Source organism: Cardiocondyla obscurior, linkage group LG27, assembly GCF_019399895.1.
Source record: "Cardiocondyla obscurior isolate alpha-2009 linkage group LG27, Cobs3.1, whole genome shotgun sequence".
Taxonomy (NCBI): domain Eukaryota; kingdom Metazoa; phylum Arthropoda; class Insecta; order Hymenoptera; family Formicidae; genus Cardiocondyla; species Cardiocondyla obscurior.
This window is the reverse complement of record NC_091890.1, coordinates 142,193-214,281: the sequence shown is the minus strand read 5'-3', so window position 1 is coordinate 214,281 and position 72,089 is coordinate 142,193. Positions and strand designations below refer to the sequence as shown.

Sequence of the window (72,089 nt, the reverse complement as noted above, 5' to 3'; positions counted from 1 at the left end):
CAATACAGAGCAATTAGAACCGCGCTAGGTTTCAGGAAGTCTACTCCGATAAACGTTACTCTGGATATAGCTAAGGAAACTCCCTTGTTTTCTAGATTCAAATATCTTACCTCTAAATATTTATATAAACTATTTTCGTTCAAATACAGTATTACTCTTAACAGCTTATATGGCTCTAAGCACAATCTTTATTCCGTGGGTAAAAGGACCAGAGCTCGTAACAAAATACCGATTTTTGATTTATTTTGCAAATTGGAATTTCAGAGAAATAATGTGTTTAAGTCTGTCTTTCCTCCTTCATTCAATTATGAATATTCTGCCTTTAGTTGTTGTATTTCTTATTCTGCCTTGAAGATTAATTCACTTCCAAGTGATATCTCTATTAATAAAATTTTTAATTTTGCCATCTCTCATCTTACAGATAATGCCGTTTTTTTTTACACGGATGTCTCTAGGGATCCTTCTATTCCTGCTGTTGGCTCGGGTATATATTCTCCAGATCTCAATTTCAAAATCCTTCACAGACTCCCCTCAGATACCTCTGTGTTTTCCGCCGAAGCATGGGCTATCTATCAGGCCCTTCTATTTATTATTCAGTTAAAAATTGCTAAAACTGTAATATTTACGAACTCCAAGAGCTGTCTCGACGCACTATCCTCTCATCATATCATCATATCAGGACAATTATTTAATTACTCTAATTAAGTCTAAATTTGTACAAGCTAGGGATCTTTCTTACTCCGTTTCTTTCTTTTAGATTCCATCTCATGCAGGTATTGCAGGAAATGAAATTGCAGACTCCATTGCAAAATCTGCTTTACAATGCCATTTGCTTTCATATTATAAAATTCCATATTCTGATTTACATGCAGTATCTAAATCTATTTTAAAATTTATTTTGAAAATTTTGTGATTGAATCATCTCTGTCTAAGGGCATTCAATATTTTAATCTTTACCATAATAATTCTGTTAAACCCTGATATTATAATGCAGCATATACCCGCCCTATGATGATTGATTAACAGACTTGGTAGTGGCCACTATAATTTAAATTTAAGCTTGTACAAGAAATCTCTCCACTATACAGATCTCTGCTCCTGTGGTTTCGCCTTTCAAAGTATTGATCACGTTATTTTCAATTGTGATCTTTATGAATCTAATGCCCATTACTTGCGTTTATACATAGCCAAATCATTTCCTGACGACTTCATCCAAAAAACCATAATTAATATTATTGCTAATCCTACAGTCAAGTTTTGTCGCCTCCTGGTTTCATTCATCAAGTCTGCAAACCTTTCAATTTAATATTTCCTCTGGTCCACTTGTCCAACATCATCATTGTAACTGGTCGTAATATCCCGTGGAAGGGATAGGAGCCATTAATTGTAGAAGAAGAAGAAGAAGAAGCTCATGGTGACGTTGATCGAGTTGCACGTTTGCTCAACAAAAACGTTAAACCGTTGCCTGACAAAGTACGTCTTTCTGACTGAAATTCTTACGTAGTCATCACACACACACAAAACAGCTAGGGTAATTCGTTAAATTTTTTACCACTTTATATAATTTATTTAAAGCAGACATATAAATAAATAATTTTGTTAGCTTATATATTGTAATATATTCTGCAATCTTTTATTATTAATGAGTTTTATGCCAATAATTTTTTTATTTTCTAAATTACATAAATAATACAAAAATATTTTAAATAATTTATTACGTCTGAAGCCGTTTCCTCGAGCAGTTGCTTCCTCAATAAACGCTACTTTAATAAAACTTTGACCAAAACTAAGGTCCACGGACACAGAGATAATACACTATAGCAAACGGAGGCGTCATCAATCAAAATTATTAAAATGAAATCTAGGGGGAAGAAATTTTTCTTATAATCGATGAGGTAACCCGTCCAGTAACCGGAAGTAGACAACTCATTTCGACTAATAATTCGGTCGTAAAACTTCAATTGGTCTTAGTGTATTTATCGCCTTGAGCAGTATGCTTTTGGCTAATCAGTGAAAAGTCGTAAAACAAAACAAAGGCTCTCGCAACTGCTGACACTTAGAAAAGCTCTCCTGCATAGCGAGAGTACGGTCACTGTGACTCCCCCCCCTTCAATTTTATTATTCTGGATAAAGAATACAGAGAACTTGTTTCTGCCATAAAAAATATTAAGAGAATAAAATCAGATAAAGACATACGATGGATCTGTCTAAAACTAAAACATAAAGAGATGCCGAAACAAACCGACGTTGCGCAACGATCACCAGGAGATATAATATATATTGTCACGTTATCTTTTCTCTTCCACGAGGGAGAGAGTCGCGAGCAAAAAGAGACGGCCGTGCACGGACGAAAAATCCGTGTACCGTCGTGACACGAGGGAAAGGGAGGGAGGACGGGTCGTGGTTCCTCAGCTGTATCCCGGCGCGGGACGAACTAGTTTTGGGCGCCAGGCACGGGCCCAGCCGTGCCGATTCGATTCACAGAGGCTATCTCCTTTTAATGATCTCCGATAAATTCCAACAGCCGTCGCGCGCGGGGGCTAGCTCATCCGAACGGAGAGGGGCGAGGTATCACAGACGGAAGTTCTCGGACCGGCGGAAACAACAGCACAAAATGATAAGTACGCGAACAGGGCGAGTACAATTTTCAGTCCGTTTATTAATACGCAACGGAACGAGACAATTACGACGAGTAACAAGAAAATAACAAAATTATCGTAATCGTGAGCGGGCTCGATCTTCGCGCAATCCCCTAGATCGTGGCTTGAGTTTTGAACCGCTATTAGGTCGCCACGAGTATCTCCCGTAGCTCTCACGCCGGCCCTGACTGTTTTGATGCCGGCCACGCGCCTCCCGTACACGCGGCGTGTTTTCGCGGGACGCAACGACACACAAGAATTCACGCGTAAGATCGCCCGTCGTAAACAAGATCGCGTGATTTCTTTTCCGACCTCCGCCGCTGCCGAGGGCTCTCCGTGCGGACGCGACGTACGACAGCATCACAAATAATCGAATTAACCAACGCAAACAAACCGTCCCGGTATGTCTCGCGGGGCCCAACCACCGGCCTTTAGACGCCCGTCGGCTGCCACTCGCTAACGTTACGTCCTTGCCTCGCGACAAGGGTCCACCAAAATAATCTAACGGGCCCGCGTGCCCGTTTTATGTGGCCGGGTATCGTCCAAATCCGCGTCGGCCTTCCCGGGAGGCGAAGGGCTGTACAATACAATAATTCCGCAATGTGAGTGGAAAATCTCACCGAATAAGCACGCCTTGACCTCTTGAGACGTCCTCGCTCTCCCTCGCACTCTCTCTCTCTCCCTCGCTCTCGCTCGCCCCGGTCGTCTTCGCTCACTCTCGCTATTGCTCGCTAATTCTCGCCGATCGCCCGTCTATTACGCCGGTCTACACGGAAGAGAGCGAGGACCGCGCGAATTTTTGGCACGAGGCCCGGCGTATCCCCCACTCTCGCGCCTCGCGGATTTTTCCGCGCTGCGTTGCCGATTTCCCGCGGAAGCCGCTGCCCTCACAGAGCCCTATCGGTACTAGCCGGGTGGCGCGGGTTTCGGATAGTCCGTTGTCGCAACAATTCTCCCGCAGGTGGTTTTCGGTGTTGAAACGTGTAGGCGACAAGCCTCCTCCACGGTTCTCGGGATGGGCGGCCTCCCATCTCGGGCCCGCATCCGGTCACCCCTTTTTCTGGAAGTTTGCGCCTCCGCCTATGGTCCGCTCCTCTCGCTCCTCCCGCGGCAAGGACAGTCGGCATTCTCGGCAACATACGGTAGCAACAAAATCCACCAACGCGATCGTTAATTACCGCCTCGAAAAAATAACGCTACATCCTCCGGAGATTTCCGCGACCCCTTTTTGCTCTCCTCGCTATCGCGATTCGTCCAGCGCCGCTGCGCCTTTGTGACGGCCGCGGGGAGTTGCGACGAAGCAGCGAAAGCCGCCACGTCACAATATATATAAAAATAATACCCAGCAACAGCTAAGAAACGTCAAGGCGACTGGTGTCGTAAAAATTCCAAACAATAAATCAGAATTAGAGCAGAATGCGGAAATCAGAAGATGAGACAATACTCCCTCCCTTTGATTTTTTCGGCTATATAAGCCTCGCGCTTTTAGGGCGAAAGCACTACCAAATTTAGAAGCAGAGTATTAACATCGTGACTCTGCCCGATTTCTTCGCGAAAGAACAAGTAAAAAAAAGAAATCTCATAGAAGAACTCCATGCAACATCTGTGGGTCAGAGACTCAATGCCTTCACCAACTTACTTAAACAGAAAATACGAAACTGTTAAAAGATTTGAATATGTTAATTAGTATTGTCACCGCCGCGGGGTCAGCACCTCGTGGCCGATCACCGGCGACAGATCGATATCAATCTGTCGTTCGATATTTTGCCTCCGATTCTCGAAGGCGTTGCCGGCTCGAGTATCTCAATGTTCACTCAGCTGTGCCTAGCATCGTCTTGTGGGCAACAAAGTTCTCGAAACTCTAGAAGATTACTCATAGATCGACTCATCTGGAAGACTCAAGCTATTGTCTAAAGTGCAACTCAGCCAGTGCATCTTCGCCGTGTGCAGATTCGGCGAATTGACTGGCAGACATCATTTTGCAGCACGAGGCGTGTTTAATCTCGTGCTCAGTTACTCAAAAGACTTAGCAGCGTCTCAGCGTTAGAATTATTATAATTTTGATTGCAGTTACCACTCAGTGCAAACTCTTACTAACTCTTGACTCAATAGTAAACTCAGTGAAACTCATATTAGCATCAGTGCGGATCTCAACGGGCAAACACGTGCCCATCGCGTGCCGCCGCGTGGCTCTAAATCGAAGGACTTCCATCCGCCTTTTCGTACGATCTCAAACCGGCCACGATCACGTAACATCCCCGCGGCGTTCGTATAAATTCATTTAAAATTTGTAAAGCCTCATTTTTATACAGAAACCATCATTCAGCCTACCTCGCTCACCCCTGAGGAAGCAGCAACAAAGACCGCCAGACTCTAAGCCGCAACCACTAGAAGTGAGTTAATACATAAATCTTAAAAGAAAGAGAAGACATCACAACATTTAATAAAACCTCCCTGAAAATTATAGTGTCATATTCCATGAATTTAACGCGTCAACAACCTACCGAGAATTTGCGACCTGTTCCATCTGGACCATCAACACATCTCAATTTAACTAATTCGACCCCTTCGCGCTTATTAACGAATACAATTACTTACACTACACCGGATATCACTCAAACGGCGCCGTGCTGTAATAAATTCATTCCTACAGTTTCTCAATCTAATAACAGAGGTTTAATCTATCCCCCATTCGAAATTGATTCGCATCTATTCCCTTCTAATTCTCAACCTTCTTCAAAATCTAAAAATTATTATCCGTTTATAGTTTTAGATTTTCTTACCTCGATATTCCGTCAACCTACCGTTATTTCTCACCCCAAAAAAAACTCCTCTACCTACGTTCCCGATAACAATCCACCAAGTTCCCGTTTTTATGAAACCAAAAATTATCAATATCCTCCTAACCGAAAACCTCCAGGGTGTTGCAATTGTGAATCTCAATTACCACACTGTGCCTTTCATATGTGTGGTTATCAAAGCGGAAGGAATACCGAATTTCGTACACCGCTTCCTTGCTCGTCATGCTCATTTTCAATCGAACAGCTTGAAAGAAATTGTATTTGGACAGGCTTTCATTATATTCATTATAACAACAGAGCAGAGATAAGCAAATGTCCTTTCAGGTCAACCCATTCTCCATCCTTGATTCCTAGAACCTCTCATTTTTCCCAATTATTCCCGTCCTGTCGACACTCTCATGCACACTGCCATTCACACATTCATCAAGAAAACCATATGTAAAGTCACTCATACCGAAAAATTGTACACCCGCGAACATACACAAACATCTACAATAATATTTTTATTTAAAGCAAAAGTCGAATATAATTGTAAATTACATTCATCTATTTAAGCAATAGTCTACCGTCAAAGTGTAAAACCTTTTCAATTTAAATAAAATCAATTACCATTCACTTACAAACTGGTTCTGGTTTTTTTTTGCTTAAAGCTTGCGCGGCTCTATCCTAATAAATAAGATTAAATTCTTTTATTAAAAAAGGGCCATAGGCCGCACGCGTTTCGGAAATGGCGTCAAAGCGTCTATTAAGGCGTTGACCCAAGGTTCAAAACCTTGGCACGTGCGCCTCTGCCGCAACGATACGGTCCCTTCCTTTGTATCAGCGGCAATAAAAGTTTTTGCTCTGTTGCATCGGTAACCTTCCGATTTTCCTGAATCTCTCTTGACTTCAGGCTTCGAACGTAACATAATTAATTACTTCACAAAAGAATAAAGTTGAAAAAATTGGATAAATTGATTAACATCGTCCAAAAACTTCAAGCCTATCGTAAAGCGTTAAATTGAATTCCGCTTTTAATTGCTCGCGATGCTGACTGGAAAGCTTTATTAACGGCTTTGAGAGCATCTGACAGCAATATATTAATTTCATCTATTAATTACTTACTTCACTATTGTATGCGGTATGATCCTTATAAAGCGTGGCACGTGTCGCTTAAATTGAATATGTATAGTATATAAATAAGTTCTCATAAAATACATTTATTTAAATCACACATATACATATTGGAAAAAATAATGAATTATGAGGAAAAACTTAGTATATTCTTTATTTTAAATGTATTTTATTCTAAAAAATCTTAATTTATAATTAAGTTATAAAACTGGTTTATTGTAAATCAAGAGACCATATAATAAGAGGTCAAGGATAAAAAAACTAATCTTTTATTTTTATTAATACAATATTTGAAACTTGCGGTATGAACTTGGGGTAATGTATTTTTAGTTTTTACTTAAGACTTAATTTGTGATAAAAGATTTAAGTGTGAGAAAAACCTTTATGCGACATTAATTTGTACTGAAGAGATTAAATATAGTTAATAAAGAAATTTTATCAGACATTAACAGAAGAGATTTTCAAGTATTTTTGGTGCGCGGCTCTTAATTAGTAAGTTTTATCGGGTACGGTTGCGCGAAGAAATTCAGAATTTTTGTCGTGTTTCAGAATAGCCGGGGGCCCTTATTGCTCGCCGCAGCAGGTGGTCATGTGGAAGTGTGTGAGATCCTGTTGCTGCAGGACGTCGACGTTAGCAGCGTTGATGATGTGAGTAGTGTTGCATAAATTCTGTTTTATTAAATACTTTACATAGTCTAGAATATCAAAAATGTTTTTTTTTCCCCGTTAATTCTAAAAGCGTTTATTAGATTACATAGATTTAGTTAAACTTTCAAACGTAACATTTTTGGAAAACTTCAATTTTTTTTTTAAACGTTACCAACAATAAACGAAAGATTTTTATGATAGTATTACCGATATACTTTCACACATTGCATTGTAGTATTCGTCTTTGCATAGTTGTTTATACCTTTCCAAAAAAAGAATAAAAAAAAAGATTATACCACCGTGACAGAATTCGAGCCTGCAATCTTCGGATCCGAAGTGGGACGCCTTATTCGTTAGGTCACACAATCTGTAAGGAGTAGTTCCCCTATACATGAAAATCTGTGATCAACTTTTATGAAAATCAATATCTTTGACATAATTATTTAATTTTTATATTTACATTCTTATTTGTGCTTTGTTTTAAAAAGAAAAATAATTTGTTATTCAATGATTAAAATTTCGATAAAAAAAACATGTGTGTGAAGTTGGCATCTCAACTGTTGTAACACGGTAATTTCGGGTCCGGAAAGCTCGTCGGAAGCCAGAGTGCGAGTGTAAAGAACCGAGACTTGGTTAATCGTAAAATAAAGGATTTATTAATAAGAAATAATGTAGAGTCAAAATAATACACTTAATCTAATAATTGAAACAAAGGAATAAACAAAGTAATAAACTAAAGATGAATTGAACAAAACGGCCACCCGCCGTGAGCTGGATTCCAGGGGAACGCTAGTGCGGGTCGCTTTGGGACGTATTCTAGGTAACAGGCCGTATCGGGCATACAGGCTTCCGCGGTTGCGAGTAAGCGACGCGGGTTACAGGACGGGCCGCTCGGGCCGTATCGATCGTACAGGCTTCGCGTTCGCGAGTCGGCGGCGCGGATCACAAGCCAGGCCGCTCGGGCCGTATCGGTCGTACAGGCTTCGCGTTCGCGAGTCGGTGGCGCGGATTACAAGCCAGGTCGTTCGGGTCGCATCGGTCGTACCGGTCTCGCGTTCGTGACTCGGCGGCGCGGAGTACAAGCCAGGCCGTTCGGCCGTATCGGGCGTACAGGCTTCGCGGTCGCGAGTCGGCGGTGCGGTTTACATGCCAGGCCGTCTGGGCCGTGTCGGTCGTACAGGCTTCGCGTTCGCGAGTCGGCGGCGCCGCGACTTAATTTGCCTACGAGACGGAACGCGTGAGAGAGAGAGAGAGAGAGAGCCGGGAGCGCCCGGTCGAAGGAATGCTCGGGAGCGCCCGAGTCTCGGAGATGTCGGTATCGAGGACGGCCGGGAGCGCCCGGTCGAAGGAAGGCTCGGGAGCGCCCGAGTCTCAGAGATGTCGGTGTCGAGGACGGCCGGGAGTGCCCGGTCGAAGGAAGGCTCGGGAGCGCCCGAGTTGTGTAGAGCGAAGTCGGTTTCGGAGGCCGGGTGAGCCCGGTCGAGGAAGACTTGGGAGCGCCCAAGTCCTGGAGGATCGGATGCTGGGGTGCTCCCCAGCGCGGAAAAGGTGCCTTGTTTGCGCTCGAGGCAGCTTATATACCCGTGGGCCCGGGAGTGGGGGACACTCCACTCTCGAGCGGTCTGTGGCGGCGCGCGGTGTGGGCGGTTGGGCGGCCCGTGTTACCCGCTACGGTAATCCGCGCTACGCGCTGCGGGCGGCTGGTCGGCCCGCGCGTAAATTAAATTTTGGCCGGGGCCGCGCGAAGTCTTTGGCGAACGGTGATGGTCGCGGCGCGGGGTCTGGAAAGTGCAGTTTTCGTGGCTTAGTGCCACACTGTTAGTATCTCATAAATAAACTTTATATTTTCTTGCATCCAGCATAGTTCTACAGTTCTTGATAAGTTTTAACAATGGTTCCGCAGAAAAAAAAAATTAAAATCGATTATTTATAAATAAGATGCTAACTTCCGATTACATCTTGTAGCATCTCATCGTATTTCAATTCATTGATCACGAACAAAGAATAAGAAGTAAAGTTCCACTACTTAGAAACGTTTTGCCAATAGTTCTGACGATTCCGCGGAGTTTTAACATCCATTATCGTCGTACACATAAGTGTGAGATACTGTGTATTTCTCGAAAGTTTTGATAATTCTATTACAATTGTAATGTAAATTTGCATCTCTACTTTAACTTTTCAAAGAGTTCTAACGTGTAAAATTATTATAAAATTTTATAGACAAACTTTATTATTTTACACTATCATCTTCAAATATATGTTTGAGATGTTATGTAATTTTCGAGAGTTTTGCTTAATGTAAACTAGTTTTTATATAGTTCTGTGCTAATTGCTTTTCTAAAGAGTTCTGATGATAACGGCAATTAAAAAATTTTTTTAACATTTATTTTGTTACAAAATCTCATATTATTACGTGTAAGGATAAGATGCTGGTCGTAAAACGACAATTTTGGCGACATAAAATAATAATTCTTCTAAAATTGTCATATTCTAACATAGTTCTGGATACTATTATTAATATATTTTTTAAACAATTTAGAACTATTTTATTTGGCAGATTAATTTTTCTTACTCTTTGCATTACCCGGAACCAACGACTGGGACGTGGTAAAATTTGGCTCCATTTTTTTCGTTTTTTTGGGGGTTTTTTGTTATTTTTTGTTTTTTTTGTATTATATTATATTTTTATTTTATTTTATTTTATTTTTTAATTTTTTGTATTTTATTTTATTTTTTGTTGTTTAATATTTTGTAATTTTTAATATATTTTTTGTTATTTTTGTTAATAATGTTAACTTATACCTAAATATTTTATAATTTTAAGTGTTTTTTTTATAAACCTCGGTGGGGGAGATATCACAATTACTTATCGTCTGAAAGTACATAAAACATTAAATGTGGTTGAATTTTTTTGCTCAAATTAACGCTCTCACAAATTGGACCAAGATCATCATATTCGTGCCAATGTAGACCACATTTTGCGTAACCGATATAGTGACCTGGCTTCCAACCTACAACCCCGGCTAATGTATATGTTCAGCTGTTAACAATGATTGTTTGCGCTATTGATCTGTTACATTAAGAAAATGATTATTTAATTAATTAGATGTTCGGAAAAAATCCTCAGGAAAGATATTCGTGGGTAAGGTAGGAAGTTGACGTATCACCGAGTTTTGCGTGGGATTCGAGATCCGAAACCACGCAATTTACGCGCAAATATATTAGTCAAGTATTTCAAATTAAGATTGAGCGCGTAGTTGGTTCTTTTTTAGAGAAAGGAAGTAAATCCTTATTCTCTGGAATAGAACCGGCAGTAGTCTTTCGCAAGTAAAAGATCATTAGGTTATTTCAAAATAACTAGTTCAGGAATTTCAAATATAAAAATTAACAAATTTAATATTAATCAAATACATCTAAAATATAAAAACAAATTTAAAGAATTAACGGAAAAAATAATAAAATACGAGAAAGGAATGAGTCTTAGCAGCAGATATAATTTAAACATATTAAAAACTGTGTGTATTTACAATATGAATGTGTGTGTAATTTTGAATGTGACGCAGAATTATTCTAGTGTGATCTTCTCGATCTCGCACACCCTCACTGTTGACCGAGGAAAAACGAGATCAATCAGTCGTATCGGGGCCAGGAAAGAAATTTCCACCCCCGGATAATAGATGAAAAAGTGAGAGTCAGGAGGAGAGCGACTCGCCTGCCTCCTGATCTCTTCTAGCTCAATGGGGTCAGGGCCGATGGAGAAGGCCCTTTCCGGAACAGGATCTGTCCACGGAATATAAGCCTTACAAAGGAGCTCCAGGAGAGGGTCTATAACCTCCCTTGGTTCTGGATGCTTCTCGAGAACCTCAATACTCGGAATGGGAGATTGTGGTTGATCGTGAGAGTCTTTCTTTTGGGAGAGAGATAGAATTATCCTCGCCCAGAGAGTCGACTTCCTCGGGAACGAAAGGAAAAGGAGGCGGGATGAGAGGAAAGGAGCAGGCGCGAAATTCATCTCCAGAACACTTTGAATCAAAGATGAGAGATGAATCTGGGGAGTAAGACGAAGTCGTGAGGCGGAATTGCTCCGATCCCGGCTCCGTGGACTAATTTGATAAGTCTAGGTTGTTGTCGCAGGTTTCGTCGGGCGGGAAATAACCAAAGAGTGGCTCCGAGTCTCCATGGATGGATGATGGTGGTGGAGCGCCCGGTCGTGGGAACCACGGTCTCTCCTCGTGACGCGAAGGAGTCATGAATATCTCTTTGTTTGGCGCCGCCGCGACCTAGTATTGTAGGAAAAACCGACGGACCAATTCTCTCAGATTTTTTATTTGCTTGTTCCGCCGCGCCCGGCTCTTTTTCAACGTTTTCTTATTTGACGATTTCATTAAAAATTTACAGTTTGGTTTTAATTTTTATAAGAAAAGATTTAACGAATTTAACAAAAAAAGCGTCGAAGGAGACTCGTCACCGACGATTTCCAGAGCTTTCGGCTCGCCCATTAATGAATCTCCGCGGTTCATCTTAAGCAAAGCTCGTTTCCCGTTTTCTTGAAGCCGTGGATAGCCGCCAAACTTCCAGCAACATTTCGCGGCGTGAACCACAGTAAGTCGCTAGTTATTTGACGGCATATCACAGCCGATATTCAGGAGCAAATCTCTTCGCAAATTTGAATCGTCATGAAGTCTAAAGAACATAATCAAATCTCCGAAACTCTGACTCAGACAATCCCTTCCCTCTTTTCTTGAATTTAATGAAAGGAACACTTTGAATTAATAAACATTTAATGGAATTAATTTTAGTTCGCGGGATAACGTAATTGTTTGTTGAGACTTACTTTTTGGAGATTTTCTGGAGTCTTCTTCTCAGATTTTTTAGCAGTCTTGCACAAACAGGCACTCACAATTTGCTTAATTAAACTTGTGCGCTGGATATCTGGTGAGTAAGAGAGCGTGCTCCGCCAGAACACAAGATTTTATAAGCTCGGAAAAGGGGAGAACTATTGCCGAATTTTCACTTTTCCGAAACTCAAAACTTTCATTTGCTGAGCTTGTTCCTCCACTTTTCCTATTTTACAATTATTGAGCACTCACGCCCTATCCATTCTCTGTTTCTTAAACTTCTAAATTTTTCGCCCTTAGTTTCTAGATTTTGGTGAGGAGTTCCCGAGATCCATTGGTTTTTGAATATAAAATGTTTATAAGAGACTCCGCCTCAGCGAATCATCCCTTCCGAACCTTCCAGAATGTTACTAACATTTTTAGAGAAATGGTGGGAAAACTTTTACTATCGATATGACTTATTGTGTTGCTTGAATTTTATTGCTTTTGTTCGTACAACATACTCCGGTAATTGCGGGCCTCTTGCGCCCTTGGTTTTTCTAAGGCTCAGGATCCACGGTGCAATTACATTTTAAAAAAAGTTTTTTTTTTTTCTTACGATGGACTTTCTAATCAGAGTTTGAAATATTTATGAGCCTTTAGGTTTGATTTTTTTTTGTCATATCCAGACAAATTCCTTTTGTCTGGATCTCGTTGGCGTCCGTTTACAATTTGTTGCATGTTTTTTATGTTTTCACGCAATAACCAGTACCGGAATATGTTAGTTTTAAGAATTGTCTTTCTGGAAGGTTGTGGCCTGAGGCCACGTACTTCAGACCCCGCGCCGCGACCACCACCGTTCGCCCGAAATAATCGCGCGGTCCCGACCACGTTTAAATTACGCGCGGGCCGACCAGCCGCCCGCGGCGAGTAGCGCGGACCTACGCAACGAGCAACACGGGCCGCCCAACCGCCCACACCGCGCACCGCCACCCGACAGCTCGGAGTGGGGCCCCCACTCCCGGGCCCACGGGTATATAAGCTGCCTCGAGCACAGACGAGGCACCTTGTTCCGCGCTGGGGAGCACCCCAGCATCCGATCCTCCAGGTCTTGGGCGCTCCCAAGACTTCCTCAACCGGGCTCACCCGGCCTCCGAAACCGACTTCGCTCTACACGACTCGGGCGCTCCCGAGCCTTCCCTCGACCGGGCGCTCCCGGCCATCCTCGACACCGACATCTCCGAGACTCGGGCGCTCCCGAGCCTTCCTTCGACCGGGCGCTCCCGGCCGTCCTCGTCACCGACATCTCCGAGACTCGGGCGCTCCCGAGCCTTCCTTCGACCGGGCGCTCCCGGCCGTCCTCGTCATCTACATCTCCGAGGCTCGGGCGCTCCCGAGCCTTCCTTCGACCGGGCGCTCCCGGTCGTCCTCGACACCGACATTTCCGAGACTCGGGCGCTCCCGAGCCTTCCTTCGACCGGGCGCTCCCGGCCGTCCTCGATACCGACATCTCCGAGACTCGGGCGCTCGCGACTCTCTCTCTCTCGCCCCTTCGCGCCAGCACGGATCTAGCGTTCCGTCGCATAGTCGAATTAAGTCGCGGCACCGCCGACTCGCGAACGCGAAGCCTGTGCGTCCGATACGGCCCTCACGGCCTGGTTTGTAATCCGCGCCGCCGACTCGCGAACGCGAAGCCTGTGCGTCCGATACGGCCCTCACGGCCTGGTTTGTAATCCGCGCCGCCGACCCGCGAACGCGAAGCCTGTGCGTCCGTTACGGCTCGCACGGCCTGATTTGTAATCCGCGCCGCCGACTCGCAAACGCGAAACCTGTGCCGCCGATACGGCCCTAGCGACCCGTCCTGTAACCCGCGGAGGCCTGTATAACCGACACGGCCTGTTACCTAGGATAAGTCCCGAAGCGACCCGCACTAGCGTTCCCTTGGAATCCAGCTCACGGCAGATGGCCGTTTTCCGTTGCAATTTATTCTTTAGTTGATTACTTTGTATATTCCTTTTGTTAGACTAAGTGTAATCTTTTGACTCTATATTCTTTCTCCCTTTTATTAATAAATCTTTTATTTTACGATTTAACCAAGTCTCGGTTTTCTTTACACTCGCACTCTGGCTTCCGACGAGCTCTCCGGACCGGAAATTACCATGTTACATAGCGCCCGAACAGGGACCTGACCAGACCGAGACTTGAGTTAACGCGAATGAAGAGCTGGATTTACAAACTGTCCAAAAACGATTTAGCCGAAGAATTAGCGCGAATTCACATTGACAATAGCGGTCCTTGTAGTCAATTACGACACCGACTTCGAAGGTTTGTGGAGGCCAACCCCGACTATAAGCCCCCGATGGCCCTTAACAGAACCGATCCATTGAAACCACCGTGCAAATCACAGACAGCCATCATCATGGAAGTACCAGACGACGAACTGCACGCCTCAAAACACCTAGATGCGTTCGCGGCTGGCACACCGCAGCACCAACCGCTCCCAGCATTCAGCCACGTGGAGGAACTCTTACCATTCCACGCCCCGGCACCGGAGGCTCGGATGGAGGGTGCCGCCATCAGTCGGGCCGAAACGAGTTCCCCTCGTGAGGACGAATCTGTCAGCCTAACCGATCACGCGAAAGTTATTAATCAAATTCGAAAGTGGGGCGTCCACTTCGATGGAAGAGACCCGTTCGCATTTCTCGAGCGTATCCAAGAACTACAGCGAGCATACGGCTACCCGGGGGACCTCTTGCTACTAGGGCTACCCGAAATGTTAAAAGGAGATGCTTTGCTCTGGTTCCAAATTAACCAGGACCAGTGGAAACGTTGGGCCGATTTTCAGGACAGCTTCCGGAACTATTACCTGCCCCACCGATACCGAGCCCAGCTCACGCGAGAAATACACGGCCGAGTACAACGAGCGGGAGAACCGTTCAAGCAATACGCCACCGCATTGCTAACCATGGCCCGTCGAGCTGGGAACCTTTCCACCGACGAAGTCCTGGATTGAGTCTACGAGAATATGAGGCCCGAATACAAATTATACATCCGAATTCGAGACGTGAACAACTTGGAGGACCTCACTAACCGAGCAGCCGAATTTGAAGATATCAAACGCCAGGAGAGGGAACATACCGAGAAACAGCACGCCAGTCGGCCACCGGCAGTGGCCGCCGCCGTCGCCTATAGCCGAGAAGAGTGCTGTTGGCGCTGCAAGCAACGAGGTCACACTCGAACCAAATGCCGACGCCCCGCCGTTAAGTTTTGCTCCCGTTGTGGCAAGGACGGCGTCCTAACGAGGGATTGCCACCCGTTGGCGGGAAACGCACAACGGGCCGGAGGCGTCGACCACGCCGACCGGCCCAGCACCAGCCAGAGTTAAGGTTTCGGCCCCGGCCGCACCTGCCGATCATGCTCGGAAACAACGAGATTGAGGCATTACTCGACTCGGGATCCGAGCTGTCATGCGTCAATGCCGACGTAGCAAGGTTGGCCGAAGACCTGGGCCATCATCGCCAGACGAATCGACAGCAGGTCAGACTGGCGGACGGGGAAACCACGGAGACCGCCGGTAGCCTGCAACTTCCGGTCCGGTACGAAGGGAAGACGTACCAGCACGAGTTTACGATCATGCCGCACGCCCGCACGCCCATGATCATAGGGATAGATCTCTGGGAACGGATCGGTTTAACTCTGCGGATCCCACCCGGCAGTACACGACTGAAACAAGCATGCGGTTTGGATGAGGCCGGTTTAGCTACACAAACACCAGAAGAGGAGAATCGCCTCAAGCATTTTCTCGAGGTAGAACTTGGCAAGTTCCGAGACGTGCACGGGCCTACCGATAAAATTACTCACCGGTTACGCCTGAAAACCGATCAACCAATTAAACAGAGATACCGCCCACGCAACCCAGCCATGCAGGAGGTCATAAATCAGGAAGTCAACCGAATGGAGCAAGGCGGAATTATCGAGCCCTCCCGTGGAGCGTGGAGTTCGCCAATTGTACTCGTCAAAAAGAAAGACGGCCGGTATCGTTTCTGCATCGACTATCGGAAAGTCAACGAGGTCACCGAGAAGGACGCATACCCGCTGCCACAGGTTAACGCCACGCTCGACAAATTGCGAGGAGCACGATACCTAACTACGCTGGATCTCAAGGACGGCTATTGGCAGGTGCCGCTGGAACCGGAAAGCCGACCGGTCACTGCATTCACGGTCCCCGGCCGAGGCCTGATGCAGTTCAAAGTCATGCCGTTCGGACTGCACTCAGCGCCGGCCACGTTCCAGCGGCTCCTGGACGCAGTGATCGGTCCCGAGCTCGAACCGTGGGCATTGGTTTACCTCGACGACATTATCATCCTCAGTCGTACGTTCGATGAACATCTAGACCACTTAAGAACGGTTTTCGAGCGCCTGCGTGATGCGAAGCTGCGCCTAAATCCAGGGAAATGTTATTTCTGCCGACCACAGTTAAGATACCTGGGACACATAATTGACCGCAGGGGTATACGCACCGACCCGGAGAAAACGTCAGCCGTAACCAACTGGCCACCACCAACAACCCTCCGCCAAGTACGACAGTTCCTGGGCATGGCTTCGTGGTATCGCCGATTCATCGAGAATTTCTCCAGCATCGCGGCACCGCTGTCACGACTTACCAGGAAACACGCACGGTGGAGTTGAGGGCCCGACGAGGAAGAGGCATTCACCGGCCTGAAAACCGCACTAACAACCGCGCCAGTACTGGCCTGCCCGGATTTCACCCGCCGCTTTGTGCTCCAAACGGACGCCAGCACCAACGGCCTCGGAGCAGTATTGACGCAACACTTGACGGAAGGAGAACGGGTGGTTGCGTATGCCAGCCGCACACTCAACAAGGCGGAGAAAAATTACAGCGCCACGGAACTTGAGTGTTTAGCGGTTATCTGGGGTATACGGAAAATGAGAGGATACCTCGAGGGTTATTCGTTCACGGTAGTCACTGACCACCAGGCATTGAAATGGCTGCAGCGCCTGGAGGAGCCCTCTGGACGGCTGGGGCGATGGCTGTTCGAGCTGCAACAATTTGATTTCGACGTGCGTTACCGACGAGGGGCGGCAAATCAAGTGGCCGACGCACTCTCCCGACAGCCGATCGTGGCCAGCACCGAAGCATTATCCTCCGATAACTGGTACCGACGCATCCTCAACGGAGTACGGGAAAACCCAGCGAACTTTCCCGATTACAGAGAACAAAAAGGACGCCTGTTCCGTCACATCCTACACGAATTAGATTTTAAGGAGGTCGACCCAGCGACGCAGTGGAAACAGTGCGTGCCCAAACCAGAGCGACCACAGACGATAGCTCGGCATCATGAGGGCGTTAACGCCGGACACTTCGGCACCGCCAAAACCATTGCCCGCATGGCCAGGCTGTTCTACTGGCCGGGCATGTTTCGCGATATCACCCGCTTCGTAAGACAATGTAAGAATTGCCTCGCCTATAAAGTATCACCCACGAAGCCAGCCAAAAAACTACACACGGCACCAGTATCAGCACCATGGCAACAAGTCACCATGGATCTGATCGGACCCTTGCCCCGCTCTCGGAAGGGCCACACGTGGCTATTGGTCATGCAGGACCGATTTTCAAAATGGGTGGATCTCCAGTCGTTACGTAAAGCGACCGCAGGGGCAGTGGTCACCGCAATAGCAGAAAAAATCTTGTACCGGCATGGGTGCCCTGACCAAGTTATTTCAGATAACGGTACACAGTTCAAGTCTCACTTACTAAAACGGCTGCTGGCGTCCTGGCACATCCAGCATCGCACGACGCCTATCTACACCCCTCAATGCAATCCGGTCGAGCGAACTAATCGCACCATCAAGACGATGATCGCGCAATACACGCAACGACATCACCGGCGCTGGGACGAACAATTGGGGCCCATACAATTCGCGTTTAACACTGCTCAGCACGATGCAACCGGATATACGCCCGCCTTTCTGAACCATGGACGCGAATTAGCGTTTATGCATCCCGACGACCGCCGGCACGCCACGCCAACGACACCGCACCGAACTGAGCGCGCGCTGCACGAGGCTTTTCAAGTAGTCCGGATTAATCTAGCTCGAGCATTTCAGCGCCAAGAAACCACCTACAATCTACGACGACGAGATTGGCGGCCCCAAATCAACGACGCCGTGTGGAAAAAAGAGCACCCACTGTCGCGGAAAACCGACGGTTTTAATGCGAAACTGGCGCCAAAATATTCAGGCCCGTTTACAGTGGCCAAATTTCATTCGCCAGTGATAGTGGATCTCCGCGACGCCCGAGGGCGTTGGCAGCGGCGCATCCACATTCAGGACCTCAAGCCGGACTCCCCACCATCAGTAACCGACCAATCCGCGACTAAGACGGCCCCGCAGTTAGGATATATAAAGCGCTCACGACCACGGCCATCATCAGTCGACCGAAAGCAGCTATGGCAAAACAAGAGAAAATACACGAGCTCTTCGGAAGCCTCAGTGAGGAAAGTGAGTCGCCACCAGCCAGCCCACCGCCAGGGGCCTGGCCCCCGCCGGTCGACCCGAGCCGCCGATATCCGGTGCCGCGCGTTGGGACAAGCGTCCAGCAAGGAGACGGCAGCCAGCGGAGTCACACCCGTTGGCTAGAAGAGCTACCACCCGCTCTTCCTAAAGCGCCCCGAAAAGGCCAGGGGCGCCCTCGGGCTCTGCCGGATCCAACAGCCGGTGCGACCGAGACCACCACCGCTCGGTCAGGAAAAGGGCCAGGGCAAGCAACCACGACAGGCCCGCAAGGATCAACCAAAAAGTTGCAGCCCACCAAAGCAAGCTTCACGTCCAGCTCGGACAGCCGCAGGACCGACGGCGGCTCCGCCAAAACAACGGCGTCCAAAGTCCATCGAGGCGAGGCAGAAGACCCGGGCACAAGTCGACCGCCAAGACCGACAGAACCGGCCAAGACACCGACGATGCGTCGTCAAAACTCGCCGCCACGCCGAGGGCCAACAATTCGGGCCATGGAAGTTCTCCAACCAGCCCGGCGCGAGCCGAAAAACATTGCTGGGATCGAGATTAGCATGCCCGACAAAAATCAGACGGGGCTGACGGCCACACCAGGGGGACCGCCGGCTCACGGCAGGGCAGCCAGGCTGAAAGCACCGCGCATTCGGCCAGCCACCGCAGCCACAACGGCCAAACCAGCAACAGCCAGGACACGAGGAAGAACCATAAGCTCCTTGACGGCGGCCAGGTTTCCAACCACAGCCAACACGCCCGCGGTCCTGCCACTACCGCCATTCGCGCTAGAGCTCAGGCGGGCCACGGCACCGCCGGTGGCTCCACCACCGATGCCACCAGTGGTCCCACCGACGACAACGTCCGCGGCTCCACCACCGACATCGCCAGCATCTCCACCACCGCCATCGCTGGCAGCTCCATCGCCGACGTTAGTGGCAGTCACATCACCGACGCCACCCGCCTACATCCGCGAGAAAGGATGGACATCGAGGCCAGGCATCCCACTCGCCGTGCCAGTCCAGCTCCCGAACGGCGAAATCACCTCAGTACCGATGTCCGCCATCCGCCACAATCGGAAGTGGCGGGCCCGGACCGCAACCGGAAAATGGTTGCTGCGCTTCGCCCCCGACGGCAGACTCACCATGTGCCGGAAGATCCAGGGGGAGGCCTTCGATTAAAAAGAGGGGGTGATGTGGCCTGAGGCCACGTACTTCAGACCCCGCGCCGCGACCACCACCGTTCGCCCGAAATAATCGCGCGGTCCCGACCACGTTTAAATTACGCGCGGGCCGACCAGCCGCCCGCGGCGAGTAGCGCGGACCTACGCAACGAGCAACACGGGCCGCCCAACCGCCCACACCGCGCACCGCCACCCGACAGCTCGGGAGTGGGGGCCCCTACTCCCGGGCCCACGGGTATATAAGCTGCCTCGAGCACAGACGAGGCACCTTGTTCCGCGCTGGGGAGCACCCCGGCATCCGATCCTCCAGGTCTTGGGCGCTCCCAAGTCTTCCTCGACCGGGCTCACCCGGCCTCCGAAACCGACTTCGCTCTACACAACTCGGGCGCTCCCGAGCCTTCCTTCGACCGGGCACTCCCGGCCGTCCTCGACACCGACATCTCTGAGACTCGGGCGCTCCCGAGCCTTCCTTCGACCGGGCGCTCCCGGCCGTCCTCGACACCGACATCTCCGAGACTCGGGCGCTCCCGAGCATTCCTTCGACCGGACGCTCCCGGCTCTCTCTCTCTCTCTCTCTCACGCGTTCCGTCTCGTAGGCAAATTAAGTCGCGGCGCCGCCGACTCGCGAACGCGAAGCCTGTACGACCGACACGGCCCAGACGGCCTGGCATGTAAACCGCACCGCCGACACGCGACCGCGAAGCCTGTGCGTCCGTTACGGCTCGCACGGCCTGATTTGTAATTCGCGCCGCCGACTCGCCAACGCGAAACCTGTGCCGCCGATACGGCCCTAGCGACCCGTCCTGTAACCCGCGGAGGCCTGTATAACCGACACGGCTTGTTACCTAGGATAAGTCCCGAAGCGACCCGCACTAGCGTTCCCTTGGAATCCAGCTCACGGCAGATGGCCGTTTTCCGTTGCAATTTATTCTTTAGTTGATTACTTTGTATATTCCTTTTGTTAGACTAAGTGTAATCTTTTGACTCTATATTCTTTCTCCCTTTTATTAATAAATCTTTTATTTTACGATTTAACCAAGTCTCGGTTTTCTTTACACTCGCACTCTGGCTTCCGACGAGCTCTCCGGACCGGAAATTACCATGTTACAAGGTTCTAAAGTTTTTTCCTTTGTGTTACAATGGAGTACGGTATACGTTTCCCTTAATTAAATTTTCTAATACGTGTGGAAAAAAAGAGACGCGGAGTCGGAGACGTAACAGATCCAAGTGTAGGATTAAGAATTTTATTTGGAATCTCGTATCTATTATCTGTTAAGACTGTTGTGTTGATAATCATATGCGGTCCATATTTGTTTCTGTCTTCAATTAGTAAAGAACATTTTTGACATGTTCGTTTAGTTTTGTGTCCATTGTCTATTGCCTCTTGCATTTTATCGAAGCCTTGAGATAGTATAATGTCTACGTTGATACCGAGAATAACGTTTTGCCCCTCGAAGTTATAGCCGCACTGACAGAAAACTTTTACATTGTAACTGGGTAAATCACTAAAAACGTATTATGCTAAGTGAGCTACATTACACTCGGTATCCAATCGTTTTATTGTTCTGGTGAATAATTCTATTTTAAATAATCCTAAGTGAGACAATATCTCCGCTCTCTCTCTCTCTCTCTATAATCATTCGCCATTATTTTTTGTTTGTTAGTATTTTTACTACCAATCGTATAGTTTTGTTATCAGATTTATTATTATTTATTAAAACTATTATATTATATTTGCTTGTCTAATACATGCGATACATCATACTAAAAGATTTTATAAAAATCAAATTTTTTCTTTTACATCATAATTTTACATTTAGATATTTAAATAATTTATATATAAAATAATTTATTAATTATTTTTAAATTTTGTATATAAAAATCAAAATAATATATGTTAACTTTAAAAACTGTCTTGTTTTTAAAAATTGCGTGTCGTACGATATGCACGGCACCAGTATATTTGTGGATGAAAACAAGTTTCAAAAGATTAGCGGTGGGAATGTAACTGAGTGGAACGGTCGCCGCAGCGTTTACGAAATGATTAAACGGTTTCAGCAAGTACTTGATATGCATAATGGTTGGCGAATTCATTCTGCAGGCGGTAAACAGATTAGCCTGGATGAACATACTAAAAGTCCACAAAATCAAAGGATATATTCGCAGGGTAATAACATTTTTTGAATAACAAAATACGGTAGGATTAAAATTACAAACCCATGTGAAACCGTAAAACGTAGACCTAGGTTCGCCCCGATGATAAAACGTAATTAACATTATAAACCCATGTGGAACCGTAAAAACGTAGATCTAGGTTCGCCTCGATATGATATAACATGGTAATGTAAAGAAAGAAAATTATATTTAAGCAAAATCAAGACTCCCCCAAAAAAAGACTTTCATCAATCAATATCAAATATTCTTTATAAAAATAATGAGATCAAATAATAGCGCCAAGAACCTGAAGGAGCTAGAAAATTTTAGAAATAACAAACCCATGTGAAACCGTAAAACGTAGACCTAGGTTCGCCCCGATGATAAAACGTAATTAACATTATAAACCCATGTGGAACCGTAAAACGTAAACCTAGGTTCGCCCCGATATGATATAACATGGTAAAATGTAAAGAAAAAAAACTTGGCGCTGCGAAACCAAATCTTTAAAATCGAAAAAACATTCTTTAAAATTTCAAATTATAATTTTTGCTTTTACGATGTGCTATGCATCAGATTTTTGTAACCACACCGGATGTATATTAAGATTTATAATACATCCGACAGTCCGCAGTCTGTAAAAGTGGGACGGCAAAAAATTTGCTGCATTGCGCATTTTCAATATATTTTTATTTTATATTAAACATATTTTTATGTCATCACCCTTCTTGTTTTTTCTCCCTCATCCTCTTTCCATCTTTTTTAAGGAGGTAAAAATTTGTTGCATTGCTGAATTTTAATATTTTTTATTAAAATTCTTTACTTTTATTATTTTTTTTTTACATTTTCTATTCAATATTTTTTTTTTTTTTTTTAAAGATTTGGTTTCATAGAGCCAAATTTTTTTTTTTGTTTTTTTCGATTTTAAAGATTTGGTTTCGCAGCGCCAAGTTTTTTTTTCTTTACATTTTACCATGTTATATCATATCGGGGCGAACCTAGGTTTACGTTTTACGGTTCCACATGGGTTTATAATGTTAATTACGTTTTATCATCGGGGCGAACCTAGGTCTACGTTTTACGGTTTCACATGGGTTTGTTATTTCTAAAATTTTCTAGCTCCTTCAGGTTCTTGGCGCTATTATTTGATCTCATTATTTTTATAAAGAATATTTGATATTGATTGATGAAAGTCTTTTTTTGGGGGAGTCTTGATTTTGCTTAAATATAATTTTCTTTCTTTACATTACCATGTTATATCATATCGAGGCGAACCTAGATCTACGTTTTTACGGTTCCACATGGGTTTATAATGTTAATTACGTTTTATCATCGGGGCGAACCTAGGTCTACGTTTTACGGTTTCACATGGGTTTGTAATTTCTAAAATTTTCTAGCTCCTTCAGGTTCTTGGCGCTATTATTTGATCTCATTATTTTTATAAAGAATATTTGATATTGATTGATGAAAGTCTTTTTTGGGGGAGTCTTGATTTTGCTTAAATATAATTTTCTAGTTTCTTTAGGTTCTTGGCGCAATTATTTGATCTCATTATTTTTATAGAGAGTATTTGATATTAATGTACACATTTTATGTTCTATTTTGAGGAGTCTTTTTTGTAGTCTTTTGTAGGAGTTTTTTGAGAATTATTTTTTGGAGAAGTCTTTTTTGAGAGGAGTTTTGGTTTTCGGAGTTTTTTTAGGGGGGTTCTTTTGGGAAATCTTTGTTTGAGGGAATCTTGATTTTGGAGAAGTCTTTTTGGAAGAGTCTTGATTTTACTTAAAAGTTTGTCGAGAATGCTTTTCGCGCGCTTATACTTGGCGCTTTTTTATACCTTTTTTAAAAAAGGTAATTTTGGGAGATTTCATTCATTTTGTAGTTTATAATCAACAATATTAATGTACACATTTTACGTTCTATTTTGTTAAAATTTTTTTAGTCATTTTGTAGTTTTTTTGTGGATTTTTTGGGGGAAAATTTTTTTGGAGAAATTATTTTTGGGAGTATTATTTTTGGTTAAAATACACATTCTGTTTTATTTTGGGAAGAGTAATGTTGAGGGGTTATATCAATAGAGACACGTTAGTATTTTGCGTTTTACATATAACATGCAGCAAAACTAACCATGTTATTACACTACATGTCATTTATTCTTAGCTATCTTGAGATTTTCGGATTTTAACAACAATCCAACCAATCGCTTTCTAAATAGGTTCCGTTTAAAGCTTGTATATTATTGATTGATTTTTTTCCAGAAAATTTTTGACATATATAATAGAATGGGCCCCATCCAACGCCCATTCTCGTGAGACGCACCAAATTAATACTTTTCGTCTCTCCGTTGCAATGTTACATTTAACACCTCTAACGTTTTTATAAAATTATTGGTCTCAGGCGCACAGCAGCCTTTTGTCGGCGCACAGCAGCCTTCTGTCTGCGCACAGCAACCAATATTTAAAACCAACGCCCATTTTTGTGAGACGCACTAAATTAATACTTTTCGTCTCTCCGTTGCAATGTTACATTTGAGACCTGTAACGTTTTCATAAAAATAATGGTCTCAGGCGCTCAGCAACCTTTTGTCGGCGCACAGCAGCCTTCTATCTGCGTACAGTAACCAATATTTTAATTATTTCGCAAAATTTCCTATTCAAAGATATTAATATTTTCTCATTCCATCATTGTTATTAATCATTACGCAAGGTTTCTTATTCAGAGCTATTGAGATTCTTTTTTTTAGCAAAATTTTCATAAATGTCTAAACTAACTATCAATCAGATTTTATTTTATTTTTTTTTAATTTAATAACTTATTGGTCCATGCTTGCAATTTGTTAAATAAATTTATTTTTTATCAATCTTTTGTAAAAAAAGTATATAAAGATCTTTAGCACCTCTGGGCCATTGTCTTTTTTTAATTCGCTCATTATCTATTTCAATCCAACTATTAGATTGTCTACAAATACTTCTATAATTTCCTTCTTCAATACTTGAACCAAAATGAAATATAGCATTCATAACTTTATATGATTTTTCAGCTATTAATACTGTAGCCGTTGGAATCTGAGATATATTACATCTACGTTTTGCTTTTACGATTTTTTCGTTTTTTAACGAAAATATTGCAAAATGAATAATAATTATATCTTTTGTCAACGTTAATTCTTTTTTAAACAATACACTATTTCCTGTACAATTATCACAAAATCCGTTATCAGTTTGATACCAATGAGAGTATGTAACATTAAATAAATCTTGTAGATTATAGCTCTGTTTGTTAAAATTAATAATAGGTATCGAAATAAATAAATTATTAGAACTAATTGTTTTTGTATATTGACACGTAACACATCGAATAGTAGAAGTTATTTCATGCTCTACTGACTCTCTTATACACTCGTACCTTGTACACAAAGTTGTTAAAAACTTGATTCCATCTAGTTTTATATTCATCGAAAACGATTCTCCTAAATCTTGTCGAACATCATATGTATTTAAATTACTCATTCCATATTCATACCTATGCATTAACATACGTAGAATATTTGATTTATCACAATTAAGCAGTTGCTTTCTAATAGGACTTAAATGAAATAGACATTGTATAACCGTATTAGCGTAACATACAACATTTTCTGTATTTTCAAAACCACGTAAAACCCAAGTGGTATTTATTTGTAATATTTGATTTTGCTGACCATTCTCTTGAACGGCTTCGACTAGTTTAGATTGTATCCATAGAATATCTTTCACTTTGATACGACGTTCCTTTTGCATAGTAATTATTTCTGCCTCTGGTTTGTACTTATATTTTAGTCGATTGTACTCGTCAATAGCTTTTTCGTCAGCTGTCACTTTGGAAGGATCAAAGTTAATCAAATGCAATCCTTCCACAGTTGTTACTCGAGACAATGCAACGTAAGATTGACCACAATTAAATATAGAATTGCCTATATCAATAACAGCAGTCTGTAAACTCAATCCTTGACTTTTATGAATAGTTATTCCATAACTCAGACACAGTGGAAATTGTTTTCTTACAACAAATGCTTTATCCACCACTTCAAATTTAACGTTTACTCTTTCTATCAAATATTCTAATCCTGAAGGTAAAAGCAATTTAATTTTTTCCACACAATCAGTAGATATATCTCGTACAACTGAAACTACTGTAGCTATTGTACCGTTCACCAGACCCAATGTAGCATCGATATTACGCCTTATCATAACTTTTGCTCCAATTTTAATTACAATTTCTTTTGAAAGTCCAGCAGTTTTAGAATTATCATCGTCATTATTCGATAATACTTTTAATACTTTTTTTTTTAAATATGAAGTACAGTCAATTGTATCTTCAGCAATTAGTAATATCTCTTTTGAATCAATGCGACTTAACATAGCTGTATTGAGAGCGTCACACATATGACGTGCAGGTAGTAGACAAACAGCGTCCGATGAACACTTATTAATAAAATCGCATAATTCCTTTAATCTGGATTCCAAAGAATCACCTTTAAAAATTATTTTTCTATTTTCAAGTACGACACGATCAGTCGTTGTCAATGTACCAATACGAATTCTTGACAACAATTGCCTATATGTATCGTCTTCTCGCTGACGCATATTAATCGTCAATTCATCGTAATGAAATAACGTAGACCACAAATTAATAGCAGTTATAGAACCAATGCATTTGTTAATTTTATCATTTGATAATTGCGCAAAAATACAATCTTCACGTACAGGAGGCAATTGAAGTAAATCGCCAAATAAAAGAATGTGTTTTTTACCGAACCAACCATCTTCAACGTCATTTGTATCAAATATTTCTGTCAATCGAAAATGTATATACATTAAAACCAAATTTGATATCATTGACACTTCATCAATTACAAAGAGAACAACTTCTTTAAGTTCACTTCGTAAAACTTTTAATACATGATTAGACAATGGTTTATACTTTGAAGTCTGACCATGTTCAACAGGTAATTGAAGTAATCTGTGAACAGTCAAACCATCAATGTTAAACGCTGCTATACCAGTAGGTGCTGCTAAAGCGGTATCTTTGTTGAGATTATGTTTAATCCAACATTTAATCGTTTTAATTAAGAAACTTTTTCCAGTTCCACCTTCTCCACTAACATATAAACGTAATATCGAATCTTTCGACCTTACCGTATCAATGACTCTATCAAATACTCTTAGTTGATCCGCATTTAATTTTGCTATCATTTCTGAAACATCGATATTATCTATTTTCTCACCAAGATCTCTAAAATCTTGCATCGCTTCACCAGCTTCTATATTTTGAATACCAATCGGATTATCAGGATCATCCTGAGACACATTCTTTTGTTGTAATTCTTCATCAACTTGCTGAACCAACTGTTTTGCATTTTCAAATGCTTTTTGCAATTCTTGTACTTTTTCATGATATTGCAATGCCCCTGTAAGATGTAATTTTGCTTTTTCAAATGCTTCTGCATAAGTGTCACAATTATCTTTAAGATCGTTTAAATTTCGCCATGGTTTAAACATAAGCAGTAAAGAAAAGAAGTAATCTTCGGGCTGTGTTTCAACATTGTATTTATAGTGATTAATAAGACATGCACATCGTCGTCGTTTAAGAAAATGTTTATTATCTATTTTATAATATTCAATTAATTTATTCTTTGGCTCCGTTGTCGTGACATCATACCACTTTGCAAACTCGTAAAGAGACACTGATTCCAATTTTTCCACTCTATTTGGATAATAATCATCTACTAAAGCCGGACAAAATAAATCTGTGGATTCTTCATCTAGAGCTTCAATCTCTTTACGACTTTTTAATTTTTTCTGTCGTATACGATTAACGTTCAACCATTTAATAGTAGTATTACGATCAGTTCCATATAAAGGAATACTCATTAATGTATCTGCAGCTTCAAGAGCTCCACATTCCCTATTAGTTATAGATCGTAAACCATAATTCCACAGAACACTGGCCAATGATTTATTTTTATTATTTTTAAAACTCTCAAGATCGAAGTTAGATAACTCACTTTTACCCGCTTTATTTACATACTTAGTAACATACCATGTAAGCAAGGTCGACTTTTCACCAATAAATTGTATATCCATATTTCCTTCCCATGCAGTAAGAAGCACGGGATTATAATCATTAATATCAACTTCATCTTCTGTTCTAGGAAGATCATACAATCTACTTTTATGTTTCAATTGCTTTCTACCTGCTATTGCAGTTGCTACATCTCTCATATACAATGTTTCAGTAACAGGTCGTGGAAATCCAAAACGACACCTACGAATAACTTTTCGTCCTACTTTTTTCGATCGTAAACAATAATCATTATGTCTGTGTCGTTGATGTTTATCAACACGACCGTACAATAATGGTGCAATATTTTTATCTGGCTTTTTGCAGCTAATGTATTGCGAAATAAATTTTAAAACTTCTTCTACAGAAGATTCTCCAAAAATTGGTGGATTTTTTATCCAAATTAATAAATGAAAATGTTGTATGCCTCTACTTTGATATTCTCGTCGCCAAAAATAGTGCGTTACTTCTCCGATCGGAAAATCTTTCGAACAAATAAAATCTATCATCGCTCGAAATTTATTATCAAGAAATCTCGACGTTGATACAGGATCTTTAGCAACAAGTACACTAGTACTCAACGAAGAATCTTGCCATCCATTAACTTCACGAATATATTCACCTAAATCGTCCCATAACCATTCACTAGGACTTAACGTTAAGAACCATGTTGCAGGTCCGTAGTGTCGAGCCATACAATCTAAATCGCTTCTTGGTCGACGCCAATATTGCTCTGTATTTCGAAGTACGGAAAATATAGTATTTAAATTGGACTCCAACAGTTCTTTCGACATAGCTTCTAAATATTCCGCAGCCGTATAACGGCTTCGTGGATCAATTATATTCATTTTATGATAAATTCCACGACTTAACTGACGAATATTTGCTCTATTTAACAAATAAAATAAGTATTGTTGATTCAGTCTAAATTGTGGATGCTTAGACATCAAACGACATTTAATAAATTCATGTTCTTCAAGTTTGTTTGGTCTTTTTTCATCATATTGTCCATTTTTACCGAATGGATATAAATCTGGAAAACACATCAAATCCAAATTCTTTTCACGATTATCCAAAGGTACATCTTGAATTTTTAACATTTGATACAAAGCAGTTGCAGTTTTATTTTTTTTTTTTCATATAATGGATATATAGTATATTGCTCGTAGTAACTCTCATTGTCATCTTTTTGAGTCAACATAGCCTTGCGCTGATGTAATTGAACTTCATCATCTGTCATCTTTTGCGTTTGCAAATTGGAATTATTTAAAACATTTTCTTCATTAAATGGAGCTTCTGCATCATTTTTTGTTTCTTGTGCCTGAAATTCTACGTTATTAAGACTTCCTAAATTTAATTGAACATGTGTTATGGGCAGTACAATGCCAGAATATAAAAAGTTATGAACTTTCAACCATTTTAAAGCTTGATATATTTTTTTTAAATCCACTAAATCTTCCCAAATAATTTTTGATTTAGTTGGAATATTTCTAACTAAGATACATAATTCGTGATTTAAATTTATTGGATCAATTTTTGAACATAATTTATTAAAAGTTTCTTCTAAAGGAATTGGTAAGTGAAAAGTTGAACCTTTAACTTTTTGTATTTTTTGTCTTTCTGGAATTACCTTATGAAAAACTGTTCCCATTTTAACTACAGTCTGAAAAGCTTTAGCTCTCTGTATAAGTATTTTCTCAAATTCATTAAGAGAAGATATACACTCCGGTACATCATTTGCGAATAAATTATTTAGAATACAATAAGCAGGTAACAGTCCGCTACGAAATTTCTTATCACAATAATGACATATGTATTCAGGATTAATTTTTTGTTGATTTACATATGCCATTAAATCGTTCCAAATTGGATTACTTCTACGTGTTTGAACTTTATTATTATTAACTTTTGAAATATTTTTCTTGTAACAAAGTCTTTCACACGATATACAAATATATCGTGGTGTATCAAAAGAACGTTTCTTCAAAGCTTTAAACGCATTTTGATATTTTGAAATAACATCATCATCACTCATAATTGTATCACTTTGCTGATGCTTGTATATATCCGCTAATTCTTGTGCTGAACGTATAATTTCCTGTAGTTTATCAACTTCACCACAAGTTAATGCTTCGTCCAACTGTAACATTTTTTGATAAGAGCTATATAGTTGGTAAAGCATACGTCTAATATATCTCACTTTTGGGAAATGCGGTGATAATAATTGAACTGGAATAAACATAGCTTTACAAAGATTTAAATTAATGTAACAGCTATGTGCGTGACCCTTTTTAGCATTTTCTAAATTTTTGTAAAAAATTGTTACAGTGCAATCGTAAATTCTTTGCATTAGTTCCGGAATTTTCCTCAAAGTACATTCATTTATAGCTTCTAACAATTTTTGATATCGTTCGATTAGAAGCGGATCATTAACTTTACATAAAGTACCGCATAACCACGATTTTTTTGCTCGAGCTTCTACCAAAGGTAACGTATTAACGATTTGTCCTCTCGTGTTTAACATTAAAGGTTCCGTTACATTAACTTTGGATGAATTAATATCACAATACGTCGAATCAACGAAATAATTTTCAGACGAAGCTGTATGTCTAGATATACCACAAAATGCACTTATTTTGTCATCAACTGTAATACATTCTGCAGCAACAGACAAACAAGTTTCAGATCTATTTTTGAGTTTAGCTAATATTTTATACATATCACGAACAAAAGTATCTCTAATATTGAAACACCACCGAACAATTTGTTCTGCTTTCAATCTTTTTTCAATATAAGATTTATTACTATTAGTAATACCTTGTTTGTATAAAATATGTATCACATATGTCTCAAAAGAATTATGAGTTCTTAAATAATTTGTGGATCTAAATTTTGCATATTTTTTTAAAATATTTTTGACAGGATTACACTTTTCCACTGCAACTGTGTACTCTAATATTTTTTTCTGGTAGTATTGCTTATTATAAAGCCACTTACGCTCTGAGTGCAACCTGTAGAACGCTTTTTGTTTTTTTTGCACATGCTCTGAATTGAAAAAATAAAATATTCGTTTTCGTAAATGTTCTTTTTCTTTATTTTTTATGTATAGACATTGTTTTTTTAAGCGATAAATTTCTTTTTTTCGTGCATAATTTTCTCTCCGTTTAGCAAGCTTATATTCGTTACTATTTTCACAGTCTTCTTTCTGTTTAGCTCGTTTATTTTTTCTCTTATGTTCACATGGTTTTCTCTGTTTAACAATATTATTAACCGAATCTTCTTCATATTTACGCCGCTTTTCAGCACCTTTATTTTTTTTATCTTCATAATTTTGACAGCGTTTTTTAGCACATTTCTTTAAATTTTTTGCATAATTCACTTGGTCATTATCATGTACATTGTTTTCTTGCTGACATTGTTTATTTTTATTAATATTATTTAATTTTTGTAATTGCTTCTTATCATATTGTCGTTTTATACGTTTCTTTGTTGCGTCTAACTCTTTTGCTCTTACTACAGCTAATGGTAACACTTTCTGTGTTACGCCACATTGCAAATCTTGTGGAAAATGCTCTATCATATTAGTTTCAAAAATTTTTAATAAATGCGAACGCATTTTACTCCAATCATACTTTACTTTCTCGGGTTTTATATTGAATAATAACGACACGGCGAAAGCTATGGCAAAAACACCGCAATCGTCACTATTTGGTTGTTTCTGAACAGAAGGAAATATAATTGAATTCTTTTTTTGAAAATCATATGTTGGAAACAACCTTGATAACATTATTAAATGATCTTCATGTACATTGTTTGAATTTAATGAATCATAAATAAATATACGTTTTGTATTGTAATAACTACATACCCAATGTTGTTGACTATATAATATTTGTATATGTTTTTTGTTCGGAGAGACAGGATTTATTGTTTGTGGTAATTGTATCCGCCACGTTGAAACAGGTTTATAATCTGAATGGTTTTCCAACAGATTGTTAAAATGATCCATATGGACATCACTTAACCAATCTCCCCGAGTAATTTCATCTTTTTCTTTAAGTTGTAAAATGACTTTTTTTTGTTTTGAAAACATGTTTATATTACAAATTTGTATTTATAAACAACAAAGCAATCGTTTTGTGCAGGCACACAACGGTCTGTGTTTTTTGGCACAAAAGCAGACTATGATCTTTGGTGCAGATACAACGTATAATCTTTAGTACGGAAATACCCTATGTTTTGGCACAGAAGTAGCCTATATTCTTTGGCGCAAATAAAGTATATATTCTTGGATACAAATGCAGCCTATATTCTTTGGCGCAAATGCAGCCTATATTCTTAGGCGCAACTGCAGCCTATATTCTTTAGCGCAAATGTGGCCTACACTCTTTGACGCAAATGCAGTCTATATTTTTTGGCGCACAGCAGCCTACGTATGTAAGCGCACAGCAGCCTACGTATGTAAGCGCACAGCAGCCTACGTATGTAAGCGCACAGCAGCCTACGTATGTAAGCGCACAGCAGCCTACGTATGTAAGCGCACAGCAGCCTACGTATGTAAGCGCACAGCAGCCTACGTATGTAAGCGCACAGCAGCCTACGTATGTAAGCGCACAGCAGCCTACGTATGTAAGCGCACAGCAGCCTACGTATGTAAGCGCACAGCAGCCTACGATTATAAGCGCACAACCGCTTTTATTTAAAAAAATCCTCCAAATCGACCTGACCTTCAAATAGACCTGAAAAAAAGAAAAGGAAATTACATTCTAACGTAAAAAACGTGACGTGTGGAGAGAACGGAACGTATGGAAAGAATAAATAAAGAGGAAAGATCGAAACATGTGAAAAGAACAGAGCGTACAAAGAGAACGAAGGGTACGGACAAAAAGAAAAGCGCAGAAAAAAGAGAACAGATAGCGCGAAAAAAACAGAGCGTACGGATCATTAATTGCGTAAATTTACAACCAAAATGCTACAACCGCGTTTTTTGATTAATTCAACCAATCAAAAGCGATTCAGCCAATCAGAAGCGCAAAGTACAAAAAAGCGATAGAGAATAGATAACAGTCAACAAGAAACGAAAGAAAATACATAACAATCATTAATTGCGTAAATTTACAACCGAAATGCTACAAGCGCGTTTTTTAGTTAATTCAGCCAATCAGAAACAATTCAGCCAATTAGAAGCGCGAAAAGTACAAGAAAGCGATAGAGAATAGATAACAGTCAACAAGAAACGAAAGAAAATACATAACAATCATTAATTGCGTAAATTTACAACCAAAATGCTACAACCGCGATTTCTGATTAATTCAGTCAATCAGAAACGCAAAAAATACAAGAAAATGATAGAAAATAGATAATAGTCATTAATCAGCCAATCAGGAGCGCGAAAAATACAAGAAAGTGATAAAGAATAGATAATAGTCATTAATTTACAACCAAAATGCTACAAGCGCGTTTTTTAGTTAATTCAGCCAAACAGAAGCGATTCAGCCAATCAGAAGCGCGAAAATTGCGTAAATTTACAACCAAAATGCTACAACCGCGTTTTCTGATTAATTCAGTCAATCAGAAACGCAAAAAATACAAGAAAGTGATAGAAAATAGATAATAGTCATTAATCAGCCAATCAGGAGCGCGAAAAATACAAGAAAGTGATAAAGAATAGATAATAGTCATTAATTTACAACCAAAATGCTACAAGCGCGTTTTTTAGTTAATTCAGCCAAACAGAAGCGATTCAGCCAATCAGAAGCGCGAAAAATACAAGAAATGATAAAAAATAGATAATAGTAATTAATTACAACCGAAATGCTACAAGCGCATTTTTTAGTTAAATCAGCCAATCAGAAACGATTCAGCCAATTAGAAGCGCGAAAAGTACAAGAAAGCGATAGAGAATAGATAACAGTCAACAAGAAACGAAAGAAAATACATAACAATCATTAATTGCGTAAATTTACAACCAAAATGCTACAACCGCGTTTTCTGATTAATTCAGTCAATCAGAAACGCAAAAAATACAAGAAAGTGATAGAAAATAGATAATAGTCATTAATCAGCCAATCAGGAGCGCGAAAAATACAAGAAAGTGATAAAGAATAGATAATAGTCATTAATTTACAACCAAAATGCTACAAGCGCGTTTTTTAGTTAATTCAGCCAAACAGAAGCGATTCAGCCAATCAGAAGCGCGAAAAATACAAGAAATGATAAAAAATAGATAATAGTAATTAATTACAACCGAAATGCTACAAGCGCGTTTCTTAGTTAATTAATTCAGCCAATCAGAAGCTATTCAGCCAATCAGAAGCGCGAAAAATACAAGAAACTGATAAAGAATAGATAATAATCATTAATTGCGTAAATTTACAACCGAAATGCTACAACCGCGTTTTTTGATTAATTCAGCCAATCAGAAACGATTCAGCCAATCAGAAGCGCAAAAAGTACAAGAAAGCAATAGAGAATAGATAACAGTCGACAAGAAACGAAAGAAAATACATAACAATCATTAATTGCGTAAATTTACAACCGAAATGCTACAAGCACGTTTTTTGGTTAATTCAGCCAATTAGAAGCGATTCAGCCAATCAAAAACGCGAAAAATACAAGAAAGTGATAGAAAATAGATAATAGTCATTAATTGCAATGCTACAAGCGCATTTTTTAGTTAATTCAGCCAATCAAAAGCGATTCAACCAATCAGAAGCGCGAAAAGTACAAGAAAGCGATAGAAAATAATTAACAAGATAGAGAATAGATAAATCAACAACAAAAAACGAATCTTTAATTGCGTAAATTTAAAATCGACATGCTACAATCGCGTTTTTTTGCTGATTCAACCAAGCAGAACCGAGAAAAGTACAAGAAAGCAACCGAGAAGAGATAACAGTCATAGCGAAAAAATAAGCGAAGATTGCAGGAAAAAGCGAAAACGTATCTTACCCTGGTTATCACTATATGCACGACGAACAGTCCTTGCACGACGAACAATCCTTGCACGACGAACAATCCTTGCACGACGAACAATCTTAAACCCAAATCTATCTCACAACTCACAAAAAACACGAACAATACTTCACTCTCATTGTAGTGACAGCCGTCACAAACTATGTAAATATACGTTACGAAACTCACCGTAATTACTAAACTACAAACGCATTTTAACGCAATTATTGAAAACTCGTACTAAAATCGCGATCGGCTTTTATCCTTCCCTCCAAATCCACATAACGCAATATGGCGCTCATAAGTAACATGGACATGAACGACGACATATTCGACAAGTAAGTAAATTACAACTTAATAATTAATACACATACATACACACATACACACACACACACACACATATATATATATATTTTTTAATTTTTCAGTATGATGGAAATCGAAAATGAGCGTCAGCCGTCTCCTTGCGACAAGGAGACGGCTGCCCAACAGCAGCCCTCTTCTCGTCCCAAGAAGACGGCTGCACAACAGCCAAAATTAATTGTCGTAAGGCGTGACGAAACCGGACATCACGCGGTGCTCGAAGAGCCCGCACCGGCCGAGCCAACGAAAGAAGATTTATTAAAAAGAATAAAAGAACTAGAAGAGATGGTGAAAAAACGTAAGTAACAACAAAAATTAACATCATATTAATAATTAATATTTTATTTTATTTTTTAATAATATTTTAATATTTTATTTTATTTCATTTTTATTTACAGCACCACGTTGGCATAAAGGAGGAAGAAATAGGGGCCGGGGCCGTGGTCGCGGTCGCGGACGTGGTCGTGGGCGTGGCCACGGCGCCGGCGCCACGGTCCATAACCAAAACTTATATTTTTACTAAAATCATAAATGTAAATTATCACTGTATATCGACTGAATAAAAATATATTCTCCCAAAAGTTCTTCGATTCCATCATCTTTATCAGAACTATCTTGTCGCTGAACTTTCATTTTATAGCCTAATGCTTCTAAAAGATTTATATTAAAATAATAAGTTAAATTAATTCCCGGTACTAAGCGTTTCAACTCTTCAATTGTTGCACAAGCTTTTTCAGTATCGCCTATATTGGCGTAATGTTGTGTGATCGTCGCGAATAGATCGCCACGACGTACCGATTGTTCTAAATTGGAGCCTTGAGAATCGAGTAAATGACGAACTTGTTGCATTGCAGTCTCCGTTTCATTTCTATCGAACAATCTGTTGAAAGAAAAAAATACTTGAGATGCATAGATTATATATAATTAAAATACAATTAATGTAAAAACAAAATTTATATAAACTGTTAAATAAAAATTAATATAATACGAAGGATACGCTAAAGATACAAGACATTCATAATTAAATTAACTGTTTCACTTTTTACTTTGTTTAAAATTTATAAATATCGACTGAATAAAAATATATTCTATTTAAATATTTTATTTAATTCTTCGCAAACACTTTCACATTGCCATTGTTATTATCCCAAATTTAATACTAATTTTTAAAATTTACCTTTTAATATCTAAATAGCGTTTGATTGCTGACATTCTATTGTTCACTAACTCCACTGCCCGACTGTGAATATCTGGATCTCGCGGTGTCATTACTTTAGACAAACATCTGCTCGCTTGATTCAGAGCGTCTAATGCTTTTTCGTAATTCTGAAACTCGTCGATTTCCACTTGCGCGCATGCCACATAAAAATTTGCCAACAGATCCATAGCTTTACCCTTGGAGTAGAAATTAATTATGTTCTGTAAAATTTCTGGTTGGTTTTGCCAATCCAAAGATTGTAAGTAATTGCCTGCCATAATGTAAATTTCGCGATTTCTTGAGACCTGCGCGAAGAAACAGATCTTTTCGGTGTCTCCAGACTTAAGCAACGCTTTCATAGCACGTAGTTTGTTACCGGCCTGCGTAAATTTCTTAGTCGCAAGATGATAGTTCCCCTGATCAAAGGCGATCTCCGCGATTTTTTCAAGTGTAGAAATTCTCATACGCTCGCGATCCGTGTTATCGTTGCTCACTTTTTCAATCGTCAGTTTGTCCGCGAGTTCTTCATTCAACACAACGTTATGTTGCTGGATTAGATTTAAGGCCGCCATATAATCTCTGCCAGTTGCAAGTAAATCCACTGCTTTGTCGATCTGGTCATTTTGCATAAAATAATCGGCACACTTACGAATCAGTGCCGGATCAGAATCTGCATTTACATCTGTAATAATCAATTGCAACGCACTGTATTGCTGTGTTCTGAATGCGACGTCCAAGGCTTTGTGTAAGAGACCGGCTTTATGATACAGCAGTACTGCGCGATCCGGTTGATTATTGTCTTCGTAAAATTTAGCAACGTCTATCTGTGAGTGCCGTGACGCCAGTATAGCTAATGGCCACAATTCTTCCCGCATAAAATGTTCCTGCGAATAACAAATATCGTAAAAACTCTTGTCAAGTAAATCGAAATGGGATAATTAAACAAGATATAAAGAATCAGTTTTTTAAAAAAATTAAACGTCTTACCTTACATAGACGTATCGCATTGGTATAAGCTTTGGCGACCGTATAAAAATGAATTGCTTGCATCACGTTATTTTTCGATTCGTAATGTGCAGCTAGATGATATGCTGCTGCGGCGTGATTTGTTCTAGTTACTAATTCACATACTTCATCGTCTCTTCCGAAGTAGCAGAGCAGTCTCGTCATTGACAGAGTATCCTTCGCTTGCTCGTAAAGATGTAGAGCAGTCTCCATATCACCGGTTGACTCAGTATATTGAGCGTGCCAATTTTTAATTTCCCTATGACAACATCAATCGTATTATATAAAATATTTTACAGTAAAAGAAACACTTTGTATTATAACGATTTTTTGATCGACATATTTGATTAGTATTATTAAATGATGTAACTTACGATTCTTCTGAACTGTTCAGATATGTGAGTAACTCTCGAGGTCTCATTAAAAGCATTCTGGGAACTTCAAACCGGTGGCAATCGGCTTTCGTATACATATCAATAGCCTCCGCTACTTTACCTTGCTGCTCCAATGCACGAGCGTAATTGTAATAGCTTGTTTTTTCACGGATTTTGTTTTCATTATTACCTAATTGAATCGCCTCCTTAAATTTATTTCGCGCCTCGTACAGCCGTCCAAGTAAATCGAGACGTTTTGCTTCCCGGAATAGACGTTCAGCATCGGTCTGCAATTTAATAAAAAACGTTATACGGTCTTAATCTTTCCTCTAATTTTAATATCAAGTATCGTGAATAATCTCCGATTGTTTTCGTGACTACACATTAAATAAACACTTACATGTAAACCAAGTTCGACGGCTAAAATTCCTACTTGTGCTTCCAAATTTAATGTATCATCTTGCATTGCTTCACGTAAAGCACGTGCGGCATTAGCCTGTTTCATATGACCGAGGCAAAGAAGAGCCATGTTCAACTGCTTCGTTTTCACACACATTTTAGCCAAACTTTTCCAGACAGCCTCATTCTTTATAGATTTAATAGCTTTAAAAGCTTCTTCCATATTCGCCACGCTAATATGAAAACTAAAGTCCATTACTGCTTTTCTGGTAACAGAGTCACATTCACCGAGTTCTTCGAAGTCTCTCATTAATAACTGCACTATCTTGCTACTTTTATCCACGCTTTTTTCCGAATTTAAAATAACAATATGTGGTGAATGTACACCTAGCAATCGGCAATTTTCGTCAGCGATTGGTTTCACGTCCTGTATGACAATGCCATGATCTGATGTCACGAATAATGATACTAATACTACAGAAGCTTGTGCAATCTGCAAAAAAAAAAATTATTTATTAAATGTAGTCACTATAGAATATATGTACAGATAAATTCAAAATGTAACTATAAACAAATTAGTAGATATTACCTGATCATTTTCTTTAATAAAGCTTTTAGAATCATGACTTTCTAATCGTTGAGCTCGACATACTAATAATCTGGGTTCTTCCACATCCCAGCAATGCGCCGTAATTAATCTTCCTTTGCACTGTGCAGCTCTGAAAATGCCAAAGTATTATTATCTTTGCGTATTAATATACGTTAACGTTACATTACTGAAAATCATAAATTACATTCGATATGCAATCGATACTTTGTTTGGGGCTGGTATTACTCGTTTTCGATGATGTGTTTAAAGTATCTCCATCGTATTGATTATTATAAGACTTTTTTCCTTAGCCAGGAACATAAGTTTCATTACCAGTCGCTTCAAAATCTTCTCTATCAGCAGGATGCCTCAAGGAAGTTTCAAAAACTAATTGACCTTTCAATTTTCAATCGGAATTAATATTGGTGGATGTCCTAGTGGTTGTAATCGAAGTTGTTGATACCGATCCTGCACTGGTAACGCTATCAAGATCTTGTCATTTCTTGATCACTTGGAAATTGCGTTACGTGATTTACCATCCATCCATTTCAATACCTTAATATGACCTTTTCGAAACGCAGCCATCAGACAAGAAACCTAATCATAAAATATATTTTGTTACAGATTTGACAAACAAATTTTTGATAATTACCTCGCTATTTAACCATTAATTTTTACCTTCTTTAAGAATTTGAGCCATCTCTGAAATATAAGATTATTAATAATAACATTTAAATTATATTTGATATAATATAATATATATACTATAAATAACATTTAAATAATATTAGTCACACTTACCTTAATTAACGGATCACTGCGGATCACTAACCTCACACGTCAATCAACAAAGTCGATAATATTATCAAACTGTCGATAAATTAATCCGCACCATCTAGCGACGCGAAAACGAAAGGGACATTTTTTGAGACGTAAAAATGACGACGGAGAATCTTAATAATTTTACTCTTGTAACCAAAATTATAATCGCGATATCTTTATTTATAGACCACGCAGCGAAATAATAAAAAGACTTTTATTATATAAGTCGACCATAATCAATGCAATATGCCTATTAAGAAAGCGATTGGTTAAGCCGTTATTGAGATCCGGTAATCTACGGATTTCTCAAAACGTCGTCTCGCGTAATAGAGGCACGATAGTGCCTCGCTGCGCCTATACTTGGCGCGAGGCACTACCGTGCCTCTTGATAAAATGAGATCGTAGAAATTAATGTAGTTTAGTACAATTGCGAGAAAAAAAAATTGCCCACTTTAATTGGATTAAAATATTGACTATTGTAAAATGTCAACTTTACATATATTGATTCGAATAATCTATCCTAATCGATATTATCAGATAATAAAATGTCGCAGATAACGAAAGCAAGAGCAGCAAAAGAGAAGACGACGTCGAACAATCGAAAACAAACAAAGAGATGAATGATAGAAAAGTTATCTCCAAAGATGTACCTTATGACAGTATTGCGAGAATGCCGTACAGATAACGCAATCCTGTGTACAATCCAACATTACCTCTGCACGATACACATAATGATTCTGGATACAGCACCCACATGTATGGCTTTAGCAAAGGTGCATCACCCTCTTTGTCGGGTAAGCTGGCGAAGATAACTGACTGAGTCAACACTTTTTAAATATATATTTATTAAAATTATATATTGTTGTAACCCGCTACGCCACGCAGGTCATTGACCACCGCGTGCGCTAAATTTTTACGAAAAACTCAGCAAATTGCCAAATCGTTAGAATCTGCTGAGCCTACGATGCAGTCTTGTCAGTCTTTTCGACATCACGCACTATCAACAAAAGGCAGTAGGGCATTCGGCCATTTTCTTCTGCAACTTCGTTGACAAGACTAAAGTAAATAATATAAAATGCACGTGCAAGTCATTAAGTTACGAGCTAGCAACCCGTAACTCGACCGCCGACAAATATAATTAAACACCGCACGAAGAAAAGAATAAAGATTGTTATATTTGTAATATTTGAGGGAATAATAATTATCAAAAAATGTTCGTACTGCAGGGTTTCTCGCACAGAGCAGGAGAGACGCATCTTTTCCAGACTCTATCTTCTGGACTGACGAGTCGACGTTTACGCCAAACGGCGTAATTAATTTAAGGAACCGCCTTTACTGGTCGGATGAAAATCCTCATGTTATTAGACAGGGAGCTTTTCAATATCGATGGTCCATAAATGTATGGGCGGGACTCATCGATAATCATGTGGCAAGTACAAACGTAAAAAAACAATTATTTTATTAAATACTCTGTAACAAAAATTTTTTTTTATTTGTATTAGATTGGTCCATATTTTCTTCCGCCACGTTTAACCGGCGAATTTTATGAATATTTTTTGGACACCGAGCTCCCTGGTCTTCTTGAAAATATTCCGCTAACAACAAGGAGAAACATGATTTACCAGCACGACGGGGCACCGGCTCATTGGAGTCGAAGAGTACGCCGACTTTTAGACGCACGCTTTTGCGACAAGTGGATCGGTCGTGGTGGTCCAATTATTTGACCACCACGATCGCCAGATTTGACTCCGCTGGACTATTTTTTATGAGAACACATAAAAAACTTAGTCGAGCCTCAGCGAAACGGCACTGTAAACGAGGTATGCGAGGCCATCGCTGCGGCCTTCGCTACCATTACGCCGCATATGGCCCATCAAGCGACGCAAGACGTTGTTCGAAGGGCCCGACTCTGCGTGCAACAAAGAGGAGGGCACTTTGAACAATTTTTAAATTAAACAATGACAGTGGATTAGGCCTACCGGGGATACCACGATAAAAAAACGCACTATGCTATCTACCGCTAAGTAGTGAGGAAATGATAGCACATCTTAATATTAATAATTTCCTAATATTAAAAGTACGTTTTATTTGATGTCCGAAATCCTAAAGACAGCATAATATGTTAATGTTAATATCGTGCTTTCGGAAGCGCGGAAACATTTAATTGTTTGTCGGCACGGTATCATATGATCGCGAGCGCATTCGTTTCATCTTTGCCGCAAAGACTTCAATACGTGATTGTTTCTTTCTAAGTTGACTCAGATTATATCTTTAAAAACACCGTCGCCGCCGCGGCCGCGGCCGGCTCCTAAGTTACTTAGAGCTCATTCGCCGAACCCGCTCGCCAATCAGTATTATTCGACTCGGCTACTTTCTGCAGAAAACGAAACAATGCCATCGCCGCGCCCAGCTCTTAGATTTCTTAGCGTTCATTCGCCGAGACATAATAATTTTTATAAAATCAACGGTTACGAATTTTGCATAATTGTATAAAACTTTTCGTCTCAAAATATTCTTGTCTACCCCAAAATTTCGGGAGTGACAAAACGAACCGGACACCTTGTATATATATACAGGGTGTTTGAAATAAGGTTTCCTTCCCGGTAACTGAAGATAGATATCGGGAATACAAATCGAAAAGTCAGATATCATTTAGTAAAATTCGTAACCGTTACCGAGTAAGAAATTACTGAATTTTGACGAATTAGCGCGGAGCACATAATAAGTCGGGCGCGGCAGATGAGAGCGAGTGGGCTTTAGGGAGAGAACGGGGGTGAAACGCCGCGCGACAATTATCTATCACACCACGCGTTGACTCCTCCCACCCCCACCCCACAATTGTCGCGCGGCGTTTCACCCCCGTTCTCTTCCTAAGGCCCACCCGCTCTCACCTGCCGCGCCCGACTTATTATGTGCTTCGCGCTAATTCGTCAAAATTCAGTAATTTCTTACTTGGTAACGGTTACGAGTTTTACTAAATGATATATGATTTTTTGATTTGTATTCCCGATATCTATCTACAGTTACCGGGAAGGAAACCTTATTTCAAACACCCTGTATATATATTTATACAGGGTGTTCCGTAAGTCAAGGTCAATCGCTCGGAAGATGAAAGAGAAACCAAAAACAAGAAAAAAAGTTAATATAAACATAAGTACAAAAATGCCTCGTTTCCAAGTTATCGCCAGCTTTAAGTCGGTCGCGCGCGCGCGCGTGTATGAATCTAAAAATTATACAAGATGTTTGAAATATACAATATAACAGCAACACCCACACAATAATCAACCACAACTCATTTACCTTATGCACAGACAATAAACCGTGGAATTCAAGGTCGCCGAGGAATAATATAACCAACAGTGGTTGCACAAATGAAGCTTGCGGCACGCGCAAGAAATCATAATAAATCTTGTACAATACCTCGTGAACTCGAACAAGCGCTTAGATATTGATTGTTCGACTAGGAACGTGAGCACATTGTATTTATCAGCCACAACAAAAGAAATTTGAGTAAAGTTCTATCGCTTCACAATAAGAATTTGTTCACGGAGAAAGAAAGTTTGATAAAATTAAAATTTAATTATCTGTAATGGATTGTTCAACCGTTACCGAATTAGTTGACATGCATTTAATGTATGGTCTTGCTCAAGGTAATGCTACAAAAGCAAGAAGGTTGAATATTGAAAAATTTCCTCGGCGATGCGCACCGAACCGACGATCTTTTCAAAATATTGATAGAACGTTGCGAGAAACTGGGCCGTTAACACAGCGTCGAAAAGAAGGTAGGCCTCGAATCAACGCTAACACAGAAGAAAAAATTTTGAACGCATTCCGGGTTGACCCTTCTACTAGTATCAAAAGCATCTCAGGAGTATTAGGTCTGCCAACAACTACAATATAGAAATCTTTTAATAGAAATTCCTTGTATCCCTATCATGTACAACGTGTTCAAGGAATTACTGAAAACGATTATGGTCCACGTATCATTTTCTCTCAATAGTTCGTGAATAAATGAAAACAAATGCCTAATTTCAGTGAAATAATTCTTTTTACAGATGAAGCAGCATTCGATAGAAACGGTATTACAAATTTTCATAATACACATAAATGGATGAAAGCAAATCCCCAAACAATTAAAAAAAAAACATCAACGACAGTTCAGTTGTTTGGTTTGGGGAGAAATAATTAACAATTCACTTTGTTACGTCAGAAAGGTTAATTTTGTTTAATTAATTAATTGGAAGGAATTCCTCGGGATGGACTTTGCCGGTAAGGTAGGAAGGTGACGTACCACCGAATTTATGTGTAATTCGAAATTCGAATCTACACGATTTTACGCGCAGATTATTATTCGGATTTCAATTGAGCGCGTAAGTGGTTCTTTTTTAAAGAAAGGAAATGAATCCTTATTCTTTGGGATAGAACCGGGCGTGATTGATCGCTTAGACAGGATAGTTTAGGGCAATGATAAAATAATTAAGTCACGATTTTAATAACACTAAATTAACAATTTAATAAAAAAAACAAATGACTCTAATTACAAAATCAAAAGTAATCCATACATGACAAATAAACAATTTAGAAAATTCATACAGCTCGTTTAAAATATAAGAATAAAGTGAAAGTTTTTACTGAACAAATCAAATAATAAGAAAACGGTAGTAGGCGAATGAACAGATATAATTTTAACATGGCGGAGTTGAGTATTTACAGTATTTACATGAGTGTAAGCGTGTGCGTGTGTACAATTATTAGTCTAGAGTGACCTCCTCGATTTCCACCACCCTCGCCGTGGATCTCGGGAAAACCAGGTCTATTAATCGCATCGGAGCCAGGAAAGGAAATTCCACCCCGGGATAGTAAATGAAAAAATGAGAATCAGGATCAGACCGAGCTGCCTGAATCCTGATCTCCTCTGGCTCGAAGTGGTCAGGGCCGATGGAGAAGGCCCTTTCCGGGACAGGATCTGTCCACGGAGTACAGGCCCTGCGGAGGAGCTCCAGGAGGGGATCTATAACCTCTCTCGGCTCTGGCAGCTCCTCGAGGATCTCTATACTCGGGACTGGAGATGGGGTTGATCGGGAAGTCTACTCCTGGGAGAGAGATAGAGTCATCTTCACCCAGAGAGTCGGCTTCCTCAGGTTCGAAGGGAAAAGGAGGTGGTGAAAGAGGAGAGGAGCAGGCTCTTGGCTCATCTCCGGGAAACCGTGGCTCGGAGACGAGGGAAGAATTCGGGGTATAAGAAGGAGTCGTGGGGCGGAATAGTTCCGATCCCGGCTCTGTGGACTGAGATGAAAGATTGCGCTCGTCGGAAGGATTCGTAATAGAGTTGTCTCGGCACTCCTCTTCTTCCGGGAAATAGCCGAATAACGGTTCCGGATCGCCGTGGATAGGAGATGGTGGCGGAGGGCCCGGACGAGGAGACCAAGGTCTTTCCTCGTGGCGCGCGGGAGACACGAAAACCTTCTCACTTGGTGCCGCCGCGAGAAGATATTGTATGAAGAAGCGGCGGACTAGCTCCCTCAAATTTTTGATCTGCTTATTCCGCCGCGCCCGACTCTTCTTCAACGTTTTCTTATTGTGAGATTCCACTAAAAATATTAATTGATTTTAATTAAATCTGAATTGAATTTTTGGAAAGTTTTTAATAACAATGGAGTGAAGGAGATTCGTCACCGACGAATTCCGAAGGTCTCGATCCGCCCATGAGAGTTTCCGCATAATCTATCTTTGGCGAGAGTCGCTTGCCGATTCTTTAGCCGAGAACAGTCGCCAAAGTTCCAGCAATATTTCGCGGCGTTAACCACAGAAAATCGCTAGGTATTCGACAGCATGTCTCAACCGATGTTCGGGAGCAAATATTCTCACACATTTAACAGATCACAGGAACAATCAGAACAAAATCAAAACCGCGGAGCCTCGACTCGGACATTTCTTTCTCTCAGACAACACTTGAAAACAATTAATTAAGATAAATATATTTAGTGGAATCGTGTTTTTCGCCCAGATACATATTAAATCGTTGGAACTTACTTTGTTGGAGATCTTCAAACTGCTTCTTTGATAGATTCGGATTGGCTTGCACACTCAAGGCACTCACGTAAGGTTTTAAGTAAACTAATGCGGTTGTAGCTGAGATGCAAGAGAGCGTGCTCAGCCTGAGCACAAGATTTTATAAGCTCGGAAAAGGGGAGGACTCTTCCCGAATTTTCATTTTTCTGAGATTCTAATCTCTCATTTGCAGAGCTTATTCCTCCACTTTTCCTATCTCAAAATTATTGGGCATTCGCACTTCATCCCTTCTCTATTTTAAGTTTTCGCCCTTAGTTTCTAGATTTTGGTGAGGAGTTCCCGAAATCCATTGGTTTTAAGGAAGTAATATGCCTACGAAGCACCCCCGCTTCAATGAGTTACCCCTTCCGAGCCTTCCAGAATTTTTCTATCATTTCCATCGAGAGATGGTAAGGTAACTCTTACTTTCCATATGACATATGGTTACCTGGGTTTATTGCCTTTGCCTGCGTCACATACTCCGGTAATTTCGGGTCTCTCGCGCCCTTGGTTTTTTTAAAGCTCGGGATCGGTACGCAATTACAATTTTAAGAAAAAGTTATTTTTCTTTTCCTATGACAGACAGGTTATCAAAGTTGAAATATTTATGAGATCCTAAATTTTGATTTTTTTGTGTTATGTCTAGACAAATTCTTTGTCTGACATCCGTTGGCGCCCGTTTGCAATTTGTTGCATGTTTTTTATGCTTTCACGCAACAAATTGTCCCGGAATATGTGGACGTCTGTGGAATTATTTTCTGAAAGGCTCTGAAGTTCCTTTTTTTATTACAATGGACTACGGTCTACCTTCCCTTAACTAAAATTTTAATATACGTCGAAAAAAGAGACGCGGAGTCGGAGACGTAACAACTTGTTGGACCACATTTTTGAAAACAGATTAAAGAAAACGTCGTCGTCTTTTTGAACATACGACATAATATGTGGTTTATGTACACGGGCCACCAGAGATAGCGTTCGGCGGTACACTAGTCTCTCCGGTCTGCGCCGACGGCGGCGTGCGCGCACGTGTGCCGCGAAGCCGCGAAGCGCCGATATAACAAATTTTTAGAATCTTATTCCTGAAAAGAAATATGTTTTATTAATAAAATTAATATTTTTAATTCAATCTTGTCTTGAAAAAGACAATTTATAATTTCGGTTGCTGTCTTGAAAAAGACAAGTAATACTTTTAATGTTGTCTTAAAAAAGACAGTTTGAATTTTTTATGTCTTGAGAAAGACAATTTGATATCCCCTAAGTAGGCCGATCAATCGTAAATATTTGTCGGCCCTGAAAAGGGCCGTTTGTGGGCGAAGCTGCGGAGGAAGACCTCAATAATCTGTCCAGTATCCGGACCGGTCGATTACTTGATTGAGACGATTAGGAATCGAATCAATCAAGTTTGCGAGAAAGTCTGGTTGGAACCGAAGTCCTTCCCAAACTTCCTTCGCATGGTCGACCAATGCTGCTATCGTCCTATCCCTTCGTGGTTCCCATGGGCGCTGAACCATTTGCGCCCAAACGTTCTCTATTAAATTCAAATCGGGCGAACGAGCTGGCCAGTATCGATCAAAAGAATCTCGGGATGGTCCCGGAACCACGCTTGTGTTTCACGTGACGTATGGACAGCGGAATTATTCTGCACTAATCGGATAATTGGCATATCCTCTTCAGAGTATATTGCGCGTACTGAAGGAAGAAGAACTTCTTCCAGTATGCGAATATACACTGTCGAGTTCATTCTCTCAGGAATGTGTACCAATTCTCCGATTGCAGTACCGGATACCCATCCCCACATCGCACACGATTTCCTTCCACTTCTGTAGAGAGGCACAACGTGATTCAGGTTCAACCGTTGCTCTTTTGGACGCCATACGTGTGGCCTGTGGTCATCACACGATACGAAGACCTTTTCATCGGTCCATATTATGGATTCCCACTCCGCACGGCTCGTCGCTAAATTCTCTAACGCGAACGCGATCTGTTGCTCCTGATGACCAGGAGTCAACGGAATTTTGTGGGCGGGACGATAGCAGTATAGCCCGGCTTCGTTTAAACGTCGCCGGGCGGTACTCGCGGACACTGGAACTTCCGCTGCGTTGATCGCCTCTTGGACGGTGCCAAAAGGACGATCCACAACGCGAGCGACGATGGTCTCGTCCTCTTCTGCTGTAGTAATCCGAGGACGACGATTTTTTTTACGATGATCATGCAAAGCATGATCCCCGTCTTCAGTAAATCGTCGTATCCATCGTCGTACAGTAGGTTCAGAGCAAGGAATATCAGCAGCAATTTCTGCTACCGATCTTCCCGCCTGCTACTGTCCGACAATTCGCCCTCGAATTTCTGAGCACAAGATTGGAGCCATTTCGTTACTACTATAATTCACTGTTACAATAATCACTTCGCATCCGCTTCGCTTCGCAAAACCACGAAAAGTGACAAACAATCGTAGCATGTTTAACAATTGAAAATCGCGAAGCAGCACACACACAAATTCAAGAAACAGTTGAGCGAATTTGTGTAAGTACTGCTTTTTAGTTTTTCTCAAGACAGTACCGTCAGTATTATTACATGGCCATTTTAATATATAAATTATTAATTTTACTTTAAATTGATGATAAATCATCTTAAATCTTAATACATTAAATACAAAAATAAAATGTAACAAAATTAATTTTATGTTAAACATTTTAAAATTATTTTAATTTTAATTTTAGTTTAAGTAAATAAAAAACATATTTTCTTTCAAAATATGTCATTACTAAATGACTCTTACTTCATTACATTTAAACGCTATGTCGGTGCGCGGTGCACGTGAATATATTATTGTTCGCGGTGTATACGGAAAGAACAGACAGCACGTGGTGTATGCGGAAAGAACAGACGAAACGCTAGCGTTCGAGCAGCATATATGTTTGTCCTTAACGCTCGCATCTAAACAAACGCGTGCGAGCGAGAGCGATATTGTATACCGCTTTATCCCGTGCATAACCTATAGCGTTCTCTCTCCATCACGCGGTTCTCTAAAGGATGGAGCATCAAATCGCGCCCCACTACATTTTCCCCCGTCCTCTCAATCTCCTCGGCGCTCCGCGGCACACGTGCATGCTTCATTGTGTGAAGCGTGACGCGCTAACGCACTTATACCGCCGTCGCCTCAGATCGGAGAGACTAGCGTACCGCCGAACGCTATCTCTGGTGGTCCGTGTACGATGGTGCACCTGCATATTTCAGTTTGATTGCTAGACAAGAATTGGAACGCAAATTCGGTCGACGATGGATAAAGCATGGAGGACCTGTACGATGGTCTCCTAGGTCAACCGATCTCAACCCGTATGATTTCTATCTTTGGGGTTATCTGAAATCTTTTGTTTATAAACGACCAGTTAATAACGTCCATGAACTTAAACAAAGAATAACTAATGGATTTAGAAACATTAGAAAAAGTCCCGAAGTGCTACAAAGAATTCGGGACTCCTTAGAAAGAAGACTTAAAGCATGCATTAATGTAGAAAGAGGTCAATTCGAACACCTTATATAATTTTAAGATCCATACACACGCGCGCGCGCGCACGATTTAAAACTAGCGATAACTTAAAAACAACGCCTTTTTGTACCTGCGTTTATATTAACTTTTTTTCTTGTTTTTGGTTTCTCTTTCATCTCCCGAGCGATTAACCTCGACTTACGGAACACCCTGTATATACAGGGTGTCCTGTTTTAACTGTTCACCCCAAATATTTCCCTTATTTTTGGTTTTAGGGAAAAATGTTTTAGACAAAAGTTAATTGGTTTAAAAAGGAACAACCGATGGTAATCTCGTTTTTGACTTTGAGGTCGAATTTGTAGGTCATTTAAAAGTGAACTTTAAATTCTTAAATGGAAACCCCAACTTGTTATTGCAGATTCTTATTTTTCATCGAAAAATATGTAACTTCTGTCTGAAACATTTTTCCGAAAAATGTCATGTTATTTCCTCAAAATAATTTTTTAGTTAGGTATGCTGCAATCCAAACTGTAACTATCTCTGTAACAAACTGGATCAATCTCGGAGTGTAACTTGTCTTGTAAACGTTTATTGATTGTTAGTGTCAATTTTTAGCATAGATTAATGTTAGGCGTACGAGCAAATGACCAAATCTTCCAACACTTGTCAGTCATTGCAGGTGTTACGTCCTGTAAACTCCACATCTCCTTTTTCCGACACATGGTTAATAAAGTAGATAAAGAGAAGTATACCGAATGTATTAGTATCAAAGGAGGGGGTTCTAAGCGTCCAGAAAAATAATTTCTACTGACAGAATATCTTGAATCGCCAGATGTATAAATAAAAAAAAGGAACTTGTAACAATTGTGCAACAGATGTCGATAAAAAATTGAAACACTGGGACTTGTCAAAATATATAAAAAAACATTAATAGCTTAGAAGGACTTGGAATGTCTTAAATTAACAACAAATGTCTGGCGGTAGACAAAGGAAATTCTGGAAGAAAAATAATTTTTTAAAGTTTTAAGTTACTCTCGAAATTTTTACGAATAGTGTTTTTGTGATTAACTTGTGTGGGCGAAATAAAAGGAACCTCTCAAGGAATCATCCGAGGGAACTTGAAGCCATCAAGTAGTAAGTGTCATCATTTATTTTATCCTTATCTTTCCGTTAATATTGAAACGGTTCCACTAAAATAGTTTTTTTTAATTATTTTATTTATATATAAATATATATATATATAAAATGAAAATTGAGGGAATGGTCAGGGTGCCGTTCATATCTTATAATTTCGCTATCTCTCTTAAATCCTCCCAGTTCTCCAGTAACTCGACCCCCCTAGTGAGCTTCCTTTTGTCGGGGGTTGCGATATGCTGCCAATAAATGGTGACTATCAAAACCTTGACTTGAGTAAGACTCCATCTGGTTAGAGGAACTCTGAGAATCTTTAAAGTGACAACGGAAAGATTCGAAAGAAGCTATGAGACGTAATGCTCTGGCATTTTTTCTCTCAATAATTTATTTATTAATTTAATTCATTAAAATGATTTCTTTTTAGTGGAGTCATCGAATATTAGAACTATTAAGAAAAGTCGGGCTCGCTGTAATCGGCAATTACGGAATCTGAGGAGTCTAGTCCAAAGTTTTTTCATCCAGTACTTGTTCGCGGCGGCGCCAGGGGAGATAAAAACCGACCCTCCCCGTAGAAGAGGAAAGCGGTCATGGTCTCCTCAACCACCCGCTCCCCCGAATTCACCGACTCCGGAAGAAGTTTCCCAAGACAGAAACAATACCGCGGAACTGGCCCATCTTCCGAGTCCGACACCTGTAAATGCCTCTTCGAGCGAATCTGAGCCTGAGTCGGAGCAGTTCCGTCCTACTTCTCCCTCCTTTTCTCCCGATTTTTCCGTGAATTCTACCGATCACTCTCCTGGAGCTGCTCCTAGAGCATGCTCCTCTCCCATCCCGTCTCCGATACTACATCCTGGGGAACCCGAGGAGGTCGGCTCCTTCACTGAGGACGATACCGTCTTTTGGCAAGGGCCGGACGGCCCGGAACATTCTCCTTCCCCCGCCCCAAGTGTGGAGTTCCTCGGAGGGCAAGAGGAACCGAGAGTGATCGTTGATCCTCTCCTTGAGCTCCTCCGGAGGACTTGCACTTCGTGGACGGATCCTGTCCCGGAAAGGGTCTTCACCATAGGCCCTGACTATTTCGATCCTGAGGAGATCAGGAGAGAGGCCAGCATGGCATCTCCTGATCAGAATATCCTCGTTTTTTATCCCGGGGTGGAACACCCTTTTCTTGCTCCGATCAGGTTAATTGATCGGGTCTTTCCGAGGACGACGGCCAAGATCTCCGAGATCATTGAGATCGAGTTAGATTAAAATACTAACTCTCTTCGTTCCCTTTGTATATATTTTGTTTACCGTATATGCATATATTTTTATTCTTACATTTATGGTTGACTGTTGTTTGTTATTTCATATTCGCGCTTTGTAATGTTATTCACATAAATTGATAAAATTATCTATTTCATTTAAAAATTAAAAATAATTAATATTTTTTCTAATTTCCTATTCTCTTTGTTTTCATTTTTTGTATTAGTTCGTTATAATAAATGTTTAATTTAAAAGTTGCAAACCCAAATTTCTGCATTTCTTAAATAAACCTTTGAAATCCATTTGTTGCGAAACCACCTCCGGTTCTTACCCTAGGGAACAAGAAGTAAAATTCTTTCCCTCAAAAGAACAAGAATCGCGCTAATTCAAACCTTCTGTCGTTTAAATCTATTCCTAGCGCTTTATACGCGTAGCGCTGAACCACACGCGTCACGCAAGGATCGGTAGTTGCGTCCATCTCTCTTTCTTCTAACTCTTTACCTGCTCTCAAACTATTTCCTTAACCACCGAGAAGCGGTAATTCTCCTTTAAAGAATATTTCTATTTCTGACGTAACAGCAGGCATACCTAACCGATTAGTACAAACGGCAGACGGATATTGCATCCATTGACTTTTTCTTGGTAAAACAAGAACTTTCAATATTTTGTCAAGTCTTTTTTATTTTTAAAATATGGCTGGTTATCTACCAAATAAAATTGTGAATATAATCCGCATTTTGGGTGAGGCCAGAAATAATTACTCAGCAGCAGAATGGCTTTATGCTGACAGATTTCCAGACCGACGCCATCCTGACAGGAGAGTAATAAAAAAACTTAGCGATAAAGCTGAGCAGGGTTTTCTTAGAAGAAACCGGCGAAAATCGAGTCCTAATGAAATAATATCGTTGACTGTTATAGGTGCCGCGGGTTTCAATTCTAAATGGCGTTTTATATGCAAATGTTAATTACATAACTACTCCGAGAACTTTCAAATGACCTGTTATGTTTGTAAATTTTAATAGTCTCTACAATTGTGTGATAAATGTACTGTAACGGAAGTGACAGCGACTAAAGTATAAAAAATTTAAATAAATTGCAATATTAATGAAAAATATAACGCGTGGAAATACGTGTTATGTAACACTGAAACAATAAATTAGAGAATCAGGTAGATTTGATGTAGTTACACTCTAACTTTAATCTTAACCATTATATTATCACAATTGTGACTGTTAGTGATTTTCTTTCTATTTATTATTGGTACATATATATGTATATAAATGTATTATATATATATATATATATATATATATATATATATATATATTATATATAATTTTAAATTGTTTTTTCTTTTATCTAAAATTGTAACGTATGACTTTGTAAAATAATTAACATTTTGCTATAGAGTATATTTCCTTCAAAAATAAAATTAAAATACTATGAATCGACCGACACCGGAATGCAGCATCGATGCAGAAGAAGAAATCGTTATTTCTGGTATTGCGGGTCGATTTCCTGAAAGTGTTAATATACAAAAATTTAAAGAGAATCTTATGAACAAAGTGGATCTTGGTTCGAGCAATCATGGACGTTGGAATCATAGTAAGAAAATTGGCTTTTTATGTTAGGATATATTTGATCTAAGTATTAAAAATGAATTAAAATTGAATTTGAATTGAGAAAATTATATACAACTGGATTATTGTAGTATAATAATTGTGTGAACTTTGTATACTTCTTTCCAAATTGATAAAATATATATTTATTGAATATTTAATAAAAGAGATAACGATAAATATAAATCTAATTAATCAAAAACTTTTTATTAGTTATTTGTTAATAAATTTATTTTTTATTCAGCGCTCAATATGCCTGGTCGAATTGGTAAAATTAATAACGTAGAAAAATTTGATTCACAATTTTTTGATATTTCTACTACTGAAGCTCATATAATGGATCCTGCGGCTAGAATGTTGTTCGAGCATACTTATGAAGCACTTATCGATGCAGGGATAAACCCAAAAGAATTATGGAATACAAGAACAAGCGTTATTACAGCAATTTTTATATCTGAAACTCGAGGACATATGCTTTTTGATGCTCAGGTAATACATTTAAATGACATATTATATAAATAAAAAATAAGAATTTTTATTGTAAAAAGTAAGACAATTTCATGCAAAACAGATGTTTTAAATATAAAAAAATATAAAATTAAATATAAATATATAATTAAATATAAAAAGTCTGTACATCTTTGTTGTATATGTTATGTATGTTGAGAGACAAAGAATAAAGAATTAGGTGACAGAAGAATAAAGGATATATATTTCAAAACGTACTGCATGACGGTCGGAGAAGATCTAACTCTCCGAAAGAATGACAATCATGACTTAGGGTACATTTAATTCGCATTGAATGATCGCATTACATTTTGCTCAGAACGCCATGCGCGGATAGATAAGTGTTCTCGGAATTTTACATTGCAAATATATTACAGTATAAATTATTAAAAATAAAATATTAAATATATTTATTTATTTACTTCAATACTTACAATATATTTAAAAACATATTATTGTTATTAGCTTTCTCAATTACCTATGATTAAAAATCATATGCCAGTAGCAAATGTAATTTCTCATTGGCTCGGCGTTACCGGACCATCACATAATATTGATACTGCGTGTAGTTCAAGTAATTATGCCATAGTAAAAGCTTATGAATTGATTCGAGCTGGAGATTGCGACACAGCTATTGTAGCTTCCTGCAATCTGTGCTTTCATCCTAGAATACAATATCAATTTTATCAACTAGGTATATATTTATTATATTTTAATACATTTCTATTTATAATTTTATTTTATGATGAGACAGGTAACGTTTTTATTAACTTCTTTTAGGAGTTTTGTCTTCTGACGGTTATTGCAAACCTTTTGATTCAGAAGGCTCAGGATATATGCGCAGTGAAACAGCCGCAGTACTATATCTGCAAAAGGCAAAGAATGCTCGAAGAATTTACGCAACCGTTGTGCATGGAAAAACAAATTGTGATGGTTTTAAAGCAGAAGGTATTACTTTTCCGTCATTCGAAAAACAGAAATTGTTATTAGATGAATTTTACGAAGAATGTGGAATCTCACCCGATGAGTTAGCTTATATGGAGGCTCACGCAACTGGTACTATAGCCGGCGACCCCGTAGAAACCATGGCTATTGACCAGTCTTTATGCGCTAAAAGAACTACTCCTTTATTAGTAGGCTCAGTAAAATCGAATCTTGGCCATTCTGAACCTGCAAGTGGCCTTTGCCATGTCGTAAAGGTATATATATTTTTTTATAATAGAAAGAATAAAGAAATTTATATTTAATAAATATATTTAATAAAACAATATATATAAAACATATAAAATAATTTACATACATATTTAATAAAAGAAATATATATTTTCTTATAATACTTTTTATCATCTACTTGCAATTATGATTTATATTATATACAGCGTTTATTAATTATAATATATATTACTGCTAATAAAATAAATGTGGTTCTTTAAAGGTATTACTAGCAATGGAAACAGGTATAATTACGCCTACTATACACTTTAAAAATCCACGAAAAAATTTAATTGGTGTTATTGAAGGAAGAATAAAAATTGTTACCGAACCAACTAAATTGCAAGGCGATAAGATATGTATTAATTCTTTTGGTTTTGGAGGAGCTAATAGTCATGTATTACTGAAATCGAATTCTAAACAAAAAATTAATAATGGCACGCCGGATGATGATTTACCTAGACTTGTAGCCGTGTCTGGACGTACGGAAGAAGCAGTTAAAACCATTTTTAATGATGTAAGTTCTGTTTGTATAAAATTATTCTTTAAAAAAAAATAGAATTGTATATTTTTGTTATTGAATGCAGGTGCAAAATCGGTTAACAGATGCAGAATATATATCTTTATTACATCATATTCATAATTATAACATAGATGGTCATTTTTATAGAGGATACATGATGACGAATTGTAAAAAAATTAAGTCTTATAGCTCAATTAGTAAAGTAAAACATTCTTTACATATAAAAAGGCCAATTTGTTTTATATTTTCGGGATTAGGATCTCAATGGTTTGGAATGAGTAAGTAAATAATTTATTGCAAAATACTTAAATTAATTATGTTTTATACTAACAATTTTATAATTTTAATAGGTCGAGATCTAATGAAATTCCCAGTGTTTGCCAAGGCAATAAAAAAATGTGATAACGTTTTAAAATCTTACGGCATATTACTTACAGATATTTTAACGAGTGATAATAAAAATATTTTTGATAATATTATTAAATTGTTGTTAGGACTCGTTGGATTACAAGTAAGAAAATATTTTCTATTTAATTTTTTACTAATAAAATTATTTCAAATATTAATTCTTTATATTTTACAGATTGGAATAATCGATCTTTTAACATCAATTAGTATTGTTCCTGATTTTATAATTGGTCATTCGATTGGGGAAATTGTCTGTGGATATGCCGATGGATGTTTAACGGCAGAAGAAACGATTCTGTCGGCGTATTTCATCGGCTTAGCGCTTTATGAATCGAAAATATGTAACAGTTCCATGGCTGAAATTAATCTTGAATTTGAAAAAATGAAAAATATATGCCCTTCGGACATTGATATAGCCTGTTATAATAGTTCGTCCAATTTTATTGTGAGCGGACCAACAAATTCTGTAAATGCATTTACCAGCAAGCTACAGGTATACTTATTTGCACATTAATTGTACCTTATTGTTATTTAAAAAATATTATTTGCTTGTTTTATTTTAATTATTTTGATGAAATGCTATTCTTATAATTTTTCTTTATTGTTTCAGAATAACGGTATTTCTGTAAAAAAGCTTTTCTGTGGTAATATACCTTTTCATAGTCGTTATATTGTCTCTGCGGCAATTAAATGTAAGAAATATTTAAATCGTGTATTATCGCAAAAAAAGTCTCGCAGTTCAAAATGGTTAACTACATCTGCTTGTGAATGTGCCAACGTATCTTTACCATTATGTACAGATTATTATATGAATTATTTCTTATCGCCTGTAACTTTTACAAAAGCAATACATTCAGTTCCGAAAAATGCAGTAATGATTGAGATATCGTCTCACAGTATTCTTCAACATATTATAAAAGATTCAATACGCTTCACAATAACAAGTGTAGCGTTATATACACCGAATACCGAAAATAATAATATTGAGACACTTTTAGAAGTCATTGGAAAACTTTATATTGCGGGACTACAACCACAAATTGCAAATCTTTATTCGACGATACAATTTCCTGTAAGCCGCGGCACTCCAATGATTTCTCATCTTGTAAGGTAAATAGAAAAATGCCTTATTTAAATATACTATAATTATATTAAACCAATTTATTAAATTAACAACGTTTGCAGATGGGATCATTCAAAAAACATGTTTGTAATGTCTCATAGCGAAAAGAAAATTCTTAACGAAAGAGAAATTATTTTTAACATCGACACAAATGACGAAGAATTTCTTTACTTAACAGGTCATGTCATTAATGGGAAAAATTTATTTCCTGCTATGGGATATATTTTCTACATTTGGGAAATGTTTGCATCACTAAATAAGAAAGAATATACTGAAATGCCTATTATATTTGAAGATATAAATTTTATTCGCGCTACAGTGTTAACACAACAAAATAAGATCGAATTAACTTTTTCGATTCAAAAAGGTGATCGCGTTACGTTCTTTTTTATTAGATTTATAATATGTTATACTTATAATAAATTTAAATTTATGTTTAGGTAGCAATAGGTTTGAGATTATTGAAGGACACACCACAATTGTTACCGGAAGAATACGAATTCCAACCAGCGATGAAAATACAAGAATATCTGCTAATTCAACTAAATATGCCGTTGATGGAGAAATGAATAATAAAGACATTTATAAAGAATTAAGGCTTCGTGGATACCAATACAGTGGCATATTTCGTGGATTAAACCGTGTCTCAGTTACGAAATCAAACGGCTCCATCGCTTGGGCGTTCAACTGGATAGCATTTATGGACAGCATGTTACAAATGATGATTCTGGGACAGAATACGAGAGATCTTTTGGTTCCAACAAGAATTTGTAAATTAACAATCGACCCAAAATATCACCTACATCTAATTCAGAATACTTCAATTAATAATAGACGTAAGTAATATAAATTATTCAGCAAGTAACATATATGCGTTCAAGCTTTTAACAATTTAATTGTATTTAAAACGTTTCAGAGCTTCCTGTTAATTATTACAAGCATTTAAATGCTATAACATCCGGAGGAATAGAAATTTATGGAGTTGTAGCTACATTTATACCTAATCGATTAAAAACAGTTAATATCGTTCTTGAAGAACATACTTTTGTTGCTCATCGTGATTTAGAATCATCTATATCGCTACAAAATGCAATAAGAATGTCGATACACCTTGCACTTGAATGTTGCAACATGTTAAATGTTAAAATTATCGAATTTCTTGATACCGATGATAAATTAACATCAGAAGATTTGAATTCTCCTCTCATTAATAAAATTCTGAGCGACTTGCCTCAAATTCGACATGAGACCAAACTTGTTACGAATCACAAAAATCTTCAAAATATTTCATTACCCGACAATATTTCTGTAACGGAAATGACTAAATTATCAAAAAATGAAAATTGTTTAATGGTCTTTTGTTTTAATATTTTAAAAAAGAATAAAGAGGAACTATATAAGCAGCTATTGTCTCTGTTAATGCCTCAAGGCTTTCTACTGACTTTGGAAGAATCTACTGACTGTGAATATTCGTATTTAAAAAAAAATAAGTTAAATATTATAATAGAGCGACAGATAAATAACAAGAAACTTTTATTATTAAGAAAAACGCAAAATGTTGAGAAAAATCAGTATCATGTTGTACATGTTAACAATTACGATTTTACATGGGTAGATACATTGAAATCAATTATAAATATGCAAAATAAATCTGATAGCGATAAAAATATAATACTGGTTGCAGAAAAGAATTTTGAAAGTGGATTACTAGGTCTTGTTAACTGCTTACGAAAAGAACCAGGTGGTGAAACAATTAGAAGTGTATTTATTCAGGATAGTAAAGCACCTGCTTTTTCTCTACATGAGCCGTTATATATGAAGCAGCTGCTATTGAATTTGCCAATTAATGTTATACGTTCTGGAAATGTATGGGGATCTTACAGGCATTTTCCATTATCAGCATTGGAACCAAAATTCGTACAGAATGCTTATATTAAACAGAAGGTACAATAAAAATGTTATTGCAAGTTTAATTATAAATAATAATTAATTATATTTATTCGCAACAGGTGCAAGGAGATATGAGTACATTGTGTTGGACAGAAAACAAAAAGCTTGTTGAAAATGAATTTAAAAATCTTGTTAATGTCATTTATGCGTCACTTAATTTTAGAGACATTATGTTAGCGACTGGTAGACTTACAATTTCCACACTATATAATACACCGCATGATTTTGAAAATTCTCTTCTTGGTATGGAATTTGTTGGTTTTAACACGCATAATGAAAGAATAATGGGAGTATGTTCAGACGGGTAAAATATAAAATATTAATACATATAAATTAATAATAATATATATAATAAATATTAGACATAATATAAAATAAATGAATCAACTTATGGTACATTTTAATGTTAAATATATAGATCTAAATATTTTTTGCAGAGGAATAACAAACGTTATTTTGGCTGACAAATATCTCAAGTGGGTCATACCAGATAAATGGACAATGGAAGATGCAGCAACTGTTCCAATTGTGTACAGTACGTGTTACTATGCTTTGTACATAAAGGGTAAAATGAAAAAAGGAGACAAAGTGTTGATTCACTCTGGCACTGGAGGCATTGGTCAAGCTGCAATATATCTTGCGCTTTCCGAAGGCTGCGAGGTATTTACTACAGTTGGAAATGTCGAGAAACGGCAGTTTATTATAAATACCTTTCCATCTATTCCTGAAGATAATATCGGAAATTCTAGAGATACAAGCTTTCAACAGATGATTATGCAACGTACAAATGGTCGTGGAGTGGATATTGTATTAAACTCCTTGGCTGAAGAGAAATTGCAAGCATCTGTTCAATGTTTAACAAACGGTGGTTATTTTCTGGAAATTGGCAAATTTGATATGTTATCCAATACTGCTTTAGATATGTCTATATTTAAAAAAAATATCAATTTCTGTGGTGTTTTATTGGATAAATTATTTTTTGCAACTGCAGAACAGAAGTTAAAATTGTCTAAGAAAATAACAGAGGGTTTAGAAAATGGTGTTATTAAACCGCTGAATAGAAAAGTTTTTGAAAGAAATGAAGTCGAAGCTGCTTTTAGATATATGGCAAGTGGAAAACATATTGGCAAGGTACAATTTTTTAATATATATATACATATATATAAATAATATTTCTTTAATTTATATATTTAAAAAAATATATTTAAAAAAAAATTAATATTATTTTATTTTTTGTTTAATATAAGTAACATTAATTAAAGATTTTTTAATATTACTGAATTATTTAAAGGTTTATTTACTTGCAATATTAACAAAATTAATTAAATTATAAAGTAATATTAAAATTAATAAAATATTAATTATTTACAGATAATAATAAAAGTTCAAGAAGAAAAAGGGTTTTTGAATAATCCTTTACTCGCTTATCCACAATATTATTGCCTAGAACACAAATGTTATATTATTCTCGGTGGACTAGGTGGCTTTGGTTTAGAATTAGCAAATAAATTGATTCATCGAGGTGCGAAAAATCTAGTTTTCACATCAAGAGCCGGAATTAGAACGGGTTATCAACAATCAAGAATAAATCTTTGGCGTTCTTATGGTGTAGATGTGCAGATTCTTACGATTGATGATAATATAACACATGAAAATTGTAAAAAGATATTAGAGTTTGCCGAGACAAAAGGACCAGTGGATGCGATATTTAATCTTGCAGTAGTTTTGAATGATTGTATATTTCCGAATCAATCTGCACAAACATTTCAAGATTCGTTTAAATCGAAAGCATGGATGACGAAGCAAATAGATGAATTATCGAGAATTATCTGCCCGCAACTTCGTCATTTTGTTGTATTTTCCTCCGTCTCGTGTGGAAGAGGAAACGCAGGCCAAACGAATTATGGAATGGCTAATTCCGTAATGGAAAGAATATGCGAAAAACGTGTGAAAGAAGGATATCATGGTTTGGCAATACAATGGGGAGCTATTGGCGATGTTGGGCTCGTTGCAGATATGCAAGAAGAAAATAAGGAATTGATAATAGGCGGTACATTGCAACAAAGAATATCCTCTTGTTTGGATACATTAGAAATATTTCTGCTGCAAGATCGATCTATTGTAAGCAGTATGGTTGTTGCCGAAAAAGGAAATATTAACAAATCATTGAATATTTATGAAACAGTTGCTCAGATAATAGGTAAAATTAATTTAATATAAATCTAAACAATAGTGTAATAGTATAAAAATTATAAAGCGATTGTGGACTTAGAAATTAATAAATATATATTATTTTGTTACTTTATTTCAAAACAGGATTAAAGAACACAAATGCTGTTTCACCAAAAGTTCCTCTAGCTGAAATGGGAATGGATTCAATGATGGCAGTTGAAATTAAGCAAACATTAGAAAGAGAATTCGATATTTCCTTGACAACGCAAGATATAAGAATGCTAAATTTCTCTAAACTTAAACAAATGGCAATTACACCCGAACAAGGAAAAATATGGGATTCAAGTGAAACTGATACAAATAATTTGTTTCAAAAAATGGAAAATTCAGATTTTGTTCCAAATATACTTATAGAACTTGTTACAAAAAAAGAGGTTAATGGAGACAACATAATATTCGTGCCAGGAATCGATAACTGTTCAAAAGTATTTAAATTCACATCATCAGAAATTAAATATACAGCAACGTGTTTGCAACATGGTGTACTTAATATTCCTAATGAAAGTCATTCAGTGATGAAATCAGCCGCTTATTTACTGCCTGTAACAAATTTTGCATTAATTTAAATTTTTATATAAAATACATGTTTTATAATTTATATAAAAACATATAGAAAAACAAATAAATTAAAAAATTACATTTTTAAATATTATTGCTACTTATACAGAGTGTCTGAAATAAAACTTCAAATATGAAAACTGTGGGTAGGGAATCAAATTTGGAGACAAAAAGTCCTTTACGAATTTTTAAAATTCGTAACCATTACTGAAAAAAAAATTAATTTGTATAACGCATGAGCGACAAGGAAAATGCGGGTGAGTGAGCGCGACAAACGAATAGCTAAAAATGGTACCGTCGTCTGTCGCGCTCACTCACCCGCATCTTCCTTGTCGCTCATGCGTTATATAAATTAATTTTTTTTTCAATAATGGTTACAAATTTTACAAATTCGTAAAGGACTTTTCGTCTCCAAATCTGATTCCCTATTCACAGTTTTCATATTCGAAGTTTAATTTTGGACACCCTGTATACTAATTCATATTTATTTGTTTTAGCATGTATTAAAAAAAATAAAAAATCAGAAGGAATTTTTCATAGTGGGTTATTCATATGGATCACTAATTGCCATTGAATTAGCAAGATTATTAGAAGCTAATAACTTGTTAGGACGATTAATACTAATAGACGGAGCTCCTGATCTATTGAAATTATGGATAAATAAATTGATGCCTGCTACATCATTAAAAGAATTACAAAATCTAATAATTCTTCGGTTATTAAAAATGTATACTAAAATTGACGAACAAGAGGTAAGTATAAAATAAAATAAAAATAAAAATAAAATTCTAAAAATATATTTAATATTTTATTCTTATTATATAAAAATTATTCATTAAAGTTTATTGTCATTAAGAATTTAATACATTTTTTTAACTTTGATTGATAAAATGCAAATATTATAAGCCACATAAAATACAAATTTTTTATTTGCAGTTAATGTTGGAATTGAACAAATGTAACACTGTGGAAGAAAAGTTAAAAATAGTTCACACTCGTTTTCCGATGGTCATAAATATAAATACATTGACTACCGAAAATCAAAGGCTAATGTATTTTACGGTTTATAATCATATAATTGCTATACTAAATTATAATATATCTTCGTTACCTCGCCTCAAATCACCTATAACATTGTTGAAACCCACATTTCCAATTATTTCATTTCCAGAAGAGGATTATGGTCTGCACAGGGTAAATTCAATTTTGATTGATATTTCTAAGCTAGTAAAGTTTAATATACATATAAATAGCTCTATAACAAAAAATTATTTTTCAGGTCACTGAAGGTAAAATTCAAGTGCATTCCATCGAAGGTAATCATATTACAATAATGAGCCACGATAAACTAACATCAATTATTAAAGAGTGGATGAAAAATAATAACACAGACTAATATTATATAAACGTGATAAATACATTACTATAAACATTTATATTATAATAAATAAATAAATAAATAATTATTATATGTATATTAAAAAACTTGTAAAAAATTATGAATATTTACAAGGATCGTTAAGCAACTCGGAAATTTAAAAAAGTATGATACTTTATGTGCATGTAAAGTAATTCATCTGTAATACAAAACTATTTTTTGTTTGTGCTAAATTTCACTTTAAAAAGGTGAAACCACTCCTTACAAATGGAAGGGTTTTTTGCTTTTTTTCGATATAACTCGAAAACTATTTAAGATATCAAAAAAAGTTTTATACAAAAGTTTTATAGTAAAAACAACTATATTTAACTGCAGTAACAGAATTAAATAAAAAAATTTTTTTAACAAAATTGTTTATAAAAATACAAAAAAAAAATTTTTTTTTTAATTTTATTATTGCAGTTGTTACGTCAGGAGGATTAATTTTATTAAATTAATTAATCGGAAGGAATTCCTCGGAATGGACTTTGCCGGTAGGGTAGGGAGGTGACGTACCACCGAACTTATGTGTGATTCGAAATTCGAATCTACACGATTTTACGCGCAGATAATTATTCGGATTTCAATTGAGCGCGTAAGTGGTTCTTTTTAGAGAAAGGAAATGAATCCTTATTCTCTGGGATAGAACCGGGCGTGATTGATCGCTTAGACAGGATAGTTTATGGTAATAATTAAATAATTAACCCACGATTTTAATAATACTAAATTAACAATTTAATTAAAACAAAGACTCTAATTACAAAAAATCAAAAGTAATCCATACAAGACAAATAAACAATTCGGAAAACTCATACAGCTTGTTTAACATACAAAAATAAAGTAAAAGTTTTTACTGAACAAATCAAATAATAAGAAAACGGTAATAGACGAATGAATAGATATAATTCTAACATGGCGGTGTTGAGTGTTTTACAATATTTACATGAGTGTAAGGGTGTGCGTGTGGATGTGTGTAATTATTAATCTAAAGTAACCTCCTCGATTTCCACCACCCTCGCCGTGGATCTCGGGAAAACAAGGTCAATTAGTCGCATCGGAGCCAGGAAAGGAAATTCCACCCCGGGATAATAAATGAAAAAATGAGAATCAGGATCAGACCGAGCTGCCTGAATCCTGATCTCCTCTGGCTCGAAGTGGTCAGGGCCGATGGAGAAGGCCCTTTCCGGGACGGGATCTGTCCACGGAGTACAGGCCCTGCGGAGGAGCTCCAGGAGAGGATCTATAACCTCTCTCGGCTCTGGATGCTCCTCGAGGATCTCTATACTCGGGACCGGAGATGGAGGTTGATCGGGGAAGTCTACTCCCGGGAGAGAGATTGAGTCATCTTCACCCAGAGAGTCGGCCTCCTCAGGTTCGAAGGGAAAAGGAGGTGGTGAAAGAGGAGAGGAGCAGGCTCGTGGCTCATCTCCGGGAAACCGTGGCTCGGAGACGAGGGAAGAATTCGGAGTATAAGAAGGAGTCGTGGGGCGGAATAATTCCGATCCAGGCTCCGTGGACTGAGTTGAAAGATTTCTGTCGTCGGAAGGATTTGTAAAAGACTCCTCTTCTTCCGGGAAATAGCCGAATAACGAAGGAGATTCGTCACCGACGATTTCCGAAGGCCGTCTCGACCCGTCCATGAGTGAATCCACGTAATCTATCTTTGGCGAGAATCGCTTGCCGATTCTTTAGCCGTGGACAGTCGCCAAACTTCCAACAGTATTTCACGGCGTAAACTACAGAAAATTGCTGGTTATTCGACAGCGTATCCTGGCCGATATTCAAAAGCAGGCATTCTCACACATTTAACAGATCACAGGAACAATCCGAACAGTATCAAAACCGCGGAACCTCGACTCGGACATTCTTTTCTCTCTTTGATAACACTTAGAAAACAATTAGTTTGGAAAATACATTTAGTGGAATCGTATTTCGCGGGGATACATATTAAAACGTTGAAACTTACTTTTTAGGAGATCTTCTAACTGCTTCTTTGATACCTGGTGGTTCGTCTTGCACACTCACGTCAATTTCAAGTAAACTGTATCGGTTGTAGCTGAGATGCAAGAGAGCGTGCTCCGCCAAAACACAAGATTTTATAAGCTCGGAAAAGGGGAGGACTATTCCCGAATTTTCACTTTTCTGAAATTCTAATCTTTTATTTGCAGAGCTTGTTCGGCTCGCCCATTAATGAATCTCCGCGGTTCATCTTAAGCAAAGCTCGTTTCCCGTTTTCTTGAAGCCGTGGATAGCCGCCAAACTTCCAGCAACATTTCGCGGCGTGAACCACAGTAAGTCGCTAGTTATTTGACGGCATATCACAGCCGATATTCGGGAGCAAATCTCTTCGCAAATTTGAATCGTCATGAAGTCTAAAGGACATAATCAAATCTCCGAAACTCTGACTCAGACAATTCCTTCCCTCTTTTCTTGAATTTAATGAAAGGAACACTTTGAATTAATAAACATTTAATGGAATCAATTTTAGTTCGCGGGATAACGTAATTGTTTGTTGAGACTTACTTTTTGGAGATTTTCTGGAGTCTTCTTCTCAGATTTTTAGCAGTCTTGCACAAACAGGCACTCGCAATTTGCTTAATTAAACTTGTGCGCTGGATATCTGGTGAGTAAGAGAGCGTGCTCCGCCAGAACACAAGATTTTATAAGCTCGGAAAAGGAGAGGACTCTTCCCGAATTTTCACTTTTCCGAAATTCTAATCTTTCATTTGCAGAGCTTGTTCCTCCACTTTTCCTATCTCAAAATTATTAGGCATTCGCACCTCATCCCTTCTCTATTTCTTAAACTTCTAAGTTTTCGCCCTTAGTTTCTAAATTTTGGTGAGGAGTTCCCGAAATCCATTGGTTTTAAGAAAATAATATGCCTACGAAGCACCCCCGCTTCAACGAGTTATCCCTTCCGAGCCTTTCAGAATTTTACTATCATTTCCATCGAGGGATGGTGGGAAAACTTTTACCTTTCATATGACATATGGTTACCTGACTTTATTGCCTTTGTCTGCGCCACATACTCCGGTAATTACGAGCCTCTCGCGCCCTTGGTTTTTCTAAAGCTCAGGATCTGTACGCAATTACAATTTTAAGAAAAAGTTATTTTTTCCTTTTCCTGTGACAGACAGGTTATCAAAGTTGAAATATTTATGAGCCCCTTAGGTTTTGATTTTTTGTATTATGTCTAGACAAATTTTTTGTCTGACTTTCGTTGGCGTCCGTTTACAATTTGTTGCATGTTTTTTATGTTTTCACGCAACAAATTGTCCCGGAATATGTTGACGTCTTATAAATTATCTTCTGAAAAGCTCTGAAGTTCCTTTTTTTTGTGTTACAATGGACTACGGTCTACCTTCCCCTTAACTAAAATTTTAATATATGTCGAAAAAAAGAGACGCGGAGTCGGAGACGTAACACATTTGTGTTTGTATTTTGTGATATCTAGTAGTAAAATCTTCTGTGTTCGTTATTATCGCGATTGTCCAGGATGAATCCGAAAGTTGAAGTTGTCCGCAAATCTTCATAGTATAGCCCGGGTTCGTGTGTGAACGGTTTTATTTCAAATGGCGCGATCTCACTCTTCCCTTTTGTCATGGCGAGCAAGAATCTGTAATTTTATATGTGAGTTGGTTTATGTGCTAGTGTATCGTGGACTGAATCTGATCGCAGGTAAGTTATTAAAATGTGTCAATTTAGCTAATTTTATGTCAGGTTTGATTCTTTTGAATAGTCGCCTGTGCTATCGTCTAACGTTCCCTCAGTCTGCCACCGGAATTCGTATATAACGGACATCTAATTTCTTCTTTTGTGGTTAACAAGTTCGTAGGTGTTTGGTTAAAAGAAAAAAGTTTTTTTTGTTTGTTGTTTACTCTAATTTTTTAATTATGTGTTTTGATATTTTAGTGGATATGTACTGTGTCGAGTGTTCTGCTCGTTATGAGCCGAGAAACTGCGCTCTATGCGCTTCCAGGAGCGCCTTGAGACTCCGTAGGATGCTCTGGCTGCGGACCGAACCCAAGCTAAAGATGCAGACTAGTCGGGATTTGAAGTTCCGTCGTGTGGAGGTTATCCCTGACGAGTTCATCGGTAAGTTTTTTTTTTTTTTTTTTTTTTTTTTTTTTTTTTTTTAATATTCTATAAACGCTTTTAGACGGTTTACATGGACTTTAAATGTTCTTTGTCCTTTCTTAATACTATAATTAACGTCGCTGTGTTTTTCCGTAATTTTGTATGGACCTATCCATAGCGCGTCTAGTTTTTTTGATCGTCCGCGACGAACGGATTCGTCATATAAAAGAACGGAATCCTCTACTTGAAACTCGCGTCCGCGGGATTTACGGTCGTATGTGATTTTGGCTTTAATTTTTTCACCCTTAGCATGTTCGCGCGCTAGGTGGTTAGTTGCTCGCAATCTCTCTCGTAGTTCTTGCGCGTAATCTTCGTATGAGTAGGTAGTTTTTGGTGCGGTTGTTAGAGCTGTAGGTATTGTTGCTAGATGTCCGAATACTAACTCGAAGGGGGTGAATCCTGTGGCTGTATGTAGCGTAGTGTTGTACGTGAACATTGCGTACGGCAGCCACTCATCCCAGTCCGTTTGATCTTGTTCAATGTAGTGACGCAAATATTCGGCTAGTGTTTGGTGCGAACGTTCTAACGCTCCGTTAGTTTCTGGATGGTAGGCCGTTGTTTGAATCTTATGAATTTTTAGTAATTTGCACATATTCTTAAAGACTTCACTCATGAAATTTGTGCCTTGATCGGAGAGAAGTCGCTCCGGTATTCCGTATTCTAGAACGATTTTAGTTACGAATGCTTTCGCAACTGTTACTGCTTCCTGATTTGGTACGGGTATTGCCTTACTAACTTTTGTTAGTCCGTCTTGAAAAGTTAATATATATTTATTCCCGTTGTGCGACAGAGGTAGGGGACCTACTATGTCTAGGGCACATTTTTTGAACGGTTTTTTCGGTGTGTCGGTGATTACCAATGGCATTTTTGTCTTTTTACTTAATTTATTTCGTTGGCAATATTCGCACTTCTTAATATAATTCTCCACGTCCTTGCTCAATCCTGGCCAGTCGTGGTGTAATTTGATGCGTTGCAACGTGCGACTGACACCTTGGTGGCCGCCCGTTGGTATGTCGTGATATTCGCGTAATAGGTTTGTCTTTTCTTCTTCTGTATATTTTCTTCTTTCTTGACATGTGTTCACCTGACGTTCGCATTCTTGAGTCGGTGGATTTCTGCTCAGAGCATCGGCGTTGGTATTACTTTTCCCATCTTTATGTATAATTTTATAATCATGTTTTTCGAGTTGTAGTCTCCATCTAATCAATCTTGATCCGGGGTCGTTGACGTTGAATAACCACGTTAGAGGCTTATGATCTGTTACGATCGTGAATGATGTGCCGAAAATGTACGGTCTGAAATGTTTTACGGCCCAGACGATTGCTAATAATTGTTTTTCCGTAGTGCTATAGTTTTTTTCTGCTTCATTTAATATACGGTTTGCGAACGCGATCGGGTGATCTTTTCCTATTTCGCCCTGTGAAATTATCGCTCCTATGGCGTAATCTGACGCGTCCGTCGTGATAATGAACAGTTGTGTGAAGTCCGGGTAATTTAATACTGGTGCTGTCGTAAGCTTTTCTTTTAATAATTCGAACGCGTTCTGTTGCTCGATATTCCATTTGAATTTTTCGTCTTTTTTTGTAAGTGCGGATAACGGTCTTGCAATTTTCAAAAAATTTTCAATAAATTTGCGATAATAACCTGCCAACCCTATGAATGACTGTACGTCTTTCACTTTTTAGGAATTGGAAAATTTTTACGGCGGAAATTTTGACGGGTCAGGTCGGACGCCATCCTTAGTTATAAAATGTCCCAGGTATAGCACTTCCTTGCGTAGGAACTCGCATTTGTCTGGTTGTAATTTAAGATTATTTTCACGTAATTTCTTAAATACTTCTTCCAATCTTTTATTATGTTCGTCCAACGTAGGCCCGAACACGATGATATCGTCTAAATATACGAGGCATTTGATTCCTTGTAAACCCGATAGCACCGAGTTCATCATCCTCTGAAATGTGACCGGTGCATTTTTCAGTCCGAATGGCATACGGTTGAATTCGTAGTGGCCTTCAGGCGTCGAAAATGCAGTTTTCGCTCGGTAATCTTTATGCATTGGGATCTGATGGTAACCGGACGCTAGATCCAGTGTAGTGAAATACTTTGCGTTGCCCAATTGGTCCAGGATTTCGTTCATATTTGGAATCGGGAAGGAATCGCCTATAGTAATATCGTTTAACTTCCTGAAATCAACGATTCGTAGTTTTTGTTTTCCGGAAGCATCAATTTTCTTGGGTACTACCAGTATCGGTGCGTTCCATTGGCTGGAGCTTGGTCGTATAACGTTGTTTTGTAGCATCTTCTTCACTTCTTCCCTTACTTCCGACTTATGTTTTTCCGGTAGTCTATACGGACGACAATTGATTGGTCAGGCGTTTGCTTCTGTTACGATCTCGTGCGATACGGAGGTCGTACAGGATAAATGATCTCTCTCGAGGTAGAAGATGTCGCAAAAATTTTGGCATATTTCGGTTACCTTATCTTTCTCTTCTTTATTTAGATGCGCTACTCGCAGCTGTTTGCGTACGCATTCCTGTCGCCTCAGCACGTTCTCCGTTCGCGACGTGTCGGGTATCGCGAGCGTGCTGACCAAGCATTCGGATGGCACGGCTTCTATCTGTACGAGTGGAGTATTTAATTCTATCGGCTTTTCTGTAATATTTAATACGCTAATTTTGCAAGTATTTTCTTCCGGTTTTACTAAGCAGCTGCCAATAAAACTCCGGGTTTTGGTTCTTCCGCGTAGACTATTCCTATTTGGTTGTGGCTCGTATCGGCTTGTACAAACGTGTCGCTTCGCGGTGGTAACGTGATTCGCGTGTACGGCTGTAACTTGATCGGCACCTTGTGAATTATTAATTGTTTCTTCTCTACGTCGTATACTGTGGGATGCGCTTTCAAGAAGTCCATGCCTAAAATCCCTTCGTAATTTATGGGGAATGCATCGGGCACGACGTGCATGTTATGATTGATGTATCGATCTCGTAACCGGATCGTCAATTTCGCAATTCTTATGGTGCGAAGTTGGTGGCCGGTCACACCAGTTAATGCCGTAGACTCCATATATATTGGGGTGTCTCCTCTTAGTTTATCGACTTTAATGAGGGTGACGGCGGCCCCGGTGTCGAGTAAGAAAGTATATTTTCCGTCTTGTGATTCCTGCACGTTAAGAGTGACCAAATCGAGGTGTCGATTCGCGTCTCCCTCGGTCAGATGGGATATTTGATACGCGCTAGCCGGTCGAATTTCCGGGACGCGTGTTTCGTTTTCGTGTAACGTGTGGCTCGTCGAGTTTTGACGCGTGTAGTTCTCCGCGGTAGTGTATGATACCGGAGCCGATCGTGACTGTCGGAAATCCGACCGGCTGTTGTGTCTGTTTGTGGAACGCGATTCGGTGTCTCGTTTTAATTTTCGACATTCTTCGCGAATATGGCCCGGCTTGTCGCAGTACGAACAATGTTTAGTCGTCGTATGACATCGCGAGGAATGCTCCGCGCGGGGCAGGCTGAAACGTTGAGCGAAACGGCTCGATCGACATTCGAAACCTTGGTGCCTTTGTTTCCCGCATTTTTTGCAAGACGGCACAGGTGGACGCCCTGATGAATACGCAAGCTTTCTTTCCATAAATCCGCGGGGGACCATGCCGCTTTGTCTCTCATTGGCCGAGGCCCCATCTATAGCTTCCTGTAGGGAAGTATAGTTGCGGGAACGCACAATAATCGAGATATGCGGAAATAGACCGTTTTGGAAATTCTGCAAGACTTGCTTCTGCAGTGATTCCCATATGCCCTGTTTTTGATCGGCTGAATAATGGGCGTCTTCGCTGAGTGCGTCGTAAAGTTCGGACGCTAGGTGATCCGCTCGCGTATCGAAGGCTTGGGCGCTCCCGCCCGGCCGCTGACGCAGCTGGTTGAAATCCAGCTGGAGGTACGAGGTTGCGCGTCGATGCATGTAATTAGCTTCTATTTTCCTAATAAATTGCGCGAAATCGGTGATTTTTTTAGACTTGAATCTTGACAGTGCGCGTCTCGTTAATTTAGTATATAAGATGGCGGCTAATAGCTCGTCCTCTTCTTCGGGGTTGATCTTTTTTACTGCGTATTCGCAGGCTTTCACAAATTTCTTGACGTTATTTTCGTTTCCGTCGAACGGAGGAATGAAATTTATGGCGTGTTGTAAAGTGAGGAAATGCCGCGGATGATTCAGCGAAAAACGGACATCTTCTCGTCGGTTCCTCGTTCTTTGGACAGATATGTCGCGGGACCTATTCGAACGGATGCCGTATTTTTCCGCGAGTTCCTCGTTTTCAATCCGATCTAAACGCGTTACCATTAATTGCATAGCGTCGAGTAGAGTCTCGATAGCCTCGTCCCTTGTTGCCGAGCCTCGAGTTCGTGTAATCGGCGAGGACTGTGCCCGGTTCAAAGTTCCGGGTTCGCCCATGGTGCTGTCACGGAAGGTCGGCGGCTCGGTTGTCGTTGCGTTAGGTATGGGATTTGACGCGTCGGGCGTCCCATTGATAGTTACATTTGCATCGGAATTATCTCTACTATTCGTCAGGGTATAAATCAAATAGTTTCTTTGATTTGCGAAAAGGTCGCTCTCGAATGAATTAAGAGGGGATAGGTGACTACGCAGGAAGAAATTATCGTCTCGGAGAGAACTCGCCGCCTCGTCCCTTAGCTTAACGGGTAGCGAGATCTTGTTAGAAAATTCGGATTGTTCCTCGTCGCTTGCGCCGCCGTTACCGTAAGCGCGCCTCATCCTATTACGGCAGATTTCTCGAGTTGTTTCCGC

At 39.0% G+C, this 72,089-nt stretch overlaps 4 protein-coding genes and 1 long non-coding RNA gene across 5 annotated transcripts; 3 read left to right on the top strand and 2 right to left on the bottom strand.

Annotated features, from left to right (window-relative positions):
* The first annotated feature begins 18,488 nt into the window (after nucleotides 1-18,488).
* Nucleotides 18,489-19,724, top strand: LOC139112139 (uncharacterized). The gene has a single exon (XM_070672956.1). It carries the CDS (start codon nucleotides 18,489-18,491, stop codon nucleotides 19,722-19,724), a length of 1,236 nt encoding a protein of 411 aa, XP_070529057.1.
* A 15,500-nt stretch (nucleotides 19,725-35,224) lies between these two features.
* On the top strand, nucleotides 35,225-35,822 carry LOC139112138 (PHD finger protein rhinoceros-like). The gene is made up of 3 exons (XM_070672955.1): nucleotides 35,225-35,271; nucleotides 35,365-35,597; nucleotides 35,698-35,822. Exons 1-3 carry the CDS (start codon nucleotides 35,225-35,227, stop codon nucleotides 35,820-35,822), a joined length of 405 nt encoding a protein of 134 aa, XP_070529056.1.
* A 2-nt stretch (nucleotides 35,823-35,824) lies between these two features.
* LOC139112137 (intraflagellar transport protein 140 homolog) lies at nucleotides 35,825-39,062 on the bottom strand. Its single transcript, XM_070672954.1, has 7 exons — nucleotides 39,037-39,062; nucleotides 38,865-38,994; nucleotides 38,277-38,768; nucleotides 37,877-38,163; nucleotides 37,485-37,761; nucleotides 36,477-37,381; nucleotides 35,825-36,179 (listed from the first exon to the last, which is right to left on the bottom strand). Exons 1-7 carry the CDS (start codon nucleotides 39,060-39,062, stop codon nucleotides 35,825-35,827), a joined length of 2,472 nt encoding a protein of 823 aa, XP_070529055.1.
* A 13-nt stretch (nucleotides 39,063-39,075) lies between these two features.
* On the bottom strand, nucleotides 39,076-40,042 carry LOC139112163 (uncharacterized). Its single transcript, XR_011547337.1, has 3 exons — nucleotides 39,666-40,042; nucleotides 39,543-39,566; nucleotides 39,076-39,461 (listed from the first exon to the last, which is right to left on the bottom strand). It is a non-coding gene; the product is annotated as an uncharacterized lncRNA (long non-coding RNA).
* Nucleotides 40,043-53,046: 13,004 nt separating this feature from the next.
* On the top strand, nucleotides 53,047-63,482 carry LOC139112200 (fatty acid synthase-like). The gene is made up of 19 exons (XM_070673059.1): nucleotides 53,047-53,211; nucleotides 53,470-53,714; nucleotides 54,198-54,426; nucleotides 54,513-54,931; nucleotides 55,168-55,461; nucleotides 55,532-55,745; nucleotides 55,818-55,978; nucleotides 56,051-56,368; nucleotides 56,486-56,985; nucleotides 57,061-57,365; nucleotides 57,439-57,834; nucleotides 57,915-58,942; nucleotides 59,008-59,252; nucleotides 59,386-60,079; nucleotides 60,320-61,148; nucleotides 61,265-61,722; nucleotides 62,236-62,490; nucleotides 62,675-62,932; nucleotides 63,018-63,482. Exons 1-19 carry the CDS (start codon nucleotides 53,049-53,051, stop codon nucleotides 63,132-63,134), a joined length of 7,128 nt encoding a protein of 2,375 aa, XP_070529160.1. The 5' UTR covers nucleotides 53,047-53,048; the 3' UTR covers nucleotides 63,135-63,482.
* The last annotated feature ends 8,607 nt before the right edge of the window (nucleotides 63,483-72,089 follow it).

Excerpts from the sequence above, each read along its gene's own strand:
- LOC139112139 (XM_070672956.1), top strand. The coding sequence starts at position 18,489 with ATGGCAAAACAAGAGAAAATACACGAGCTCTTCGGAAGCCTCAGTGAG.
- LOC139112138 (XM_070672955.1), top strand. The coding sequence starts at position 35,225 with ATGGCGCTCATAAGTAACATGGACATGAACGACGACATATTCGACAA. Across the intron at positions 35,272-35,364 it reads AACGACGACATATTCGACAA|TATGATGGAAATCGAAAATG; the intron begins GTAAGTAAATTA and ends TTAATTTTTCAG. Across the intron at positions 35,598-35,697 it reads AGAAGAGATGGTGAAAAAAC|CACCACGTTGGCATAAAGGA; the intron begins GTAAGTAACAAC and ends TTTTATTTACAG.
- LOC139112137 (XM_070672954.1), bottom strand. The coding sequence starts at position 39,062 with ATGATTTTCAGTAATGTAACGTTAAC. Across the intron at positions 38,769-38,864 it reads TTATTAAAGAAAATGATCAG|ATTGCACAAGCTTCTGTAGT; the intron begins GTAATATCTACT and ends TTTTTTTTGCAG. Across the intron at positions 38,164-38,276 it reads CCGTCGAACTTGGTTTACAT|ACCGATGCTGAACGTCTATT; the intron begins GTAAGTGTTTAT and ends ATTAAATTGCAG.
- LOC139112200 (XM_070673059.1), top strand. The coding sequence starts at position 53,049 with ATGAATCGACCGACACCGGAATGCAGCATCGATGCAGAAGAAGAAATC. Across the intron at positions 55,746-55,817 it reads ATCTCAATGGTTTGGAATGA|GTCGAGATCTAATGAAATTC; the intron begins GTAAGTAAATAA and ends TAATTTTAATAG. Across the intron at positions 56,369-56,485 it reads CATTTACCAGCAAGCTACAG|AATAACGGTATTTCTGTAAA; the intron begins GTATACTTATTT and ends TTATTGTTTCAG.